Source organism: Oncorhynchus masou, chromosome 24, assembly GCF_036934945.1.
Source record: "Oncorhynchus masou masou isolate Uvic2021 chromosome 24, UVic_Omas_1.1, whole genome shotgun sequence".
Taxonomy (NCBI): domain Eukaryota; kingdom Metazoa; phylum Chordata; class Actinopteri; order Salmoniformes; family Salmonidae; genus Oncorhynchus; species Oncorhynchus masou.
Genome location: NC_088235.1, coordinates 11,643,151 through 11,715,239, shown reverse-complemented (window position 1 = coordinate 11,715,239; position 72,089 = coordinate 11,643,151). Strand labels below are relative to the sequence as shown.

General features: G+C 46.2%; 1 protein-coding gene across 2 annotated transcripts; it reads left to right on the top strand.

The window, feature by feature from the left end:
* The first annotated feature begins 30,701 nt into the window (after positions 1–30,701).
* Positions 30,702–42,904, top strand: LOC135511557 (microfibril-associated glycoprotein 4-like). Of its 2 annotated transcripts, XM_064933041.1 has the most exons (6): positions 30,702–30,788; positions 31,063–31,131; positions 36,212–36,403; positions 36,819–36,915; positions 37,070–37,237; positions 42,314–42,904. In XM_064933041.1, exons 2-6 carry the CDS (start codon positions 31,129–31,131, stop codon positions 42,562–42,564), a joined length of 711 nt encoding a protein of 236 aa, XP_064789113.1. In that variant the 5' UTR covers positions 30,702–30,788; positions 31,063–31,128; the 3' UTR covers positions 42,565–42,904. The 2 variants fall into 2 exon arrangements, with proteins under 2 accessions (XP_064789113.1, XP_064789114.1); XM_064933042.1 differs by lacking the exons at positions 30,702–30,788; positions 31,063–31,131 and adding an exon at positions 31,303–31,321.
* The last annotated feature ends 29,185 nt before the right edge of the window (positions 42,905–72,089 follow it).

The following is a 72,089-nucleotide window of genomic DNA, read 5'->3' as shown; positions in this document are numbered from 1 at the left end:
GGAAGCTAGAGAATGAGATCAGACCACATAAAGCATGGACCTCACCGATTCAGCATAGCCAGAGAATAATGAGATCAGACCACATAAAGCATGGACCCTACCGATTCAGCAGGAAGCTAGAGAATGAGATCAGACCACATAAAGCATGGACCCTACCGATTCAGCGGAAGCTAGAGAATGAGATCAGACCACATAAAGCATGGACCCTACCGATTCAGCAGGAAGCTAGAGAATGAGATCAGACCACATAAAGCATGGACCCCACCGATTCAGCGGGAAGCAGAGACGAGATCAGACCACATAAAGCATGGACCCTACCGATTCAGCAGGAAGCTAGAGAATGAGATCAGACCACATAAAGCATGGACCCTACCGATTCAGCAGGAAGCTAGAGAATGAGATCAGACCACATAAAGCATGGACCCTACCGATTCAGCAGGAAGCTAGAGAATGAGATCAGACCACATAAAGCATGGACCCTACCGATTCAGCAGGAAGCTAGAGAATGAGATCAGACCACATAAAACATGGACCCTACCGATTCAGCAGGAAGCTAGAGAATGAGATCAGACCACATAAAGCATGGACCCTACCGATTCAGCAGGAAGCTAGAGAATGAGATCAGACCACATGAAGAATGGACCCTACCGATTCAGCAGGAAGCTAGAGGGTAATTGAGATCAGACACATAAAGCATGGACCCTACCGTTTCAGCAGGTAGCTAGATGATAATGAGATCAGACCACATGAAGCATGGACCCTAACGTTTCAGCAGGTAGCTAGATGATAATGAGATCAGACACATAAAGCATGGAACCTACCGATTCGGGAGGAAGCTAGAGAATGAGATCACACCACATGAAGCATGGACCCTAACGATTCAGCAGGTAGCTAGAGGGTAATGAGATCACACCACATGAAGCATGGACCCTACCGATTCAGCAGGAAGCTAGATGAATGAGATCAGACCACATGAAGCATGGACCCTAACGATTCAGCAGGAAGCTAGAGAATGAGATCAGACCACATAAAGCATGGACCCTACCGATTCAGCAGGAAGCTAGAGAATGAGATCAGACCACATAAAGCAGACCCTACCGATCCACATGAAGCTAGAGAATGAGATCAGACCACATAAAGCATGGACCCTACCGATTCAGCGGGAAGCTAGAGAATGAGATCAGACCACATAAAGCATGGACCCTACCGATTCAGCAGGGAGCCAGAGAATGAGATCAGACCACATAAAGCATGGACCCTACCGATTCAGCGGGAAGCTAGAGAATAAGATCAGACCACATAAAGCATGGACCCTACCGATTCAGCAGGAAGCTAGAGAATGAGATCAGACCACATAAAACATGGACCCTACCGATTCAGCAGGAGGCTAGAGAATGAGATCAGACCACATAAAACATGGACCCTACCGATTCAGCAGGAAGCTAGAGAATGAGATCAGACCACATAAAGCATGGACCCTACCGATTCAGCGGAAGCTAGAGAATGAGATCAGACCACATAAAGCATGGACCCTACCGATTCAGCAGGAAGCTAGAGAATGAGATCAGACCACATAAAGCATGGACCCTACCGATTCAGCAGGAAGCTAGAGAATGAGATCAGACCACATAAAGCATGGACCCTACCGATTCAGCAGGAAGCTAGAGAATGAGATCAGACCACATAAAGCATGGACCCTACCGATTCAGCAGGAAGCTAGAGAATGAGATCAGACCACATAAAGCATGGACCCTACCGATTCAGCAGGAAGCTAGAGAATGAGATCAGACCACATAAAGCATGGACCCTACCGATTCAGCAGGAAGCTAGAGAATGAGATCAGACCACATAAAGCATGGACCCTACCGATTCAGCAGGAAGCTAGAGAATGAGATCAGACCACATAAAGCATGGACCCTACCGATTCAGCGGGAAGCAGAGAACAGATCAGACCACATAAAGCATGGACCCTACCAATTCAGCGGGAAGCTAGAGAATGGGATCAGACCACATAAAGCATGGACCCTACCGATTCAGCGGGAAGCTAGAGAATGAGATCAGACCACATAAAGACATGGACCCTACCGATTCAGCGTGGGAAGCTAGAGAATGAGATCAGACCACATAAAGCATGGACCCTACCGATTAAGCAGGAAGCTAGAGAATGAGATCAGACCACATAAAGCATGGACCCTACCGATTCAGCGGGAAGCTAGAGAATGAGATCAGACCACATAAAGCATGGACCCTACCGATTCAGCAGGAAGCTAGAGAATGAGATCAGACCACATAAAGCATGGACCCTACCGATTCAGCAGGAAGCTAGAGAATGAGATCAGACCACATAAAGCATGGACCCTACCGATTCAGCAGGAAGCTAGAGAATGAGATCAGACCACATAAAACATGGACCCCACCGATTCAGCAGGAAGCTAGAGAATGAGGACCACATAAAGTATGGACCCTACCGATTCAGCAGGAAGCTAGAGAATGAGATCAGACCACATAAAGCATGGACCCTACCGATTCAGCAGGAAGCTAGAGAATGAGATCAGACCACATAAAGCATGGACCCTACCGATTCAGCAGGAAGCTAGAGAATGAGATCAGACCACATAAAGCATGGACCCTACCGATTCAGCAGGAAGCTAGAGAATGAGATCAGACCACATAAAACATGGACCCTACCATTCAGCAGGAAGCTAGAGAATGAGATCAGACCACATAAAGCATGGACCCTACCGATTCAGCAGGAAGCTAGAGAATGAGATCAGACCACATAAAGCATGGACCCTACCGATTCAGCGGGAAGCTAGAGAATAATGAGATCAGACCACATAAAGCATGGACCCTACCGATTCAGCGGGAAGCTAGAGAATGAGATCAGACCACATAAAGCATGGACCCTACCGATTCAGCGAAGCTAGAGAATGAGATCAGACCACATAAAGCATGGACCCTACCGATTCAGCGGGAAGCTAGAGAATGAGATCAGACCACATAAAGCATGGACCCTACCAACTGCAGGAAGCCAGAGAATGAGATCAGACCACATAAAGCATGGACCCTACCGATTCAGCAGGAAGCCAGAGAATAATGAGATCAGACCACATAAAGCATGGACCCTACCGATCCAGCAGGAAGCTAGAGAATGAGATCAACGCTACAAAGCATGGACCCTACCGATTCAGCCGGAAGCTAGAGAATGAGATCAGACCACATAAAGCATGGACCCTACCGATTCAGCAGGAAAGCTAGAGAATGAGATCAGACCACATAAAGCATGACCCCACCGATTCAGCGGGAAATAGAGAACAGATCAGACCACATAAAGCATGGACCCTACCGATTCAGCAGGAAGCTAGAGAATGAGATCAGACCACATAAAGCATGGACCCTACCGATTCAGCAGGAAGCTAGAGAATGAGATCAGACCACATAAAGCATGGACCCTACCGATTCAGCAGGAAGCTAGAGAATGAGATCAGACCACATAAAACATGGACCCTACCGATTCAGCAGGAAGCTAGAGAATGAGATCAGACCACATAAAAAATGGACCCTACCGATTCAGCAGGAAGCTAGAGAATGAGATCAGACCACATAAAGCATGGACCCTACCGATAGCAGGAAGCTACAGGCATGGGACCAGACTACGAGAATGAGATAACATGGAGCCTACCGACTCAGCAGGAAGCTCGAGATCGAGATCGACACAGCCAGCATGGACCCTACCGATCCCGCAGGGAAGCTAGAGAATGAGATCAGACCACATAAAGCATGGACCCTACCGATTCAGCGGGAAGCTAGAGAATGAGATCAGACTGTGACATATAAGCATGGACCCTACCGATTCAGCGGGAAGCTAGAGAATGAGAGGTCAGACCACATAAAGCATGGACCTCACCGATTCAGCGGGAAGCTAGAGGAATGAGATCAGACCATACAAAGCATGGACCCTACCGAGGCTAGCGGAGAGAGAATGAGATCAGACCACATAGCAGGAGTATGGATCCAATCAGTTTCAGCGGGTATGCTAGAGGACAATTAGATCCAGACGACATGAGAGCTTCGGACCACTAATGTCGGCTGAGCTAGAGGATAATGAGACGCAGACCATGCACAGCATGGACCCTAACGCTACTCAGCGGGTAGCTAGCGGATAGTGAGACCAGGAGACATGAGAGCTTGGAATCCTAACGTTTCAGCATGGTAGGTAGAGGAGAATGAGATCAGACCGGCATGATGCATGTGACCGCTTGACGTTACTCTGCGGGTCAGCTCAGATGCTGGTGAGAATCGGACGCACTCATGACAGCATGGACACCTCACACGCCTCAGCAGGGTAGCTAGAGAATCGAGATCAGACCACATAAAGCATGGACCCTACCGACAATTCAGCGGAAGCTAGAGAATGAGATCAGACCACATAAAGCATGGACCCTACCGATTCAGCTGGCTGAATGCTAGACAGACCACATAGCAGTGATCTTGACCACATGTGAGTTAGAGCATGAGACCACTAGCGATTCAGCAGCGAAGCCCAGCAGGAGCTAGAGATCAGACCACGCTAAAGCATGGACCCTACCGAGCCCAGCAGGAAGTTAGAGAATGAGATCAGACCACATAAAGCACGGACCCTACCGAGCTCAGCGGGAAGCTAGAGAATGAGATCAGACCACATAAAGCATGGACCCTACACGGACTCAGCGCAGGAAGCTGAGAGAATGAGATCAGACCACATAAAGCATGGACCCCACCGATTCAGCTGAAGCTAGAGAATGAATCAGACAGCGGAGCTAGAGAATGAGATCAGACCATAGCATGGACCCTACCGATTCAGCGGGAGGCTAGAGAATGAGATCAGACCACATAAAGCATGGACCCTACCGATTCAGCAGGGAAGCTAGAGAATGATCAGACCACATAAAGCATGGACCCTACCGATTCAGCAGGAAGCTAGGAGAATGAGATCAGACCACATGCAGCATGGACGCTTTACCGAGCCAGCGGAAGCTAGAGAATGAGATCAGACCATACAGCATGGACTTGCTCACCGATTCAGCAGGAAGCTAGAGAATGAGATCAGACCACATAAAGCATGGACCCCCTCAGATTCAGCAGGAAGCTAGAGAATGAGATCAGACCACATAAAGCCATGGACCCTTAGCCGATTCAGAGGAAGCCAGGGAATAGACGACACATAAAGCATGACCCTCCACCCGCGGAAAGGATGAAGGATCAGACCACATGCATGGACAGTTCTCTCGATTCAGCAGGAAGCTAGAAGGCGTCAGACCAGCCGCATAAGATGGTCCGGAGTTCAACAGGCAAAAGATGAAGAGTCCGTGCATCGCATCAGGCGCAACCAACTATGGCCTGGCGTAGAGATCAGCATGTACTGCGGACCGCAGCGTTGAGTATCGAGACCATTGGCAGCCATGGACCTACCGTGTTTCAGCGAGGAGCCAGAGAGTGAGGATCAGACCACATAAGGCATAGACCCAGCGGTTGGGCGAGAGGCCCTAGCCGATTCAGCGGAAGCTCAGAACGCATAGCACTGGACCCTACCGACTCAGCAGGCCACAGAATGAGATCAGACCACAGCATGGACCCTGTCGTATTCAGGTAGGGGAGCTGAGGAGAGTGAGATCAGACCACATTGGGCATGGACTCCCACACCAGCTGGAGTTAGAGAATGAGATCAAGAGTCACTCTCATCGAGATTAGCGGGAGTCTAGAGTCTGAGACTCTCTAGACCACTACACAACCCTACCGATTAGCTGCAGGGAGGCTAGAGGTCGAGATCAACCACCCTGTGATCTACTCGAGCTCAATGGAAGTGCTAGAGAATGATCAGAGACCATTACAGCATGCAGAGCAGCACCGAGCACTAGCTGGAGATCACACTCAGCAGCATGGACTCCCTACTGTCTCAGCGGGTAGCTAGAGGATGAGCTAGATTGAGAGACTCAGACTATGCTATGGACTCCCTACTGCCTCTGAGCTGGCAGTGAGCTAGGCAGGAGTAATGAGATCAGACCACATGTGCCATGGACCCTGTCGTTTCAGCAGGAGTTAAAGGCTGGAAGCTTGAGAATGAGATCAGACTTCAGCAGCATGGACTCTACCATTCAGCGCATGGATCCCTACCGTTTAGCGGGTAGGTAGAGGATAATGAGACCAGACCACATAGCTTATGGACCCTAACGTTTCAGCGGGTAGCCGGGATGGAGAATGAGATCAGACCACATGGGGCATGGACCTCTAGTCGCGGCCAGCAGGTAGCTAGAGAATGAGATCAGACCACATAAAGCATGGACTCACCGATTACCCAGCAGGAAGCGAGAATGAGACTACGCAGGTCTGATCGATCTCATGTGGAAGTTGGGAGAATGAGACAGACCACATGGGCATGGATCCTGTCGAGCCGGGAGAATGTGAGACTGCACACAAAGCATACTTACCGAGCCCAGCTGAGAATGAGATCTGACCACATAAAGCACTGGACCCTACCGATTCAGCAGGGAAGCTAGAGAATGATGAGAGCACCCTACCGTCGCCCAACAGAGCTAGAGAATGCATGGGACCCTACCGGAGCCCAGCAGGGAGCTAGAGCAATGAGATCAGACCACATAAAGCATGGACACCTGCCGATTCAGCTGTGAAGCTAGAGATCGAGATCAGACCACATAGGGCATGGACTCCTACCGATACGGGATCAGACCACACGGTGGAGCTAGAGAATAGACACATAAAGCATGGACTTTGGGCAGGAGTTAGAGAATGAGATCAGACCACATGGCATACACTTTGCCGAGCTCAGTGAGCTAGAGAATGAGACAGCATGGACTCATCGAGTCCAGCAGTGGAGAATGAGATCAGACCACAGATAAAGAGCACGCCTGCACGAGCTCAGCAGGAGGCTGGAGAATGAGATCAGTACCACATAGTACGTGGACGCTACCGACTCAGCAGGAGAATGAGATCAGACTAATTACACCAGCATGGACTAAATCTGCACCCTCAGGAAGCTAGAGAATGAGATCAGACACAGCAAAGCATGGACCCTACCGATGCAGCGGGAAGCTAGAAGATAGTGAGATCAGACCAGATATGGCGTGGACCCTGCACCGATTCAGCGGGAAGCTAGAAGATAATGAGATCAGACCATAGCAAAACATGGACCCTAACGAGCTCAGCAGGGTAGCTTGAGGAGAATGAGATCAGACTCATGAAGCATGGACCCTAATGAGCCCAGCGGGTAGCTAGAGGACAGTTAGATCAGACCATGTTAAAGCATGGACACCCAATGTTTCAGCGGGTAGCTGTAGAGGATAGTGAGATCAGACCACATAAAGCATGGACCCTCACGGATTCAGCTGGAGCTAGAGTATGAGACCATGACCACACCCTACCGAGCTAAAGGGAAGCGAGAATGAGATCAGACCACATAAAAGCATGGATTTCCACCGACGTTTCAGCGCGGTAGCTAGAGGATAATGAGATCAGACAGCATAACCTAATACTATGGAAGCTAGAGAATGAGATCAGACCATATGGGACCTGCCGTGGAAAGCAACAAATCACATAGTATGCATGGATCCTGCATCGAGCCTCAGCAGGTAGGTAGAGGATAATCGAGATCAGACCACATACAGCATGGACCCTACCGTTTCAGCATGGTAGCTAGGATGATACTGAGATCAGACCACATGTAGCATATGGATCCCTATCACGTAGTTCAGCAGGTTGCTGGAGAATGAGATCAGACCACATAAAGTCAGCTGGACCCTACCGATTCAGTGCAGGAAGCTAGAGAATGAGACACTCAGACCACATAAAGCACGGGACACCTACCGATTCAGCAGGAAGCTAGAGAATGAGATCAGACCACAGCAAAGCATGGACCCTACCGAGCTCAGCGTGGAAGCTAGAGAAGAATGAGATCAGGACCACATAAAAAGCATGGACCCTACCGATTCAGCTGAATGAAGATCAGACCATTGCAAGTATGGACTCCTACCATCGAGTTAGAGACAGATTCATAAAAGGCTGGATCACTACCGGGAAGCTGTATCAGACCACACTCTGCACGCTCAATAGAAGTTAGAGAATGAGAATCAGACCATTGTTGCTAGCGATTCTGGGTCGGAACAGCAGAAGCTAGAGAATGAGATCAGATCACTATTAGCATGGACTCAATTTCGACTCAGCGGGAAGCTGCGAGAACGAGATCAGACCACACAGTGCTATGGACCCTGCCGACTCATTGCAGATCGGAAGCTAGCGAATGAGATCAGACCACGTACAGCATGGACCCTACCGAGTCTGGCGGAGAAGACTAGAGACGAGATCATATAAGCGTGGACTTCACCATACTACTGAGCTGGGAGAACGAGACTGGGAGGCATGGAGATCTGTCTCGCGCTGCACATGGAAGCTGGGGAGAATGAGAGCTCAGCAGTGAGCTAGAGATCAGACCACACAAAGCATGGACTTAATGACTGTGCCATGAAGCTAGAGACGATTCAGACTACAGGAAGCTAGAGAATGAGATCAGACCAACACTAAAGCATTCAGCCGAGCTAGAGAGAGATCCCATGTAACTCAGCTGTGAAGCTAGAGAATGCAGATCAGACCACATAAGCATGGAGCCTCTGCCGACTCAGCAGGAAGCTAGAGAATGAGACCGGACCACATAAAGCATGGATGTGGAGATCCGCTCACACGGATCTAATGACTACAGGAAGCTAGAGAATGAGATCAGACCACAAAGCATGTGACCCTACCGACTCAGCAGGAAGTCGAGACAACATGGATCACGCTACTGGGATTAGCAGGAGTTAGAGAATGAAAGAGACACAGACCACACAAAGCATGGACCTCTGCCGGCTCAGCAGGAAGCTAGAGAATGAGATCAGACCACATAAAGCATGGACCCTAACCGAGCCTCAGTGTGAGCTAGAGAATAGACCACATGCATGGACCGAGAGGAAGCTAGAGAATGAGAGACAGACCACAGCATGACCTAGGGCACGCAGTGAGTTGGCTGGGCACTGACCTACCGATGCAGCAGGAAGCTAGAGAATGAGATCAGACCACATAAAACATGGACCCTACCGATTCAGCAGGAAGCTGTGAGTATTGAGGACCAGATCACACACAAAGCATGGAACATGTCACCAGACCACATTGCTACATGGACCCTGGGTCGCCTGTGCTAAGTAGCTAGATGATAATGAGATCAGAGCATGAGGCACCTTTGACTTTTCTAGTAGTTAGAGAATGAGACTGACCACATGCAGCATGTGACTTACCGAGTGTGAGTTAGAGAATGAACAGACCATATGGACGCACCGAGCTCAGCGGAAGCTAGGAGAATGAGATCAGACCACATGTTAGCATGGACCTCTACCGATTACAGCGTGGTAGACTAGAGAACGAGAGATCAGACCACAATGCTACGGACCCTACCGATTCTAGCGGGAAGCTAGAGTATGAGCTCAGACCACATAAAGCATGGACCTACCGACCAGAGCAGAGAATATCTCACAGCAGGAAGCTAGAGAATGAGACCGCAGACCACATAAGTGCTATGGACCCTGTCGACTTCAGCAGGGAGCTAGAGAATGAGATCAGACCACATAAAGTGCCACACTCACCGATCTGGCAGTGATGCTAGAGAATGAGATCAGACCACACTCTAAAGCATGGATCACACCCTAGCTCGAGCTCAGCAGGAAGCTAGAGCACGATGAGCATCAGACCAGCATGATGCGTGGACTTCTCTCACTCGAGCTCAGCAGGAAGCTTAGAGAATGAGGATCAGACCACGCCACAGCATGGACTCTACCGATCTCACGCAGTGCAAGCTAGAGAGTGCAGAGTCAGCGAGCAGCATAAAGCGTGGACGCGCTCGATCTTCGCCCAGCGGGAAGTCTAGAGAATGAGATCAGACCACTATGGGGCATGGACGCACCGGGATTACGGGGCTAGGAGAATGAGATCAGACCACTACAGGCATGACTTGGCCTGCTCAGCGGAGCTGGAGAGACAGACCACAGCAGCATGCACACGCCGCGCGGGAAGCTAGAGAACAGACCACAGCAGCATGTAACCCAATGACTCAGCTGAAGCTAGAGAATGAGACAGACCACACTGTGCTACGGACTCTGCCCAGCTGCTAGTGCTGGAGAATGAGATCACAGACCACACCTCTCCCTTTCTGTTGCCTAGAGAACGCAGAGACCACATGCAGTGGCGCTGACTCTTGGCCTGATTCAGGAGGTGCTGAGGAATGATCAGACCATATACCCTGGCCGAGCTCAGCAGGAAGCTAGAGAATGAGAACAGCAGCAGCATGGACTTGTCGATTCTCCCCAGCAGGAAGCTAGGAGAATGGAGATCAGACCATAGCGCAGCATGGACCCTGCCAGCAGAGCTAGAGAATGAAGCGCAGCTGGACTTGTCGACTCATATTAGAGAATGAGATCAGACCATTACAAAGCATAATCTCCCAAATACATTCAGCAGGAAGCTGGAGTAGTCGAGATCAGACTCACAGCTGTGCGCATGGATCGCCTAATGACAGCAGGAAGCTAGAGAATGAGATCAGACCATTGTTGTTATGAACATAAATGAGCCAGTGGTGAGTTAGAGACGAGATCAGAAGCATGGACCTCTAACGCTTCGTAGCGGGTAGCTAGAGATATCGAGATCAGACCACATGAGCATGGACTTAACGCCTGCAGGTAGCCAGATGATAATTAGACGACACATGAAGCATACCTCTAACGCTCTCCAGCAGGTAGCTAGATGAATGAGATCAGACCACATGAAGAATGGACCCTAACGCCTGTGCTAAGGCAGCTAGAGGGCACGAGATCAGACCACACAGCATGGACCAACGCTCAAGCAGGTAGCTAGGATGATAATGAGATCAGAGAAGCATGGACTCCTAATCGCCCGCTATGCAGCTAGATGATAATGAGAGATCAGATCACATGAAGCATGGAACCTAACGCCGGGAGGCTAGATGATAATGAGATCACACCACATGAGCATGGACCCTAACGCCAGCAGGTAGCTGGAGAATGAGATCGCTGGGTGCAGCACTGGACACTTGCCGAGCGGTGGAGAGCAGCGGGAAGTTGGAGAATGAGATCGTGACCACACAGCATGGACCTACTCCTGGAAGCTGGAGAATGAGATCAGACCACATGCTGACGATTCAGCGGGAGTTCAGAGAATGAGATCAGACCACATAAAAGCAGCTGGACCCTACCGGAGTATTAGAGAATGCGAGATCAGACCACACAGCAGCTGGACACTTAGCTCTTGCAGGAAGCTAGGAGAATGAGACAGACACATATGACCTGCACGACTCAGCAGGAAGCTAGGAGAATGGAGACCAGACCAGCATGGATCTTGCCGCTACACTAGAGAGCCTAGGAGACGTGATCAGACCACATAAAAGCATGGACTCCTGTCTCCGAGACTCAGCAGGAAGCTAGAGAATGAGATCAGACCACATGCTATGGACCCTCATCGAGTTCAGCAGTGGAGCTTGCATAGTGAGATCAGACCACAGGGATCCCCTCGCCGAGCCCAGGAGCAGGCAGGAGCTGGGAGGTGCAGATCAGACCACATGCTGCTGACACTCACTCAGCTGTTAGCTGAGCACTCAACGCACCGCCACAGCTACGGAGAACATACGAGCCTCAGCAGGAAAGCTAGAGTAGTCGAGACAGACCACATGGAAGCATGGACCCTAACGTTTCAGCGTGGGTAGCTAGATACGAGATCAGACCAGAGCATGGACCCTAACGCCGTTGCGTAGCCAGATGATAATGAGATCAGACCACATGAAGCATGGACTTAACGCTTCAGCAGGTAGCTAGATGATATCGAGACTGTGACTACGAGCGAATGGACCCTAACGTCTCAGCAGGTGCTGTAATGAGATCAGACGAGCAGCATGACCCTAACGCTCGATGATAGAGATCAGACCACATGAAGCATGGACCCTAACGCTTCAGCAGGTAGCTGATGATAATGAGATCAGATCACATGAAGCATGGAACCTAACGCTTCGGGAGGTAGCTAGATGATAATGAGATCACACTCATGAGCATGGACCTAACGCTTCAGCAGCTAGAGGGTACGAGACACATGAAGCATGGACTTTTAAATTGGATTGTTAGAAAATAATTAGATCAGTATCATCTATATAAATATGCACTAGGAAGCTAGGAAGAATGAGATCAGACACATAAAGCATGGATTCTACCGATTAGTGTGAGCTAGAGAATGAGATCGGGACCACATGTAGCATGGACAGGGTGCCACTGTGGAAGAGAATGAGATCAGGATCAGCATGGACGCACCGAGCTCTGCTGGAGTTAGGAGAATGAGACAACACTTACCGATTAGCGCACTAGCTAGAGAATGAGATCAGACCATTATGCAGGCATGGACGCCTACCGACTCAGCAGGAGTTAGAGCAGATCAGACCACAGCTAAACACAGCAGAGTTATCGAGATCAGACCACATGTAAACATGGAACACTCAGCAGGAGTTAGAGAACGATCCAGACCACATAGCATGGACCCTACCGGAAAGCTAGAGAATGACTCCCAATACTAGCAGGAAGCTAGACGAGAGATCAGACCATGGACTGCCAGCCCAGTAGTGGAATGAGACAGACCATTATGCCCATGGATCGCCCATGTGGGAGTTAGAGTATCGAGATCAGATCACATGTGCATGGACGCTTACCACTCAGAGCTAGAGAATGAGATCAGACCACATAAAATGACCGACTCAGCTAGAAAGAAGAGAACGAGAGATCAGACCAATATGCACGGACTCCCAATACCCAGCAGGAGTTGAGAACGAGATCAGACCACACAAAGCATGGAATCTACTCGACTGTGTTGTGAAGCTAGAGCAGATCGACCACATGCTAGCTAACATACCGACTCAGCAGGAAGTTGCGAGTGAATGAGATCAGACCATATAGCTACGGTTCCAACGCTTCAGCTGGGTAGTTAGATGATAGAGATCAGACCATGAGCTACACCCTAACGCTAGCAGTGAGTTGAGAATGAGACAGACCACATAAGCATGGACTCTCACGTATTCAGTGGTGAGTTGAGAATGAGATCAGACACATTAGCAATCGACTCAGCGGGAAGCTAGAGAATGAAGACTTGCAGCATGGACTCCATCAGCACGGACCCTGTCGAATTAAAGTTAGAGAATGAGATCAGACCACATAGAGAATGAGATCAGATCATATGTTAAGGGCCTGTCGAGTCAGCGTGGAAGTTGTTAGCGAGCATCAGACCACAGCATGGACTCTGTCGGCCTAGCGGAAGCAATGACTGTAACCACACAGCAGCTGGACTCACCGACTAGCTGGAAGCTATAGAGAATGAGACAGACCAATTACAGCATGGACTTACCGATCCTGAAGCTAGAGAATGAGGATCAGATCATCATGACCCATCGAGCCCATGGGAAGCTAGAGAATGAGATCAGACCACTGACCCCGAAGCTAGAGACAGACCACAGGGTTACTGGATCCTACCGATCCATGGAAGCTAGAGAATGAGACAGACTCACATAAAGGCTGACCCTAATGTGGAAGCTAGAGAATGGACTCGACTCACATTCTGTTAGCTGGACTCCTGCTCGAGCTCTGTGCTACTCAGGAGTGTTGAGAATGAGACACAGATCACATGTGCTGCCTCTCTGATCACTCGAGCTCAAGAGGAGAGAGCTAGAGAATGAGATCAGACCAATACAGCATGACCCTACCCTACTCCCGACCCAGCTAGTGAAGCTAGAGAATAGAGATCAGACCAATATGGGTCACAGGTGCCGAGACTCAGACCATGCTGCTATTACCTCTACAGACTGTTAGTATTGTTAGAGAATGAGAGATCGTAACACATATAGCATGGACTTAACATTCTGCAGAGCTTAGGTAGGGCTGAGACTCAGACCACATGTCTCTGTCGACTGGTGAGCTGGGAGAATGAGATCAGACACATGCTATTGAACATACCGAGCCAGCAGAAGCTAGAGAATGAGACAGACCAGCATGGACCCTAACGCCAGCGGTAGTTGATGACGAGATCAGACGAGCTACGACCCTTAACGCTCCGTTATGGGCAGCTGATACCGAGATCAGACCACATGAAGCATGGACCCTAACGCTTCAGCAGGTAGCTGATAATGAGATCAGACCACAGCGAGAAGAATGGACCCTAACGCTTCAGCAGGCAGTAATGAGATCGTACAGCATGGACTTAACGCTCGTTATGTTAGATGATACGAGACCGCACGAAGCATGGACTTAACGCCAGCAGGTAGCTAGATGATAATGAGATCAGATCACATTAGAAAGCAGGGAACCTAACGCCTTCGGAGGTACAGATGATAATGAGATCACACCACATGAGCATGGACTAACGCCGTTAAGTAGCCAGAGGGTAATGAGATCACACCACATGAAGCATGGACTGGGGTGAATTAGCAGAAGCTAGAGAATGAGACATGGCTGACACACAATCGAATTCAGCAGGAAGCTAGGAATGAGATCAGACCACTACAAGCATGGACCCTAATATGGCTCAGCTAGAGCTAGAGAATCGAGATCAGACCACATGGCACTCGACCCTCTACTCGAGATTACACAGTGAGCTAGGAGAGAGGAGATCAGACCACAGCAGCATGGATCTAAATACTCAGCGTGAGCTAGAGAATGAGATCACATGGACTTAACATCGGAAGCTAGAGAATGAGACGACCACATCACTCAGTGTGAAGCTAGAGAGATGAGAGACAGACTACCATGCTGACGCACCAATTAGCAGGAGGCTAGGAGAATGAGATCAGACGGCAGAGGAGAGAGCGCGAGTCTCACCGAGTTCAGCGAGAGGGAGCAGCCTGGAATGAGAGATCAGAAGTAGCTTGCCGGACTCTTGGGCCGACTACTCTAGCTAGGAGAATGAGATCAGACCACTACTGCAGCATGGATCACTCTCTCGGAGCCTTCAGCACAGGAGATCAGGACCATCGGCCCTAGTAGAGATCTCATGGGGCACTGCACCTGACTGGGCAGGGAAAGGGAGAATGCGAATTTCAGACATATCTTGCCCTGCAGTGGAGCTAGAGAATGGACAGCATACATTCTGCCGAGTCTAGAGCAATGTGACAGACCACACAGTGCATGATCTCTGTCTGAGCCCGGGAGTTGGTGAAAGCTGTGGATCGAGATCAGACCACAGCATGCCTAGCTTATGGAAGCTAAACGAGATCGAGACCACACTGTGCTACAACACTCCTGCCCCCAGCTACTTTTTGAGTGCCAGGATAACAGATGCCGTTGTGCTGACCCTGCTGGAGCTGAGAATGAGACACAGTATAGCGGGAAGTTAAGAATTGTATCACTGACATGTGCATAAGCCACCTATTAGGCAGGAGTGAGCTGAGATTTGAGCCAGGTGAGATGACACCAGCTACCCAGCAGGAGCCAGGAGAATGAGATTCCAGACTACATGTATACTCACCATTTCGAGCTATGAGAGAATTATATCTGCACACATAAAGCATGGACCCTACCGAGCTCAGCAGGTAGGTAGAGGAGAATGAGATCAGACCGCTACAAAGCATGGACCCTGCCGAGCTTCAGCGGGTAGCTAGATGAGAACGAGATCAGACCACGAAGCAGGGACCCTACCGTTTCAGCAGGTAGCATAGAGAATGAGCATCAGACCACATGCAGCATGGACCCTACCGATCTAGCGGGAAGCCAGAGAATGAGATCAGACCACATACAGCATGGACCCTACCGATTCAGCGGGAAGCTAGAGAATAATGAGATCAGACCACATGCAGCATGGACCCTGCCGATTCAGTAGGAAGCTAGAGAATGAGATCAGACCACATACAGCATGGACTCTACTCGAGCTCAGCAGTGGAGCTAGCAGAACGAGATCAGACCACATAGCATCATGGACCCTGGCCGAACTCAGCGGGGAAGCTTAGAGCATCGAGATTCAGACCACATAAAGCTATGGACCCTACTCGACTCAGGCAGTGAAGCTGGAGTAGAGTGAGACTGAGACCACATACTGCATGGACCCTGGCCGATTCAGCCTAGGCTGCCTAGAGAATAATGAGACTGCAACTACATAAAAGGCTGGACCCACGCTCGATCATCGAGCTGGCAGAGCTGTTGAGGGGCTAATGAGACCAGACGATCGTCACGCTGGGACTCACTATCTAGCAGGTTAGCGAGAAATGAGATCGAGACATCACACACTACAAGAGACACATGGACCCTGCTCGTCATTCAGCACTGGAAGCTAGAGAATGAGATCGAGACCACATAAAGCATGGACTGACCGACTCAGCAGGATGCTAGAGAATGAGATCAGACTCACATAAAAGCATGGACCCTACCGAGCCTCAGCAGGGAGCTAGAGAATGAGATCAGACCATTGCAAAGCATGGTCCCTACCGACTCAGCAGGAAGCTAGAGAATGAGCTGCAGACTCACAAAGCGTGGTCCCTGCCGCTCACTCCGCAGGCTGCTGGAGACTGAGCTCAGACCACATAAAGCATGGACCCTACTGTATTCCACTAGCGGGAAGCTAGAAGATAATGAGATTTTCTGACCACATGCTCTGCTATGGACCCTGCCGAGCCCAGCGGGAAGCTAGAAGATAACGAGATCAGACCACATTAAAGCAGGACCCTAACGCTTCAGAGGGCAGCTTGAGGATGAATGAGATCAGACCACATGTCAGCACTGACTCCACCGATCTCAGCTAGCTGAGAGGCATGGACTCCTGCCGGGATGCCTCAGCGGGTAGCTAGCCAGGAGAATGAGAGACAGACCACATAGAAGCGACTGGTACCCTGATGCTTCAGCGTGTAGCCAGAGGATAATGAGATCAGACCATTAAGCATAGCTGCTGACCCTAACGTTTCAGCGGGTAGCTAGAGGATAATGAGATCAGACCACTTATTGCATGGATCCATGACGTCCCAGCAGGTAGGTAGAGGATAATGAGATCAGGCACACATAAAGCATGGACCTACGCCGTTTCAGCTGGGAGCTAGATGAGAATGCGATCAGACCTACATGAAGCATGGACCTTCTAACCGAGCCTCAGCCGGTGGAGCTAGAGAAATCATGACTCACATCGCATGCATGGACTCTCTATCCAGCAGTGGCGAAGCGAGAGAATGGGATCAGACCACATAAGGCACGGACCTAACGATTCAGCGGGAAGCTAGAGAATAATGAGATCAGACCGGACCTACCGATTCAGCAGGAAGCTAGAGAATGAGATCAGACCACATAAAGCATGGACTCCTGACCGATTCAGCTGTGAAGCCAGAGAATGACTCGACTCAGATACGTGAGTTGAGAATGATTCACCACAGCATGGACCCTACCGATCCGGCATGGAAGCCAGAGAATGAGATCGACGCTTCGCTACAGTGAGCTGAGTCGAGATCGTGACCACATACAGCATGTGGACCCTGCCGGGATTCTGCGTGTGAAGCTAGAGAATGAGACCAGACACAGACCTGCCGAGCTCAGGCGGTGGCTAGAAGATAATGAGACCACTAGCGGGACTTTTTGTACACCAGCGGAAAGATAATGAGCATGGACCCTACGGATGCAGCGGGAAGCTAGAAGATAATGAAATCAGACCACACTAAAGTGCCATGACCTTAATCGCTTTAGAGAGGGTGATTGCCTCTCTTGTCAGCGGGCGGGTGAGTTGATCAGACCACATGCAGTGCATGGACGGACAGCCAGCTGATGTGGCCAGAGTGATTGGCCGAGACGACCACTTAATGCTTACAGCGGGCAGGCTAGAGTGATGATCAGATCGCAGGCGCATGTGGAGCTTGGACGCTAGTGTTTCAGCGGGTAGCTAGAGGATAATGAGATCAGACCACAGCAAAAGCATGGACCCTTAACGTCTCCAGCAGGTGGGTAGAGGACAATGAGATCAGACCAGCAGACTCCTGGACGCCGGCAGGACAGACCACATGAAAGGGACGTTTCAGCGGGTAGCTAGAGGATAATGAGACGCAGACCACATTAAAGCATGGATTCCTAACGTTTCAGCGCAGGTAGGTAGAGTGATAATGAGATCAGACCACATAAAGCATGGACCCTAACGCTTCGAGCGGGTAGCTAGATGATAATGAGATCAGACCACGTGGCAAAGCATGGACCCATCGGGAACGACCTAACAGCAGGTAGCTGTGAGAATGAGATCAGAGCACATAAAGCATGGACCCTACCGAGCTCAGCGAGCTGAGACGATCGCATGAGGAAGCTAGAGAATGAGATCCAGACCACATAAAGCATGGACCCTACCCGATCTAGCAGGAAGCTAGAGAATGAGATCAGACCACATAAAGCATGGACCCTACGATTCAGCGGGAAGCTAGAATGAGATCAGACTCACATAAAGCATGGACCCTACCGATTCAGCAGGAAGCTAGAGAATGAGATCAGACCACATAAAGCATGGACCCTACCGATTCAGCAGGAAGCTAGAGAATGAGATCAGACCACATAAAGCACATCCACTGACCAGCAGGAAGCTAGAGAATGAGATCAGACCACATAAAGCATGGACCCTACCGATTCCAGCAGGAAGCTAGAGAATGAGATCAGACCATAAACATGGACCTACCCGATTCAGCGGGAAGCTAGAGAATGAGATCAGACCACATAAAGCATGGACCTACCCGATTCAGCAGAAAGCTAGAGAATGAGATCAGACCACATAAAGCATGGACCCTACCCGATTCAGGAAGCTAGAGAATGAGATCAGACCACATAAAGCATGGACCCTACCGATTCAGCAGGAAGCTAGAGAATGAGATAAAGCATGGACCCATTCAGCGGGAAGCTAGAGAATGAGATCAGAAAGCATGGACCCTACCGATTCAGCAGGAAGCTAGAGAATGAGATCAGACCACATAAAGCATGGACCCTACCGATTCAGCAGGAAGCTAGAGAATGAGATCAGACCACATAAAGCATGGACCCTACCGATTCAGCAGAAAGCTAGAGAATGAGATCAGACCACATAAAGCATGGACCCTACCGATTCAGCAGGAAGCTAGAGAATGAGATCAGACCACATAAAGCATGGACCCTACCGATTCAGCAGAAAGCTAGAGAATGAGATCAGACCACATAAAGCATGGACCCTACCGATTCAGCAGGAAGCTAGAGAATGAGATCAGACCACATAAAGCATGGACCCTACCGATTCAGCGGGAAGCTAGAGAATGAGATCAGACCACATAAAGCATGGACCCTACCGATTCAGCAGGAAGCTAGAGAATGAGATCAGACCACATAAAGCATGGACCCTACCGATTCAGCAGGAAGCTAGAGAATGAGATCAGACCACATAAAGCATGGACCCTACCGATTCAGCAGGAAGCTAGAGAATGAGATCAGACCACATAAAGCATGGACCCTACCGATTCAGCAGGAAGCTAGAGAATGAGATCAGACCACATAAAGCATGGACCCTACCGATTCAGCAGGAAGCTAGAGAATGAGATCAGACCACATAAAGCATGGACCCTACCGATTCAGCAGGAAGCTAGAGAATGAGATCAGACCACATAAAGCATGGACCCTACCGATTCAGCGGGAAGCTAGAGAATGAGATCAGACCACATAAAGCATGGACCCTACCGATTCAGCAGGAAGCTAGAGAATGAGATCAGACCACATAAAGCATGGACCCTACCGATTCAGCAGGAAGCTAGAGAATGAGATCAGACCACATAAAGCATGGACCCTACCGATTCAGCAGGAAGCTAGAGAATGAGATCAGACCACATAAAGCATGGACCCTACCGATTCAGCAGGAAGCTAGAGAATGAGATCAGACCACATAAAGCATGGACCCTACCGATTCAGCAGGAAGCTAGAGAATGAGATCAGACCACATAAAGCATGGACCCTACCGATTCAGCAGGAAGCTAGAGAATGAGATCAGACCACATAAAGCATGGACCCTACCGATTCAGCAGGAAGCTAGAGAATGAGATCAGACCACATAAAGCATGGACCCTACCGATTCAGCAGGAAGCTAGAGAATGAGATCAGACCACATAAAGCATGGACCCTACCGATTCAGCAGGAAGCTAGAGAATGAGATCAGACCACATAAAGCATGGACCCTACCGATTCAGCAGGAAGCTAGAGAATGAGATCAGACCACATAAAGCATGGACCCTACCGATTCAGCAGGAAGCTAGAGAATGAGATCAGACCACATAAAGCATGGACCCTACCGATTCAGCAGGAAGCTAGAGAATGAGATCAGACCACATAAAGCATGGACCCTACCGATTCAGCAGGAAGCTAGAGAATGAGATCAGACCACATAAAGCATGGACCCTACCGATTCAGCAGGAAGCTAGAGAATGAGATCAGACCACATAAAGCATGGACCCTACCGATTCAGCAGGAAGCTAGAGAATGAGATCAGACCACATAAAGCATGGACCCTACCGATTCAGCAGGAAGCTAGAGAATGAGATCAGACCCATAAAGCATGGACCTACCGATTCAGCAGCAGGAAGCTAGAGAATGAGATCAGACCACATAAAGCATGGACCCTACCGATTCAGCAGGAAGCTAGAGAATGAGATCAGACCACATAAAGCATGGACCCTACCGATTCAGCAGGAAGCTAGAGAATGAGATCAGACCACATAAAGCATGGACCCTACCGATTCAGGAAGCTAGAGAATGAGATCAGACCACATGAAGCATGGACCCTACCGATTCAGCAGGAAGCTAGAGATAATGAGATCAGACCACATAAAGCATGGACCCTACCGATTCAGCAGGAAGCTAGAGAATGAGATCACACCACATAAAGCATGGACCCTAACGATTCAGCAGGAAGCTAGAGAATGAGATCAGAACACATCTAAAGCATGTAACTATCAGGAATGACCCTAACCTAACTACAGGAATGACCAACCCCAAGATGGTCAGCATAATCAACAGAGGATCAGCCTAATCTAGACTACCAGGAATAACCCTAACTATGGCACCCTATTCCATTTATAGTGCACTATTACATCTCCCTCCCCTGTATCAGGTGACTCTGGTCAGAAGTCAGTGATATACATCGATTAATCTCCCATACTGTAGTCAGGTGATATGCACTACTAACCCATCAGGTGACTCTCTCCAATCTCCCTCCCACTGTAGTCAGGTGATATACACCTAATCTCCCTCACTGTAGTCAGGTGATATACAGCTCTCTCCAATCTCCCACTGTGGTCAGGTGACCTCTCTCTAATCTCCCACTGTAGTCAGGTGATATACATCTCTCTCAACCCTCTCTCCCTCCCACTGTAGTCAATATACACCCCTAATCTCCCACTGTAGTCAGGTGATATACATCTGTCTCCAATCTCCCTCCCAGTAGTCAGGTACTACACCTCTCTAATCTCCCACTGTAGTCAGAGATATACACCTCTCTCCAATCTCCTCCCACTGTAGTCAGGTGATATACATCTCTCTAATCAAGTCAGGTGATATACAGCTCTCTCAATCTCCCACTGCAGTCAGGTGACATCTCTACTAATCTCCTCCCCTGTAGTCAGGTGATATACACTCTCTCCAATCTCCCAGTCAGTGATATACAATCTCCTCCCACTGTCGTAGGAGATCTCCCACTGTAGTCAGGTGATATACACCTCTCTACTGTGTAGGTGATATACACTCTCTCCAATCTCCACTGGTCAATCACAACTCTCCAATCTCCCTCCCACTGTCGTCAGGTGATATACACTCTCTCCAATCTCCCACTGGTCAGGTGATATAATCTCCCAATCTCCCACTGTAGTCAGGTGATACACTATCTCCCAGTCAGGTGATATACTCTCCTAATCTCCCACTGTAGTCAGTGATATGACCTCTCTCCAATCTCCCACTGTAGTCAGGTGATATACACCTCTCTCCAATCTCCCTCCCACTAGTCAATCTTCAATCTCCCAGGTCAGGTGACTACACCCCTCCAACCCTCCCACTGTAGTCAGGAACGACACCTCTCTGAACTCCCACTGTAGTCAGGTGATATACACCCTCCAATCTCCCTAACTACCAGGATCACCTCTCTAATCTCCCACTAGTCAGGACATTATACACCTCCTGTTCCAAACCTCCCACTGTAGTCAGGTGATGACCTCTCTCCAACCCTCCCACTGTACCAGGTGATATACACCTCTCTCAATCTCCCACTGTAGTCAGGTGATATACACCTCTAATCTCCCACTGTAGTCAGGTGATACACCCTCCAATCTCCTAACTACCAGGTGAATACACCCCTCTCCTAATCTCCCACTGTAGTCAGGTGATATACCCTCCAACCTGTAACCATATAGGATCTCCCAATCTTCCACTGTCGTCAGTGATATACACCTAACCCTAACTACCAGGACCACCCTAACCAATCTCCCACTACCAGTGAACTAAATTACTAGTCAGGTGATATTCACCGTCTCTCCAATCTCCCTCCCACTGTAGTCAGGTGATATACACCTCTCTCCAATCTCCCACTGTAGTCAGGTGATATACACCTCTCTCCAATCTCCCTCCCACTGTAGTCAGGTGATATACACCTCTCTCCAATCTCCCTCCCACTGTAGTCAGGTGATATACACCTCTCTCCATTCTCCCTCCCACTGTAGTCAGGTGATATACACCTCTCTCTAATCTCCCTCCCACTGTAGTCAGGTGATACACACCTCTCTAATCTCCTCCCACTGTAGTCAGGTGATATACACTCTCTCTGTTCAATCTCCTCCCACTGTAGTCAGGTGATATACACCTCTCTCCAATCCCTCCCACTGTAGTCAGGTGATATACAGCTCTCTCAATCCCTCCCACTGTCGTCAGGTGATATACACCTCTCTCTAATCTCCCTCCCACTGTAGTCAGGTGATATACACCTCTCTCCAATCTCCCACTGTAGTCAGGTGATATACACCTCTCTCCAATCTCCCTCCCACTGTAGTCAGGTGATATACACCTCTCTGTTCAATCTCCCACTGTAGTCAGGTGATATACACCTCTCTCCAATCTCCCACTGTAGTCAGGTGATATACACCTCTCTCCAATCTCCCACTGTAGTCAGGTGATATACACCTCTCTCCAATCTCCCACTGTAGTCAGGTGATATACACCTCTCTCCAACTGTAGTCTACACCTCTAATCCACCTCCCACTGTAGTCAGGTGATATACACCTCTCTCTAATCTCCCTCCCACTGTAGTCAGGTGATATACACCTCTCTCTAATCTCCCTCCCACTGTAGTCAGGTGATATACACCTCTCTCCAATCTCCCACTGTAGTCAGGTGATATACACCTCTCTCTAATCTCCCACTGTAGTCAGGTGATATACACCTCTCTCCAATCTCCCACTGTAGTCAGGTGATATACACCTCTCTCCAATCTCCCACTGTAGTCAGGTGATATACACCTCTCTCCAATCTCCCACTGTAGTCAGGTGATATACACCTCTCTCTAATCTCCCTCCCACTGTAGTCAGGTGATATACACCTCTCTCTAATCTCCCTCCCACTGTAGTCAGGTGATATACACTCTCTCTAATCTCCCTCCCACTGTAGTCAGGTGATATACACCTCTCTCTAATCTCCCTCCCACTGTAGTCAGGTGATATACACCTCTCTCCAATCTCCCTCCCACTGTAGTCAGGTGATATACAGCTCTCTCTAATCTCCCTCCCACTGTAGTCAGGTGATATACACCTCTCTCCAATCTCCCACTGTAGTCAGGTGATATACACCTCTCTCCAATCTCCCACTGTAGTCAGGTGATATACAGCTCTCTCTCTATTAATATCTACTACAGTAACATCCCTGTTCATATCTACTACAGTAACATCCCTGTTAATGTTCATATCTACTACAGTCACATCCCTGTTAATGTTCATATCTAATGTTCACTACAGTTAATGTTCTACTACAGTCATGTCCCCCACAGTAACACACTAATATAAAACAGTCTTTTCCCTTATTTCTGAGTCATTCCGGGGTCCTTAGCTGAAATCTAAGCCCCTGCCACACAATGCGTCACGGTGCTGCAGCATGCTTGTCCTCTGTCCCGTCCCGTAAACACTGTAACATCTATTACCCTGACACTGGTCCATCTCTCAGCCCTAAGTCACTACACAACACCAGGCAATGTCACCACACATTCCTACAGTCAGAACTAATGAGTAGTGATGCAGAGAGTGAAACAGTACAAAGTAATTTAATGTCAACACTTACTGCTTCTAGCAACTCTGCTCCCTCCTCCACTGCCATTTTCCCTGTTTGAGAGTGACACCGGAGTCGTCAATGAGCAGAGCAGGGATTGGCCCAAGCAGAGAGACATTATATCAGCGCTAAAAATACCTGGCTGGAAGAAACATGACGAGTTCTGGAGACCAGGACACTACAGCAATGGAACTACCGAGCCTGCTAACACTGGTCTTAACCCCTGAGACTACCTAGCCTGCTAACACTGGTCTCACCCTGATACTACCTAGCCTGCTAACACTGGTCTCAACCTGATACTACCTACCCTGCTAACACTGGTCTCAACCTGATACTACCTAGCCTGCTAACACTGGTCTCAACCTGATACTACCTAACATGCTAATACTGGTCTCAACCTGATTCTACCTAGCCTGCTAACACTGGTCTTAACCCCTGAGAAAACCTAGCCTGCTAACACTGGTCTCAACCTGATACTCCCTAGCCCGCTAACACTGGTCTCAACCTGATACTACCTAGCCTGCTAACACTGGTCTCAACCTGATTCTACCTAGCCTGCTAACACTGGTCTCAACCTGATACTACCTAGCCTGCTAACACTGGTCTCAACCTGATACTACCTAGCCTGCTAACACTGGTCTCAACCTGACACTACCTAGCCTGCTAACACTGGTCTCAACCTGACACTACCTTGCCTGCTAACACTGGTCTCAACCTGATACACCTAACATGCTAATACTGGTCTCAACCTGACACTACCTAGCCTGCTAACACTGGTCTCAACCTGACTACCTAGCCTGCTACTGGTCTCAACCCTACCTACTAACACTGGTCTCAACCTGATACCCTACCTAGCCTGCTAACACTGGTCTCAACCTGACACTACCTGGCCTGCTAACACTGGTCCCAACCTGACACTACCTTGCCTGCTAACACTGGTCTCAACCTGATACTACCTAACATGCTAATACTGGTCTCAACCTGACACTACCTAGCCTGCTAACACTGGTCTCAACCTGAGACTACCTAGCCTGCTAACACTGGTCTCAACCTGATACTACCTAGCCTGCTAACACTGGTCTCAACCTGATACTACCTAGCCTGCTAACACTGGTCTCAACCTGACACTACCTAGCCTGCTAACACTGGTCTCAACCTGACACTACCTAGCCTGCTAACACTGGTCTCAACCTGATACTACCTAGCCTGCTAACACTGGTCTCAACCTGACACTACCTAGCCTGCTAACACTGGTCTCAACCTGACACTACCTAGCCTGCTAACACTGGTCTCAACCTGATACTACCTAGCCTGCTAACACTGGTCTCAACCTGACACTACCTAGCCTGCTAACACTGGTCTCAACCTGACACTACCTAGCCTGCTAACACTGGTCTCAACCTGATACTACCTAGCCTGCTAACACTGGTCTCAACCTGATTCTACCTAGCCTGCTAATACTGGTCTCAACCTGACACTACCTAGCCTGCTAACACTGGTCTCAACCTGAAACTACCTAGCCTGCTAACACTGGTCTCAACCTGACACTACCTAGCCTGCTAACACTGGTCTCAACCTGACACTACCTAGCCTGCTAACACTGGTCTCAACCTGACACTACCTAGCCTGCTAACACTGGTCTCAACCTGACACTACCTAGCCTGCTAACACTGGTCTCAACCTGATTCTACCTAGCCTGCTAATACTGGTCTCAACCTGATACTACCTAGCCTGCTAACACTGGTCTCAACCTGACACCACCTAGCCTCACAGCTCCCTGACACTACCTAGCCTCACAGCTCCCTGATACTACCTAGCCTCACAGCTCCCTGACACTACCTAGCATCACAGCTCCCTGACATTACATAGCCTCACAGCTCCCTGAAACTACCTAGCCTCACAGCTCCCTAGCCTCACAGCTCTCTGACACTACCTAGCCTCACAGCTCCCAAGCTTCACAGCTCCCTGACACTACCTAGCCTCACAGCTCCCTGAAATACCTAGTCTCACAGCTCCTTGAAACTATCTAGCCTCACAGCTCCCTGACACTACCTAGCTTCACAGCTCCTTGAAACTATCTAGCCTCACAGCTCCCTGACAGTACCTAGCCTCACAGCTCCCTGACACTACCTAGCCTCACAGCTCCCTGAAACTATCTAGCCTCACAGCTCCCCACTAGCCTCACAGCTCCCTGACACTACCTTGCCTCACAGCTCCCTGAAACTACTAGTCTCCCTCACATCCCTGAAACTATCTAGCCTCACAGCTCCCTGACAGTACCTAGCCTCACAGCTCCCTGACCCTACCTAGCCTCACAGCTCCCTGATACTACTAGCCTCACCTAGCCTCACAGCTCCCTGAAACTACCTAGCCTCACAGCTCCCTGATACTACCTAGCCTCACAACTCCCTGACACTACCTAGCCTGCTCACAGCTCCCTGACACTACCTAGCCTGCTCACTGGTCTCCCTGACACTACCTAGCTTCACAGTCTCAACCTGAAACTACCTAGCCTGCTAACAGTCTCCCTGACTGGTCTCAACCTGATACTACTACCTAGCCTGCTAACACTGGTCTCCCTGACACTACCTAGCCTGCTAACACTGGTCTCAACCTGAAACTACCTAGCCTCTAACACTGGTCTCAACCTGACACTACCTAGCCTGCTAACACTGGTCTCAACCTGACACTACCTAGCCTCACAGCTCCCTGACACTACCTAGCCTCACAGCTCCCTGAAACTACCTAGCATCACAACTGGTCTCCCTGACACTACCTAGCCTCACAGCTCAACCTGACACCACCTAGCCTCACAGCTCCCTGAAACTATCTAGCCTCACAGCTCCCCCTGACAGAAACTACCCTAGCCTAGTCAACCTCACAGCTCACCTCCCTGACACTACCTAGCCTCACAGCTCCCTGAAACTACCTAGCCTCACAGCTCCCTGAGCACTACCTAGCCTGACACAGCTCCCTGACACTACCTAGCTCACAGCTCCCTGACACTACCTAGCCTCACAGCTCCCTGAAACTACCTAGCCTGCTAGCCTCACAGCTCCCTGACACTATCTAGCCTCACAGCTCCCTGACACTACCTAGTCTCACAGCTCCTTGAAACTATCTAGCCTCACAGCTCCCTGAAACTACCTAGCCTCACAGCTCCCTGAAACTACCTAGCATCACAGCTCCCTGACAGTACCTAGCCTCACAGCTCCCTGAAACGACCTAGCATCACAGCTCCCTGACACTACCTAGCCTCACAGCTCCCTGAAACTACCTAGCCTCACAGCTCCCTGAAACTACCTAGCCTCACAGCCCCTGACAGCTACCTCTCACAGCCTCACAGCTCCCTGACACTACCTAGCCTCACAGCTCCCTGACACTTACCTGAAATATCTAGCCTCACACAGCTCAGCTCCCTGAAACTATCTGCCTCACAGCTCCCTGACAGTACCTAGCCTCACAGCTCCCTGACAGTACCTAGCCTCACAGCTCCCTGACAGTATCTAGCCTCACAGCTCCCCTGACCTAGCCTCACAGCTCCCTGATACTACCTAGCCTCACAGCCCCTGACTACAACTCCCAGCCAGAAACAGCCTCACAGCAGCCAGCACAGCTCCCTAGTCTAGCTCCCTGACACTACCTAGCCTCAACCTCCCTGAAACTACCTAGCCTCACATCTTGAAACTATCTAGCCTCACAGCTCCCTGACTGTATCTAGCCTCACAGCTCCCTGACAGTATCTAGTCTCACAGCTCCCTGAAACGACCTAGCATCACAACTCCCTGAAACTACCTAGCCTCACAGCTCCCTGACTGCATCTAGCCTCACAGCTCCCTGACAGTATCTAGCCTCACAGCTCCCTGACAGTATCTAGTCTCACAGCTCCCTGACAGTACCTAGCTTCACAGCTCCCTGAAACTACCTTGCCTCACAGCTCCCTGAAACTACCTTGCCTCACAGCTCCCTGAAACTACCTTGCCTCACAGCTCCCTGACACTACCTTGCCTCACAGCTCCCTGACAGTATCTAGCCTCACAGCTCCCTGACAGTACCTAGCCTCACAGCTCCCTGCCTCACAGCTCCCTGAAACTATCTTGCCTCACAGCTCCCTGACACTACCTAGCCTCACAGCTCCCTGACAGTACCTAGCCTCACAGCTCCCTGACAGTACCTAGCCTCACAGCTCCCTGACAGTATCTAGCCTCACAGCTCTTTGAGCCTCACAGCTCCCTGACAGTAATACGGTGCTGTGACCACTAGCCTTCCCCCAGCTGTCTCCACAGACAGCACCTATACATAGCTGAGCTGGGGATCTCTCCCGCACTTACCATATGTGTAGGCGCTAGTCACTCCGTGCAGCATGATCTGTAGGGGGGACCAAAATAGCAGCGCAAAATCAGCTGGTTTGGACCGACCCTGCTGGCTTCCCTGTCTGGAATCTGTTCTGCACAAGTCCTATTGTCACATGGTTAATCAGCTCTTTTCTCTATACAATGCAGTCCACAGCCAGCCAGTCTGTCAGCCAGCCAGCCAGCCGTGTAGTCAACCAGTCAGTCTGCCAGTTAGTCAACCAGTCAGCCAGTAAGCCAGCCAGTCAGTCAGCGAGTCCCACTCGTCCCGGCTCAGCCACCCACCACTATAGAGAACCAGTCAGCCATGCCGGGAAGTTGAGCACAAAGTCAACTGTTCCAGCTTAGGGAGAGCTGCCTGATCAGTCCATTGGTCTGGTCCTCAACCCACTGCTGGACTGGACACGACTGGGCTGGTAGAAACCACTGTCTGGCAGCATAAACAGCCTTCTCCCCAACAGCCGCCAGCCTAATTAATTGAATCAATGCAGTCAGCAGTAACTCATCTGATATTTTGAAATGCCTGTCCTCTCTTTGAGACAGTGAAATGCCTCCCTCTTTGAGACAGTGAAATGCCTCCCTCTCTTTGAGACAGTGGAATGCCTCCCTCTCTTTGAGACAGTGAAATGCCTGTCCTCTCTTTGAGACAGTGAAATGCCTCCCTCTCTTTGAGACAGTGAAATGCCTCCCTCTCTTTGAGACAGTGAAATGCCTCCTCCTTTGAGACAGTGAAATGCCTCCTCTCTTTGAGACAGTGAAATGCCTAAGAAACCCCTCTCTTTGAGACAGTCGATTGAGACAGTCATTCAAGATGCTAGGCATTGTAAGAAACAAAACCAGCCAAACATTAAATACATGTAATAACTCAATTACATTTTATTGGTCAATCCAAATATATTTTTACATGGGCCTGTCCTATCAGTAGATCATGGGCCTGTCCTATCAATAGATCATGGGTCTGTCCTATCGATAGATCATGGGCCTGTCCTATCAATAGATCATGGGCCTGTCCTATCAATAGATCATGGGCCAGTCCTATCGATAGATCATGGGCCTGTCCTATCGATACATCATGGGCCTGTCCTATCGATAGATCATGGGCCTGTCCTATCAATAGATCATGGGTCTGTCCTATCGATAGATCATGGGCCTGTCCTATCAATAGATCATGGGCCTGTCCTATCAATAGATCATGGGCCAGTCCTATCGATAGATCATGGGCCTGTCCTATCGATAGATCATGGGCCTGTCCTATTGATAGATCATGGGCCTGTCCTATCAATAGATCATGGGCCTGTCCTATCGATAGATCATGGGCCTGTCCTATCAATAGATCATGGGCCTGTCCTATCGATAGATCATGGGCCTGTCCTATCAATAGATCATGGGCCTGTCCTATCAATAGATCATGGGCCTGTCCTATCGATAGATCATGGGCCTGTCCTATCAATAGATCATGGGCCTGTCCTATCAATAGAGCACTAGAAGATGCATATCGTTCATTTTTAGCAGGAGAGGTCTCGATTGAGTTTTCTGCTAGCGAATTAAAACTTTTAAATGAAAAGTAGCCAGCTGAAAATAAGTATGTTACCGGCTATTTGGCCGAAATCCGGCGCGTAGAGAAACACAGGGAAAATACAGGGAAAGTACTGAGTGTTGCAACATGCTCTGGGTTGCCTTTATATAAGAGGTGTGGACCAGAGAAAGTACTGAGTGTTGCAACATGCTCTGGGTTGCCTTTATATAAGAGGTGTGGACCAGAGAAAGTACTGAGTGTTGCAACATGCTCTGGGCTGCCTTTATATAAGAGTTGTGGACCAGAGAAAGTACTGAGTGTTGCAACATGCTCTGGGTTGTCTTTATAAAGAGGCGTGGACCAGAGAAAGTACTGAGTGTTGCAACATGCTCTGGGTTGCCTTTTATATAAGAGGTGTGGACCAGGAGAAAGTACTGACATGCTCTGGCTGTTGTCTTTATGCTCTGGGTTGTCTTTATAAAAGAGGTGTGCATCTTAGTGGGGACAAACAGCTCATGAAGACACTGACATCTGCCACTGATAGAGGTGAGCTCATGCATGTCTCTCACTATTCTTAACTGATCACAAATCAGTTCAAATCAGTTCAAATAAAACAATTAGGAAGGGAGGTTTTCCTGGGGCCGAATGTAACATTGTCCGATCTGTTCAGTCATCATAGGACCTAACTAGAATCCTGTTTGTTAACACAGTAAAATGTAAATTGTCAAAGTGAGACACAGTGACTGTGTAAGTGTTAGTATTTCACCAACAGCTGGAGACCTGAACAATACTGTAGTAAATGAGCTCCCTTTTCTTACAGGACGTCCATTCAACATACTATTCTGAAGTTTCCTTCAAAGGCAAACAGACATCTATCACAACAACGATGGTAAGTATTAATAAACCACAGCATTATTAGAATGATCAGACATCTATCACAACAACGATGGTAAGTATTAATAAACCATTCAGCATTATTAGAATGATCAGACATCTATCATAAACCACCAACAACGATGGTAAGTATTAATAAACCACAGCATTATTAGAATGATCAGACATCTATCACAACAACGATGGTAAGTATTAATACAAAAACCGAATTAAATCATCAGTATTAATAAACAGCATTCAGAGATACTAACGAGAATATAGGACATGTATCTCTAATGAAAAGCCCATTCTGGTGGGAAGCTGCTATAAACCACCAAGTGCTAACAGTCAGCATCTGGATAATATGTGTGAAATGCTTGATAATGTTTGTGATATCAACAGAGAAGTATATTTTCTGGGGGATTTAAATATTGACTGTCTTTCATCAGGCTGCCCACTCAGGGAAAAACTTCAAACTGGAACCAGTGCCTGCAACCTGGTTCAGGTTATCAGTCAGCCTACCAGGGTATTTACAAACAACACAGGAATTAAATCATCAACATGTATTGATCATATCTTTACTAATGCTGCAGAGATTTGTTTGAAAGCAGTATACAAATCCATAGGATGTAGTGATCACAATATAACAGCCATATCTAGGAAAACTAACGTTCCAAAGGCTGGGCCTAATATAGTGTATAAGAGGACAGGCTGGGCCTAATATAGTGTATAAGAGGACAGGCTGGGCCTAATATAGTGTATAAGAGGACAGGCTGGGCCTAATGTATAAGAGGACAGGCTGGGCCTAATATAGTGTATAAGAGGACAGGCTGGGCCTAATATAGTGTATAAGAGGTCAGGCTGGGCCTAATATAGTGTATAAGAGGACAGGCTGGGCCTAATATAGTGTATAAGAGGACAGGCTGGGCCTAATATAGTGTATAAGAGGACAGGCTGGGCCTAATATAGTGCATAAGAGGACAGGCTGGGCCTAATATAGTGTATAAGAGGACAGGCTGGGCCTAATATAGTGTATAAGAGGTCAGGCTGGGCCTAATATAGTGTATAAGAGGTCAGGCTGGGCCTAATATAGTGTATAAGAGGACAGGCTGGGCCTAATATAGTGTATAAGAGGTCAGGCTGGGCCTAATATAGTGTATAAGAGGTCACGCTGGGCCTACTATAGTGTATAAGAGGTCAGGCTGGGCCTAATATAGTGTATAAGAGGACAGGCTGGGCCTAATATAGTGTATAAGAGGACAGGCTGGGCCTAATATAGTGTATAAGAGGACAGGCTGGGCCTAATATAGTGTATAAGAGGTCAGGCTGGGCCTAATATAGTGTATAAGAGGTCAGGCTGGGCCTAATATAGTGTATAAGAGGACAGGCTGGGCCTAATATAGTGTATAAGAGGAGGTCAGGCTGGGCCTAATATAGTGTATATAGTGTATAAGAGGACAGGCTGGGCCTAATATAGTGTATAAGAGGACAGGCTGGGCCTAATATAGTGTATAAGAGGTCAGACTGGGCCTAATATAGTGTATAAGAGGTCAGACTGGGCCTAATATAGTGTATAAGAGGTCAGGCTGGGCCTAATATAGTGTATATAAGGTCAGGCCGGGCCTAATATAGTGTATAAGAGGACAGGCTGGGCCTAATATAGTGTATAAGAGATCAGGCTGGGCCAAATATAGTGTATAAGAGGACAGGCTGGGCCTAATATAGTGAATAAGAGGACAGGCTGGGCCATAGTGTATGCTATTGATGTAAATAATATTTGCTGGTCTGTGGTGAGTAATGAGGAGCAACCAGATGCTGCACTTGACACATTTATGAAACTACTTATTCCAGTTACTAATAAGCACCCATTCAGAAAATGACTGTAAAAACTGTTAAATCCCCATGGATTGATGAGGAATTGAAAAATTGTTTGGTTGGGAGGGATGAGGCAAAATGGCAATGAAGTCTGGCAATCAGCCTGTTACCAACAAGTCTGGAAGAAATTGTGTTTGACCAGATACAGTGCCTTGCGAAAGTATTCTCCCCCCCTTGAACTTTGCGACCTTTTGCCACATTTCAGGCTTCAAACATAAAGATATAAAACTGTATTTTTTTGTGAAGAATCAACAACAAGTGGGACACAATCATGAAGTGGAACGACATTTATTGGATATTTCAAACTTTTTTAACAAATCAAAAACTGAAAATTTGGCGTGCAAAATTATTCAGCCCCTTTACTTTCAGTGCAGCAAACTCTCTCCAGAAGTTCAGTGAGGATCTCTGAATGATCCAATGTTGACCTAAATGACTAATGATGATAAATACAATCCACCTGTGTGTAATCAAGTCTCCGTACAAATGCACCTGCACTGTGATAGTCTCAGAGGTCCGTTAAAAGCGCAGAGAGCATCGTGAAGAACAAGGAACACACCAGGCAGGTCCGAGATACTGTTGTGCAGAAGTTTAAAGCCGGATTTGGATACAAAAAGATTTCCCAAGCTTTAAACATCCCAAGGAGCACTGTGCAAGTGATAATATTGAAATGGAAGGAGTATCAGACCACTGCAAATCTACCAAGACCTGGCCGTCCCTCTAAACTTTCAGCTCATACAAGGAGAAGACTGATCAGAGATGCAGCCAAGAGGCCCATGATCACTCTGGATGAACTGCAGAGATCTACAGCTGAGGTGGGAGACTCTGTCCATAGGACAACAATCAGTCGTATATTGCACAAATCTGGCCTTTATGGAAGAGTGGCAAGAAGAAAGACATTTCTTAAAGATATCCATAAAAAGTGTCATTTAAAGTTTGCCACAAGCCACCTGGGAGACACACCAAACATGTGGAAGAAGGTGCTCTGGTCAGATGAAACCAAAATTGAACTTTTTGGCAACAATGCAAAACGTTATGTTTGGCGTAAAAGCAACACAGCTCATCACCCTGAACACACCATACCCACTGTCAAACATGGTGGTGGCAGCATCATGGTTTGGGCCTGCTTTTCTTCAGCAGGGACAGGGAAGATGGTTAAAATTGATGGGAAGATGGATGGAGCCAAATACAGGACCATTCTGGAAGAAAACATGATGGAGTCTGCAAAAGACCTGAGACTGGGATGGAGATTTGTCTTCCAACAAGACAATGATCCAAAACATAAAGCAAAATCTACAATGGAATGGTTCAAAAATAAACATATCCAGGTGTTAGAATGGCCAAGTCAAAGTCCAGACCTGAATCCAATCGAGAATCTGTGGAAAGAACTGAAAACTGCTGTTCACAAATGCTCTCCATCCAACCTCACTGAGCTCGAGCTGTTTTGCAAGGAGGAATGGGAAAAAATGTCAGTCTCTCAATGTGCAAAACTGATAGAGACATACCCCAAGCGACTTACAGCTGTAATCACAGCAAAAGGTGGCGCTACAAAGTATTAACTTAAGGGGGCTGAATAATTTTCACAGTAAACAACATAATTTCAGCATGCTTATAGAGAAGGACACTATAAGCAAGCACAGCATTTTCACAAATGACTGATGATTAGCTGAGATAAATTGATGATAAAATGATTGTGGGGGCTGTCTTGTTAGACTTCATTACAGCTTTTGACATTATCGAAAAACGTATGTGTTATGGTTTTACACCCCCTGCTATAATGTGGATAAAGAGTTACCTGTCTAACAGAACACAGAGGGTGTTCTTTAATGGAAGCCTCTCCAACATAATCCTGGTAGAATCAGGAATTCCCCAGGGTAGCTGTCTAGGCCGCTTACTTTTTCAATCTTTACTAATGACATGCTACTGGCTTTGAGTAAAGCCAGTGTGTCTATGTATGCGGATGACCTAACACTATACATGTCAGCTACTACAGCGACTGGAATGACTGCCACACTTAACAAAGAGCTGCAGTTAGTTTCAGAATGGGTGGCAAGGAATAAGTTAGGCCTAAATATTTCTAAAACTAAAGGTATTGTATTTGGAACAAAACACTCACTAAACCCTAAACCTCAACTAAATCTTGTAATAAATAATGTGGAAATTGAGATGACTAAACTGCTTGGAGTAACCCTAGATTGTAAACTGTCATGGTCAAAACATATTGGTGCAGTAGTAGCTAAGATGGAGAGAAGTCTGTCTATAATCAAGCGCTGCTCTGCCTTCTTAACAACACTATCAACAAGGCAGGTCCTACAGGCCCTAGTTTATACCTTCTTAACAACACTATCAACAAAGGTCCTACAGGCCCTAGTTTCTACCTTCTTAACAACACTATCAACAAGGCAGGTCCTACAGGCCCTAGTTTTGTCGCACCTTGACTACTGTTCAGTCGTGTGGTCAGGTGCCACAAAAAAGGGCTTAGGAAAATTGCAATTGGCTCAGAACAGGGCAGAACGGCTGGCCCTTGGATGTACACAGAGAGCTAACATTAATAACATGCATGTCAATCTCTCCTGGCTGAAAGTGGAGGAGAGATTGACTTCATCACTATTTTAATTTATGAAAGGTATTGACATGTTAAATGCACCAAGCTGTCTGTCTAAACTACTGGCACACAGTTCAGACACCCATGCATACCCCACAATACATGCCAAAAGAGGTCTCTTCATAGTCCCCAAGTCCAGAACAGACTATGGGAGCAGCACACTACTACACAGAGCCATGACTACATGGAAGCCTCTATTCCACATCAGGTAACTGATGCAGCAGTAGAATTAGATTATTTATTTTTTAAACAGATTAAAAAACACCTTATGGAACTGCGGGGACTGTGGAGCAACACAAACATTGGCACACACACACACACACACACACACACACACACACACACACACACACACACACACACGCACACACACACACTGGATTTAGTACTGCAGATATGTGGTAGTGGTGGAGTAGAGGCCTGAGGGCACACAGTGTGTTGTGAAATCTGTGAATGTATTGTGATGTTTTTAAAACTGTATAAACTGCCTTATTTTGCTGGACCCCAGGAAGAGTAGCTGCTACTTTGGCATAATAAATGTACCCATAATAACTACAAATGAACCAACACTAGACAGTTTTTGTATTAAACTGCTGTATCCATCTACCCTGTGCTGCAGTCCATCTTGCTGCTGGCTCTACTGGTCCCCGTGATGGTGCAGTCCTCCCTGCATCCAGTGGACTGTGATGAGGTCTATAGATCAGGTTCTGGACAAAACGGGGTCTACACCATCTACCCTGCAGGACCTACCTCACCTGTCCAGGTCTTCTGTGACATGGGGTTTGAAAGTGCATTTCGAGGAAAGTGGACGGTCAGTTTCAATGTGTGGTATTGAAATACACTTAAAGACTAATTTACCATGAACAATCTCTTAATCTGTCAATTAAACTCTCTTAATCTGTCAATTAAACAATCTGTTAATTCTCTCTCTTAATCTGTTAATTAAACAATCTCTCTCTCTCTCTCTTAATCTGTTAATTAAACAATCTCTCTCTTAATCTGTTAATTAAACTCTCTCTCTCTCTTAATCTGTTAATTAAACAATATTTATCTCTCTTAATCTGTTAATTAAACAATCTCTCTCTTAATCTCTTTATCAAAAACTTAATCAATTAAACAATATCTCTCTCTTAATCTGTCAATTAAAAAAAGAAAATCTCTTAATCTGTCAATGAAACAATCTCTCTCTCTTAATATGTCAATGAAACAATCTCTCTCTAAATCAGCTGATTCAGAGCCGACAGGATGGATCAGTGAACTTCTACAGGAAGTGGGATCAGTACAAGAGTGGTTTTGGGAGCGCAGCTGGAGAGTACTGGCTGGGTAGGAACTGGTGTAACTTCTAGCCAACAGAACGTTCTCCTCCTAGAACCTTGTTCTACCACTGACTTCATCCGGTTTGTCCTAGTTCATTCAAGGCCATTTGTCATTGTATTCAGACAACACAGTGAACTGCTGTGTTGATCTCATTCTCCAGGGCTGGAGACAATGCATCTCATGACTATGAAAGGAACCTATGAGCTGAGGGTGGACATGGAGGACTTTGAGGGGAATAAGGTCTATGCTCAGTACTCTTCCTTCTCTGTTGGACCAGAGGCTGAAGGATACCTGCTAACACTGGGCTCATTCAAAGATGGAGGAGCAGGTGGGTGACAATTTATATTGTCCAAGAAAAATAACCCAAGAAAAAAAGTCTAATAAAATAGTCCAAGAATATACTGTAGTACCAGAATATAGTCCATTAATATACTGTAGTACCATAATATAGTCCAATAATATACTGTAGTACCAGGATATATGGTAGTACCAGAATATACTGTAGTACCAGAATATATTATAGTACCAGCATATAGTACCAGAATATACTGTAGTAGTACCAGTACCAGAATATACTGTAGTACCAGAATATAGTACCAATAATATACTGTAGTACCAGAATATACTGTAGTAGAATATAGTCCAAGAATATTGCACTGAATATGGACCTAGAATATAGTCCAAGAGTATAGTACAAGAATATAGCACTAGAATATAGTCCAAGGGTATAGTACAAGAATATAGTACCAGAATATAGTCCAATAATATACTGTAGTACCAGAATATACTGTAGTACCAGAATATAGTCCAATAATATACTGTAGTACCAGAATATACTGTAGTACCAGAATATAGTCCAAGAATATTGCACCTGAATATGGACCTAGAATATAGTCCAAGAGTATAGTACAAGAATATAGCACTAGAATATAGTCCAAGGGTATAGTACAAGAATATAGTACCAGAATATAGTACCAGAATATAGTACCATAATATAGCACTAGAATATAGTCTAAAGTATAGTACAAGAATATAGCACTAGAATATAGTCCAAGGGTATAGTACCAGAATATAGTACCAGAATATAGTACCAGAGTATAGTACCATAACATAGTACCCTAATATAGTCCAAGAGTATAGTACCAGAACATAGTACCAGAATATAGTCCAAGAGTATAGTACCAGAGTATAGCACCTGAATATAGTACCAGAATATAGTACCAGAATATAGTCCAAGAGTATAGTACCAGAGTATAGTACCAGAATATAGTACAAGAGTATAGTACCAGAATATAGCACTAGAATATAGTCCAAGAGTACAGTACCAGAATATAGTACCAGAATATAGTACCATAATATAGCACTAGAATATAGTACCAGAGTATAGTACCATAATATAGTACCATACTATAGAATTGGAATATAGTCCATGAGTATAGTACCAGAGTATAGTACCATAATATAGCACTGGAATATATTACCAGAGTATAGTACCGGAATATAGCATAATATAGTGGTACCATAATATAATATAGTACCAGAGTATAGTACCAGAATATAGAACTAGAATATAGTAGAATATAGTACCATAATATAGTCCATGAGTATAGCACTAGAACATAGTCCAAGAGTATAGTACCAGAATATAGTACCAGAGAAAATTACAAGGAAAATAGTGCAAGAAAATCTGTCAAGGGTTCATTACTAGGGATGCACGATATATCGGTGAACATATCGGAATCGGGCGATATTAACTAAAAATGACAACATCAGTAGTGGCCTGATGTCTAGTTTAACGCTGGTGTGCAAAACCGATGTCAGAGCTGACGTGCAAACCTATATAACGTAGGTACATGACGTAATGACGCCGCGTAAAATGTTGCGCTACACGTGCAACACAGCATTCCTAACCTCGCCCATAATGTCTGCTGTGTGGATCGAGCAGACAACAAGTCAAGCAGTCATTTGAAAGGATAACAACATTTCAGAGAGACGACTCAAAGATAATGGAATTCAATTGCCCTTGACAATCAACCGTCCTTTGTAGTGGGTGATGTTGGCTTTCGCCGACTGGTCGAGCACCGGTACACACTACCAAGTAGGCGCTATTTTTCAGATGTTGCCCAACCGGAGTTAGTATTAGCTAGGTTGCCACTTGTTGTTTGCCTATTGAAATGGAACTTCAGTTCATGAAAATACATTTTTCAGATGTTGCCCTACCGAAATTACACAGTAATAGCGTCACTGCTATTAGCTTCACAAAATACTATGGAACTATGGGAGTGGCACAGGGTTCAATTCTCGGGCCAACTCTTTTCTCTGTATATATCAATGATGTTGCTCTTGCTGCGGGCAATACCCTGATCCACCTCTACGCAGACGACACCATTCTATATACTTCTGGCCCTTCCTTGGACACTGTGCTATCTAACCTCCAAACGAGCTTCAATGCCATACAACACTCCTTCTGTGGCCTCCAACTGCTCTTAAACGCTAGTAAAATCAAATGCATGCTTTTCAACCATTCGCTGCCTGCACCCGCATGCCTGACTAGCATCACCACCGTGGATGGTTCCGACCTTGAATATGTGGACATCTATACGTACCTAGGTGTCTGGCTAGACTGCACACTCTCCTTCCAGACTAATATCAAACATCTCCAATCTGAAATCAAATCTAGAGTCGGCTTTCTATTTCGCAACAAAGCCTCCTTCACTCACGCTGCCAAACTTACCCTAGTAAAACTGACGATCCTCGACTTCGGCGATGTCATCTACAAAATAGCTTCCAATACTCTACTCAGCAAACTGGATGCAGTTTATCACAGTACCATCCGTTTTGTCACTAAATCACCTTATACCACCCACCACTGCGACCTGTATGCTCTAGTCGGCTGGCCCTCGCTACATATTCGTCGCCAGACCCACTGGCTCCAGGTCATCTACAAGTCCATGCTAGGTAAAGCTCCGCATTATCTCAGTTCACTGGTCACGATGGCAACACCCACCCGTAGCATGCGCTCCAGCAGGTGTATCTCACTGATCATCCCTAAAGCCAACACCTCATTTGTCCGCCTTCCCCTCCAGTTCTCTGCTGCCCGTGACTGGAAAGAATTGCAAAAATCGCTGAAGTTGGAGACTTTTATCTCCCTCACCAACTTTAAACATCTGCCATCTGAGCAGCTAACCGATCGCTGCAGCTGTACATAGTCCATCGGTAAATAGACCACCCAATTCACCTACCTCATCCCCATACTGTTGTTATTTATTTACTTTATTTACCTAACCCTAACCCTCCAGTGTTAATCTGCTAAATTGTAATTATTCGCCAACCTCCTCATGCCTTTTGCACACAATGTATATAGACTCTTTTATTTCTTCTTCTTTTTCTACTGTGTTATTGACTTGTTAATTGTTTACTCCATGTGTAACTCTGTGTTGTTGTCTGTTCACACTACTATGCTTTATCTTGGCCAGGTCGCAGTTGTAAATGAGAACTTGTTCTCAACTAGCCTACCTGGTTAAATAAAGGTGAAATAAAATCAATTTAAAAAAACGCCGTTTGGGTCTTGCAAAAAAGATACAGTTGCACTGTCAAAGCCGTACAAAAAAAAGTCTGCAAACAAGCAAACACCGGGCATGACCGATATGTTTCCAATACCGCGTTGGTAATAAAGCATCTTCTGGGGAAGCCAGCATTAGCTTGGTACTTAGCTCGCATCAATACAACCAGCCTGAAAACAATGACCAGTAGAAACTGCAGTCATTTTCATTATTCTTGGCAATGATTTAGGAATCCTTGTGAGTTAGTATTAGCTAGGTTGCCACTTGTTGTTTGCCTAATGAAATGGAACTTCAGTTCATGAAAATAAATAGCTAGCCAGCTACTTAACCCTGTCTCCGAAAGCTAACGTTATAAGCAGCTAGCTAGCTTCATCTGGCTAGTGAGGCTCGACCGGAACGGGTTATGTGTTGTGAAGCTAGCCACAATAAGGATTAGGCACAATAGTGGAATTTGCGGTTTGCTTTCAAAATAAAGGTATGTCATTGACAGTGATGCAAATTAATACAAATAGTAGAATTATGCCAGACTTGTATTTTGAAGGCTAACCGCAAAGTCCACTATTGTGGTTAATTCTTATTGTGGCTAGCTTCACATAGATGGGTCCAATGAATAATAAAATAAGATCTGTCTTACAAATGACGGTTATTTTAGATGATGACACCTAGCTATATAGTTAGCTAGCTAACTAAAGCTACTGAAATAGATGTTTGCTAGCGAACTATAGCTACTGAAACAGATGTCAGCTAGCGAACTATAGCTACTTAAATAGATGTTAGCTAGCTAACTATAACTACTGAAATAGATGTTAGGTAGCAAAATATAGCTACTGAAATAGATGTTAGCTAGCAAACTATAGCTACTTAAATAGATGTTAGCTAGCTAACTATAGCTACTTAAATAGATGTTAGCTAGCGAACTATAGCTACTGAAACAGATTATGTCGTGTTTTTGGGGAAGAATATTGTTTGCATCCATCAACTAGCTAGCTTTTTTATGACCAGGACTGTAGGTGTGAGAGACAACTTTACCAGCATCATAGCATACGTATTGATGAATCTTTGTAACATGAAATACGAGTGATAGTGTAATCAATATGAGTGATGTGTAATAACTGTTAAAAAAATATGAACGCCTTAAATTATTATGTGGCGTGCAGTCATATTCAGGTCCTGATTGGTCAACAAGCTTAATGGACACGTCAAATTGTGTTAAATAGTATATATTTTGACTCGCAAAGACCCAAACGGCGTTCCATAGAAATCCTGGTTGAGAATGAAACGACGGAACAAATGAACAACGAAACAGCACAGCAAGTAAGTGAAAGAAGTAGGTTGTGATGATGTTTTTCTGGTAATGGGGACATACGTAAATGCCAACAAAATAACTCTTTGGTCAGTGTGGCGTTTGTGTGTAACCTTTATTTCACTAGGCAAGTCAGTTCAGAACAAATTCTCATTTACAATGACGGCCTACCCCGGCCAATGCTGGGACAATTGTGCTCCGCCCTACGGGACTCTCAATCACGGCCGGATGTGATACAGCCTGGATTTGAACCAGGGACTGTAGTGACGCCTCTTGCACTGAGATGCAGTGCCTTAGACCGCTGCGCCCATATGTGTGTGTTAACTATTTAACTGTACTAGAATGCTTAAAAGGCTGCAAACATGTTTTATATCGGTTATCTGCATCGGTATCAGTTTTTGTGGGGGCAAGGAACATATCGGATATCGGTATCGGCCAGACATGTCATATCGGTGCATCACTAGTTCATACCTAAAGCTGGTGGAAGTATTGTCATTAAGTTACCTAGAGTCCTTATTTATCTCCTCTGTTTCCTCAGGAGATTCTCTGGTTTTTCACAATGGTCACAAATTTACAACGTTAGATAAAGACCAGGACCTTAACGACGCCAACTGTGCCCAGGTGTACTACGGAGGATTTTGGTACACCAACTGCCATGCTACTAACCCCAATGGTATATATGCATGGGGCGAGTCTACCTTTGGTATTGGCATCAACTGGAATTCATGGAAAGGCTATACATACTCCCTGAAAGCCATCACCATGAAGATCAGACCAGCCCCAGCATAGAAGTCTCATATGCATACGTATATACTGTACTCTATATCATCTACTGCATCCTTATGCAATACATGTATCACTAGCCACTTTGTTTACATACTCATCTCATATGTATATACTGCACTCAACACCATCTACTGTATCTTGCCTATGCCGCTCTGTACCATCATTCATTCATATATCTTTATGTGCATATTCTTAAGGTAGTAGTTTTGGAATTGTTAGCTAGATTACTTGTTGGTTATTACTGCATTGTCGGAACTAGAAGCACAAGCATTTCGCTACACTCGCATTAACATCTGCTAACCATGTGTAAGTGACAAATAAAATTTGATTTGAAGTCAATCATTTCTAACACAATTGCAAAATCGGATTTTTCAATAACAATAATAGCCATACAAACATTTCCAGCACATGCACATATCCCATGTATAAGGGAGAGGGGGGGTCTTTTTTCTCAGTAGGGTTTGTGTTTGGGTCTTCAGAGATTAGAAGGTGCAGCAGGATACAGAAGATCTCAGATCTACTCTGAAGTGCAGTGTTGCCATAGCAACAGAACCCTGACTGCAGTGGGGATTATATGACTCTGACCCATCATTTAACTATCGCTGTCTCTTACCTTAACACACTGTCTGTCTCTTACCTTAACACACTGTCTGTCTCTTACCTTAACACACTGTCTGTCTCTTCCCTTAAAACACTGTCTGTCTCTTACCCTAACACACTGTCTGTCTCTTACCCTAATACACTGTCTGTCTCTTACCCTAACACACTGTCTGCCTCTTACCCTAACACACTGTCTGTCTCTTACCCTAACACACTGTCTGTCTTACCTTAACACACTTACCTAACACACTGTCTGTCTCTACCCTAACACACTGTCTCTTACCCTAACACACTGTCTGTCTCTTACCCTAACACACTGTCTGTCTCTTACCCTAACACACTGTCTGTCTCTTACCCTAACACACTGTCTGTCTCTTACCCTAACACACTGTCTGTCTCTTACCTTAACACACTGTCTGTCTCTTCCCTTAACACACTGTCTGTCTCTTACCCTAACACACTGTCTGTCTCTTCCCTTAACACACTGTCTGTCTCTTACCTTAACACACTGTCTGTCTCTTACCTTAACACCATTCTGGTAAGAAGAGGGGCAGGGGCGTATGCCTTATGGCTAACGAGACGTGGTGTGATCACAGAAACATACAGGAACTCAAATCCTTCTGTTCACCTGATTTAGAATTCCTCACAATCAAATGCAGACCGCATTATCTACCAAGAGAATTCTCTTCGATTATAATCACAGCCGTATATATTCCCCCACAAGCAGACACATCGATGGCTCTGAACTAACTTTATTTGACTCTTTGCAAACTGGAATCCATACATCCTGAGGCTGCATTCATTGTAGCTGGGGATTTTAACAAGGCTAATCTGAAAACAAGACTCCCTAAAATGTATCAGCATATTGATTGCGCCACCAGGGCTGGCAAAACCTTGGATCACTGTTATTCTAACTTCCGCGACGCATATAAGGCCCTGCCCCGCCCCCCTTTCGGAAAAGCTGACCACGACTCCATTTTGCTGATCCCTGCCTACAGACAGAAACTGAAACAAGAAGCTCCCACGCTGAGGTCTGTCCAACGCTGGTCCGACCAAGCTGATTCCACACTCCAAGACTGCTTCCATCACGTGGACTGGGACATGTTTCGTATTGCGTCAGGCAACAACATTGACGAATACGCTGATTCGGTGTGCGAATTCATTAGAACGTGGGTTGAAGATGTCGTTCCCATAGCAACGATTAAAACATTCCCTAACCAGAAACAGTGGATTGATGGCAGCATTCGCGTGAAACTGAAAGCGCGAACCACTGCTTTCAATCAGGGCAAGGTGTCTGGTAATGTGACTGAATACAAACAGTGCAGCTATTCCCTCCGTAAGGCTATCAAACAAGCTAAGCGTCAGTACAGAGACAAAGTAGAATCTCAATTCAACGGCTCAGACACAAGAGGTATGAGGTAAACAATGAACCTAGCTAGGTAAACAACGTGTGAGATCACACACGTCACGTAATGTTAGCTAACAAGCCAGCCAGCTAATGTTAGCTAGTTAAACAACAATGAATATAGTGCCAAATCATGTTGTTACTATCCTGTATGAATCTGCTCAACAATCTGCTGGGAGCTAAACAACCATATTCAATGTTAGCTAGCTAACATTAGGCTCAAACTAGCAAAGCCAACGGCTCTGGGATACGAATAATAACACCATACTCGTAACGTTAGCTAGTGAGCCAGTCAGCTAACGTTAGCTAGCTAGCTAACAGTACACTTTAACTTGAAAATAAACCACTTTCTGTCAAATTTAGAAACGTGTAATATCTAAAAATGTAGCTAGCTAACGCTAGACTATCTTACCCGTATACATCATCATGCATGATGGACGCATCTCCCTGTCAGGGATGCCATACCACGGTTGCCCTTAGTTTGAAGATGTAATCCAGAGACAGGTGTTTTCTCCATCTCTTTAGCTATCAGACTCTAATTACACTGATTTTAAAACTTGATCCTCCAGAAAGTGGAGAGCAACAATTTTGCAGCTCCACTACATGATACATTTCATAAAAAGCCACGTTCGACAGTATTACCAACAGACTGACCAGCTCAAATAGACAGAAGCCCTCTATATGGCAGACCAATCTGAAATCCTCTCTCGGCATGTCCAGCCCACTCATTATCTCAGCCAATCACGGCTAGTTGGAAGGTTGCTGCCTTTTTCTGTGGCTTAACCAATAAGGCTCGTAATTTATCAATTGTATTTGTATTTACAGACGGCATACATGTTTGTTATTAAGGCACATGAAAGTTCACATGTTCCAGAAGGCATTTCTGCCAAAAAAACGCATTTTGATTAAAAAATATTTTGATTAAATGGCTCTCCTGTAAAGTTGTGACTTGCGACACACGCCTAGTTTCCTGAAATGGACATTCAGACTTTCAACACGCTTATTGGGAAGGACACTCAACATGCACATCACTTACACAAATGACTGATGATTGGCTGAGATAAATTGATGATAAAAAGATTGTGGGGGCTGTTTTGTTAGACTTCAGTGCAGCTTCTCCCATTATCGATCATAGTCTGCTGCTGGAAAAACGTATGTGTTATGGCTTTACATCCCCTGCTATATTGTGGATAAAGAGTTACCTGCCTAACAGAAAACAGAGTGTGTTTTTTAATGGAAGCCTCTCTTTACTTTTACCTTTATTTAACCAGGCAAGTCAGTTAAGAACACATTCTTATTTTCAATGATGGCCTGGGAACAATGGGTTAACTGCCTGTTCAGGGGCAGAACGACAGATTTGTACCTTGTCAGCTCGGGGGTTTGAACTCGCAACCTTCCAGTTACTAGTCCAACGCTCTAACCACTAGGCTACCCTGCCACCCCAGGGTAGCCTGACATTATTCAGGTAGAATCAGGAATTCCCAGGGCAACTGTCTAGGCCTCTTACATGCTACTGGCTTTGAGTAAAGCCATTGTGTCTATGTATGCGGATGACTCAACACTATACAGGTCAGCTACTAAAATGACTGCAGAAGTCTGTAATAAAGTGCTACTCTGCCTTTTTAACACTACTATCAACAAGGCAGGTCCTACAGGCTCTAGTTTTGTCTCACCAGGACTACTGTTCTTTCGTGTGGTCAGGTGACACAAAGAGGGACTTAGGAAAATTGCAATTCGCTCAAAACAGGGTAGCACAGCTGGTCCTTGGATACACACAGAGAGCAAACAATAATATGCATGTCAATCTCTTCTGGCTCAAAGTGGAGGAGAGATTGACTTCATCACTACATGTATTTGTGAGAGGTATTGATATGTTGAAAGCACCAAGCTGTCTGTTTAAACGAATAGCACACAGCTCAGACACCCAAGGAAAAACTTTTAGTCTTGAAATCTTTGGTTGTTTACTACACTACTCACTCTGTGAATTCTTAAAGAGATGGGTGGGGCTAAGGCTTAATAAGAGGGTGTGAACGATGCTGATTGGGTGCAGACAAATTAGAGCTCTCCAAGTACTCTACCGTTCAAAAGTTTGGGGTCACCTAGAAATGTCCTTGTTTTTTAAAGAAAATGAAACATTTTGTCCATTAAAATAACATCAAATTGATCAGAAACACAGTATAGATATTGTTAATGTTGTAAATGACTATTGTAGGTGGAAACGGCTGATTTTTAATGGAATATCTACATAGGTGTACAGAGGCCCATTATCAGCAACCATCACTCCTGTGTTCCAATGGCACGTTGTGTTAGCTAATCCAAGTTGATCATTTTAAAAGGCTAATTGATCATTAGAAAACCCTTTTGCAAATATGTTAGCACAGCTGAAAACTGCTGTCCTGATTAAAGAAGCAATAAACCTGGCCATCTTTAGACTAGTTGAGTATCTGGAGCATCAGCATTTGTGGGTTTGATTACAGGCTCAAAATGGCCAGAAAGTACTTTCTTCAGAAACTCGTTAGTCTGTTCTTTTTCTGAGAAATGAAGGCTATTCCATGTGAGAAATTACCAAGAAACTGAAGATCTGGTAGAACCCTCTGAACATGTGACACAGTGTGTAAGCAACCCATTATGAAGACTCCAGAACCCTCAGAACATGGACACAGTGTGTAACCAACCCATTATGACGACTCCAGAACCCTCAGAACATGTGACACAGTGTGTAAGCAACCCATTATGAAGACTCCAGAACCCTCAGAACATGTGATACAGTGTGTAATCAACCTATTATGAAGACTCCAGAACCCTCAGTGTGTTTGATAGTGACAGTGTAATCATAATGAACCCCCTCTATGTAAATGCTGAAGCTGTCCTAGTTAGTTCTATTCTTTCTGTGTTGATGCAGTAAAGAGAAAACCCTGCAGCAGGATTAAAGACTTCACATTCAGTTTCCCCTAAAATATCAGCACCTTGTTTACCGCACACTCCTCTATCGCTCTCTTTCTCTAGCTCATTTCTCCCTTCTGTCCTCCTCTTTCCCACTCTCTCTCTCTCTCTCTCTCTCTCTCTTTCTCTAGCTCATTTCTCCCTTCTGTCCTCCTCTTTCCCATCATAATGAACCCCTCTATGTAAATGCTCTCCTAGTTAGTTCTCTCTCTCTCTTTCTCTAGCTCATTTCTCTCTTCTGTTTTCTTCTTTCCCACTCTCTCTCTCTCTCTCTCTCTTTCTCTAGCTCATTTCTCCCTTCTGTCCTCCTCTTTCCCACTCTCTCTTTCTCTAGCTCATTTCTCTCTTCTGTCTTCTTCTTTCCTCTCTCTCTCTCTCTCGCTCTCTCACTCTCATTTCTCTCTTCTGTCTCTCTCTCTCTCTCTCATTCTCTCATTTCTCTCTTCTGTCTCTCTCTCTCTCACTCTCTCATTTCTCTCTTCTGTCTCTCTCTCTCTCTCTCTGCCTCTCTCTCTCTCTCTCTCTCTCTCTCTCTCTCTCTCATTTCTCACTTCTGTCCCCCTCTTTCCTCTTCTCCCTCTCCCTCCCTGTGTTACTGTGTGTGGGCGTGGAATACCTCTCCACCCCCCACCAGGCCCTGCACCAATCACAGAGCCTCGTTTCCACTGCATGGTGGAGAGTTGTGCTGGAGCAGTGAGGTTGGGGCTGCTCCTCTTCCTCTCCTCCTCTCTCCTCTCCTCCCCTCCTGTCCACTCCTTTCCTCTCATTGCCCTCCTCTCTCTCCCCTTCCTCCCCTCCTCTCTCCTTCCTCGCCTCCTCTCTCCTCTCCTCTCCTCCACTCCTTTCCTCTTCCTCTCCTCCTCTCTCCTCTCCTCCCCTCCTGTCCACTCCTTTCCTCTCATCACCCTCCTCTCTCTCCCCTTCCTCCCCTCCTCTCTCCTTCCTTGCCTCCTCTCTCCTCTCCTCTCCCTCCTCTCTCCTCTCCTCCCCTCCTGTCCACTCCTTTCTTCTCATCGCCCTCCTCTCTCCTTCCTCCCCTCCTCTCCACTCATTTCCTCTGATGGGTTCAGTTCTATAATTCTTGACAGTCATAGTGTTAAGAGCATATCTTCCTCCACTCAGTCCTTCTGTTTTAGAGAGAGAGAGAGAGAGTGTGTCCTGCATGGTCCAACCTCCAAACCTCTCTACTGGTCAGAAAGAAAGTGCTTCAGCTCAGCTTGAATAAAGAAGGGAAGGCTTAACGGAGGGACTAGTTATCTAGTTCATCAGGTGGGCTGATACAGTATTGTATCTCAGTAGAGAGATGAAGGGACTGTAGTATAGATCAGTAATGCTTAACGGAGGGACTAGTTATCTAGTTAATCAGGTGGGCTGATACAGTATTGTATCTCAGTAGAGAGATGAAGGGACTGTAGTATAGATCAGTAATGCTTAACGGAGGGACTAGTTATCTAGTTCCATCAGGTGGGCTGATACAGTATTGTATCTCAGTAGAGAGATGAAGGGACTGTAGTATAGATCAGTAATGCTTAACGGAGGGACTAGTTATCTAGTTCATCAGGTGGGCTGATACAGTATTGTATCTCAGTGAAGAGAGATGAAGGGACTGTAGTATAGATCAGTAATGAAGAGAGACAAGGAAAGAAGGGCCTTCTATGCCATCAAAAGGAACATAAAATTCAACATACCAATTAGGATCTGACTAAAAATACTTCATTCAGTTATAGAACCCATTGCCCTTTATGGTAGTGAGGTCTGGGGTCCGCTCACCAACCAAGACTTCACAAAATGGGACAAACACCAAATTGAGACTCTGCATGCAGAATTCTGCTAAAATATCCTCTGTGTACAAAGTAGAACACCAAATAATGCAGAGCAGAATTAGTCTGATACCCGCTAATTATCACAATCCAAAAAAGAGACGTTAAAATCTACAACGACCTAAAAGGAAGCGATTCCCAAACCTTCCATAACAAAGCCATCACCTACAGAGAGATGAACCTGGAGAAGAGTCCCCTAAGCAAGCTGGTCCTGGGGCTCTGTTCACAAACACAAACACACCCTACAGAGCCCCATGACAGCAGCACAATTAGACCCAATCAAATCATGAGGAAACAAAAAGATAATTACTTGACACATTGGAAAGAATTAACAAAAAACAGAGCAAACTAGAATGCTATTTGGCCCTAAACAGAGAGTACACAGCAGCAGAATACCTGACCACTGTGACTGACCAAACTTAAGGAAAGCTTTGACTATGTACAGACTCAGTGAGCATAGCCTTGCTATTGAGAAAGGCTGCCGAAGACAGACCAGGCTCTCAAGAGAAGACAGGCTATGTGCACACTGACCACAAAATGAGGTGGAAACTGAGCTGCAATTCCTAACCTCCTGCCCGATGTATGACCATATTAGAGAGACATGTTTCCCTCAGATTACACAGATGCACAAAGAATCTGAAAACAAATCCAATTTTGATAAACTCCCATATCTACAAGAAAAGGGCAACCAGTGAAGAACAAACACCATTGTAAATACAACCCATATTTATGTTTAAATGCAGAAAAGTGGTAATTCACTACAATGGCCAGAAACCATTGCACCTATTATTCCCAGCACCACACACAGAAGGCATGAGAGAGGAATGTAGCCTACACAACGCAGCGGGGAAACGAGACGGAGAGGGGTAGAGTTTGTGAGGAAGCTCTACTCGATTGATAGTAGTAAGTCTTGAAAGTATGACTTATCTACTTTGAAGAACTACTAAAACAGTGATTTGGTCAGACAGCTCTGCAGCATGGGCAGCTGTAGCAACCCAATGATCATGGGACACCCTATCCGCTGGCCAAGGCAGGGGAGCTTGGCTCGCTGGGGAGCACAGAGAACTTTAGATGGTTGTCTGGTTACAGCCTGAGCAGGGATGAGATGATGACTTTATGAAATTAAATAATAAAGGCATAAAATTAAACAACAACTTTTTTAACAAATCAAAAACTGAAAAATTGGGCGTGCAAAATTATTCAGCCCCTTTACAATCAGTGCAGCAAACTCTCTCCAGAAGTTCAGTGAGGATCTCTGAATGATCCAATGTTGACCTAAATGACTAATGATGATAAATACAATCTACCTGTGTGTAATCAAGTCTCAGTATAAATGCACCTGCACTGTGATAATCTCAGAGGTCCGTTAAAAGCGCAGAGAGCATCATGAAGAACAAGGTACACACCAGGCAGGTCCGAGATACTGTTGTGAAGAAGTTTAAAGCCGGATTTGGATACAAAAAGATTTCCCAAGCTTTAAACATCCCAAGGAGCACTGTGCAAGCAATAATATTGAAATGGAAGGAGTATCAGACCACTGCAAATCTACCAAGACCTGGCCGTCCCTCTAAACTTTCAGCTCATACAAGGAGAAGACTGATCAGAGATGCAGCCAAGAGGCCCATGATCACTCTGGATGAACTGCAGAGATCTACAGCTGAGGTGGGAGACTCTGTCCATAGGACAACTATCAGTCGTATATTGCACAAATCTGGCCTTTATGGAAAAGTGGCAAGAAGAAAGCCATTTCTTAAAGATATCCATAAAAAGTGTTGTTTAAAGTTTGCCACAAGCCACCTGGGAGACACACCAAACATTTGGAAGAAGGTGGTGCTCTGGTCAGATGAAACCAAAATTGAACTTTTTGGCAACAATGCAAAACGTTATGTTTGGCGTAAAAGCAACACACCATCCCCACTGTCAAACATGGTGGTTGCAGCATCATGGTTTGGTCCTGCTTTTCTTCAGCAGGGACAGGGAAGATGGTTAAAATGGATGGGAAGATGGATGGAGCCAAATACAGGACCATTCTAGAAGAAAACCTGATGGAGTCTGCAAAAGACCTGAGACTGGGACGGAGATTTGTCTTCCAACAAGACCATGATCCAAAACACAAAGCAAAATCTACAATGGAATGGTTCAAAAATAAACATATCCAGGTGTTAGAATGGCCAAGTCAAAGTCCAGACCTGAATCCAATCGAGAATCTGTGGAAAGAACTGAAAACTGCTGTTCACAAATGCTCTCCATCCAACCTCACTGAGCTCGAGCTGTTTTGCAAGGAGGAATGGGAAAAAATGTCAGTCTCTCGATGTGCAAAACTGATAGAGACATACCCCAAGCGACTTACAGCTGTAATCGCAGCAAAAGGTGGCGCTACAAAGTATTAAGGGGGCTGAATAATTTTGCACGCCCAATTTTTCAGTTTTTGATTTGTTAAAAAAGTTTGAAATATCCAATAAATGTCGTTCCACTTCATGATTGTGTCCCACTTGTTGTTGATTCTTCACAAAAAAATACAGTTTTATATCTTTATGTTTGAAGCCTGAAATGTGGCAAAAGGTCGCAAAGTTCAAGGGGCCGAATACTTTCGCAAGGCACTGTACATGGTTGCTCTAGGATAAGGTTTCCCATACTGCACTTCTACATACAGGGTTGCTCTAGGATAAGGTTTCCCATACTGCACTTCTACATACATGGTTGCTCTAGGATAAGGTTTCCCATACTGCACTTCTACATACAGGGTTGCTCTAGGATAAGGTTTCCCATACTGCACTTCTACATACAGGGTTGCTCTAGGATAAGGTTTCCCATACTGCACTTCTACATACATGGTTGCTCTAGGATAAGGTTTCCCATACTGCACTTCTACATACAGGGTTGCTCTAGGATAAAGTTTCCCATACTGCACTTCTACATACAGGGTTGCTCTAGGATAAGGTTTCCCATACTGCACTTCTACATACAGGGTTGCTCTAGGGTAAGATTTTCCATACTGCACTTCTACATACAGGGTTGCTCTAGGATAAGGTTTCCCATACTGCACTTCTACATACAGGGTTGCTCTAGGATAAGGTTTCCCATACTGCACTTCTACATACAGGGTTGCTCTAGGATAAGATTTCCCATACTGCACTTCTACATACAGGGTTGCTTTAGGATAAGGTTTCCCATACTGCACTTCTACATATATGATTGCTTTAGGATAAGGTTTCCCATACTGCACTTCTACATATATGGTTGCTTTAGGATACGGTTTCCCATACTGCACTTCAACATACATGGTTGTTCTAGGATAAGATTCCAGTCACAGATCACTCATATCTAAACCAATACAGTCGGTCAGCACCAGTCACAGATCACTCATATCTAAACCAATACAGTCGGTCAGTTACAAGTGACAGTGCATACTGGCCTACAATCAATACAATCAGCAGCATACTGACGGTAGAGACCCATCACTGATGGTAGAGACCCATTACTGATGGTAGAGACCCTGGACTGACGGTAGAGACCCATCACTAATGGTAGAGACCCATTACTGATGGTAGAGACCCATTACTGATGGTGGAGACCCATTACTGATGGTAGAGATCCATTACTGATGGTAAATACCCATCACTGATGGTAGAGACCCATTACTGATGGTAGAGATCCATTACTGATGGTAAATACCCATCACTGATGGTAGAGACCCATCACTGATGGTAGAGACCCATTACTGATGGTAGAGATCCATTACTGATGGTAGAGACCCATCACTGATGGTAGAGACCCATCACTGATGGAAGTGACACATTACTGATGGTAGTGACCCTGGACTGACGGTAGAGACACATCACTGATGGTAGTGACCCATCACTGATGGTAGTTACCCTGGACTGACGGTAGAGACCCATCACTAATGGTAGAGACCCATTAATGATGGTAGAGACCCATTACTGATGGTGGAGACCCATTACTGATGGTAGAGACCCATTACTGATGGTAGAGACCCATTACTGATGGTGGAGACCCATTACTGATGGTGGAGACCCATTACTGATGGTAAATACCCATCACTAATGGTAGAGACCCATCACTGATGGTAGAGACCCATCACTGATGGTGGAGACCCATTACTGATGGTAGTGACCCTGGACTTAAGTATTGCCAGTGTAACAGTATAGCTTCCGTCCCTCTCCTCGCTCCTCCCTGGGCTCGAACCAGGAACACATCGACAACAGCCACACTCGAAGCAGCGTTACCCATGCAGAGCAAGGGGAACAACTACTAGAAGGCTCAGAGCGAGAAACGTTTGAAATACTATTCGCGCGCGCTAACTAGCTAGCCTGATGGTCGTGACCCATTACTGATGGTTGTGAGACCCATTACTGATGGTAGTGACACATTACTGATGGTAGAGACCCATTACTGATGGTAGAGACCCATTCCTGATGGTGGAGACCCATTACTGATGGTAGAGACCCATTACTGATGGTAGAGACCCATCACTGATGGTAGAGACCCATTACTGATTGTGGAGACCCATTACTGATGGTGGAGACCCATTACTGATGGTAGAGACCCATTACTGATGGTAGAGATCCATTACTGATGGTAAATACCCATCACTGATGGTAGAGACCCATCACTGATGGTAGAGACCCATTACTGATGGTAGAGACCCATTACTGACGGTAGAGACCCATCACTAATGGTAGAGACCCATCACTGATGGTAGAGACCCATCACTGATGGTTGTGAGACCCATTACTGATGGTTGTGAGATCCATTACTGATGGTAGTGAGACCCATTACTGATGGTAGAGACCCATTACTGATGAGACCCATTACTGATGAATGAGTAGTCAGACCCATTACTGATGGTAGAGACCCATTACTGATGGTAGAGACCCATTACTGATGGTAGAGACCCATCACTGATGGTAGAGACCCATTCACTGATGGTAGAGACCCATTATAGATGGTAGAGACCCATTATTGATGGTAGAGATCCATTACTGATGGTAGTGACCCATCACTGATGGTAGAGACCCATCACTGATGGTAGTGACCACTGACTGATAAGTGACCCTGGTCGGTCAGAGACCCATCACTAATAACCCATTAATGATAGAGACCCATTACTGATGGTGGAGACCCATTACTGATGGTAGAGACCCATTACTGATGGTAGAGACCCATTACTGATGGTGGAGACCCATTACTGATGGTGGAGACCACCATTACTGATGGACCCATCACTAATGGTAGAGACCCATCACTGATGGTAGAGACCCATCACTGATGGTGGAGACCCACCACTGATCTGACCCTGGACTTAACCATTGCCAGTGTAACACCACCGTCCCTCTGACAAGGGACCACCACCCCTCCCTGGGCTCTGAACCAGGAACACATCGACAACAGCCACACTCTGACAGCGGGACACCATGCAGAGCAAGGGGAACAACTACTAGAAGGCTCAGAGCGAGAAACCCTGAAATACTCTCGACGGACCAACTAGCTAGCCTGGGACCCATTACTGATGGGTGAGACCCATTACTGATGGTAGTGACCACATTACTGATGGTAGAGACCCATCACTGATGGTAGAGACCCATTACTGATGGTAGAGACCCATTCCTGATGGTGGAGACCCATTACTGATGGTAGAGACCCATTACTGATGGTAGAGACCCATCACTGATGGTAGAGACCCATTACTGATTGTGGAGACCCATTACTGATGGTGGAGACCCATTACTGATGGTAGAGACCCATTACTGATGGTAGAGACCCATTACTGATGGACAGAGACCCATTACTGATGGTAGAGACCCATTACTGATGGTAGAGACCCATTACTGATGGTAGTGACCCATTACTGATGGTAGAGACCCATTACTGATGGTAGAGACCCATTACTGATGGTAGAGACCCATTACTGATGGTTGTGAGACCCATTACTGATGGTTGTGAGATCCATTACTGATGGTAGTGAGACCCATTACTGATGGTAGTGACCCTGGTCTGATGGTAGAGACCCATTACTGACAGGACCCATCACTAATGGTAGAGACCCATTAATGATGGACAGAGACCCATTACTGATGGTGGAGACCCATTACTGATGGTAGAGACCCATTACTGATGGTAGAGACCCATTACTGATGGTGGAGACCCATTACTGATGGTGGAGACCCATTACTGATGGGAAATACCCATCACTAATGGTAGAGACCCATCACTGATGGTAGAGACCCATCACTGATGGTGGAGACCCATTACTGATGGTAGTGACCCTGGACTTAAGACCAGTGTAACAGTATAGCTTCCTCCCTCTGACACGACCTCCTCCCTGGGCTCGAACCAGGAACACATCGACAACAGGACCAGCAGCGTTACCCATGCAGAGCAAGGGGAACAACTACTAGAAGGCTCAGAGCGAGAAACGTTTGAAATACTATTCGGACGCTAACTGAGCTAGCCTGATGGTCTCCATTACTGATGGTTGTGAGACCCATTACTGATGGTAGTGACACATTACTGATGGAGAGACCCATTACTGATGGTAGAGACCCACCTGATGGTGGAGACCCATTACTGATGGTAGAGACCCATTACTGATGGTAGAGACCCATCACTGATGGTAGAGACCCATTACTGATTGTGGGACCCATTACTGATGGTGGAGACCCATTACTGATGGTAGAGACCCATTACTGATGGTAGAGATCCATTACTGATGGTAAAGACCCATTCACTGATGGTAGAGACCCATTACTGATGGTAGATCCATCTGACAAACCCATTACTGATGGTAGAGACAACATCACTGATGTGTGACCCATCACTGATGGTAGTGACCCTGGACTGAGAGACCCATCAGATGGTAGAGACCCATTAATGATGGTAGAGACCCATTACTGATGGTGGAGACCCATTACTGATGGTAGAGACATTACTGATGGTAGAGACCATTACTGATGGTGGAGACCTACTGATGGTAGAAGACCCATTACTGATGGTAGAGATCCATTACTGATGGTAAATACCCATCACTGATGGTAGAGACCCATCACTGATGGTAGAGACCCATTACTGATGGTAGAGATCCATTACTGATGGTAAATACCCATCACTGATGGTAGAGACACATCACTGATGGTAGTGACCCATCACTGATGGTAGTAACCCTGGACTGACGGTAGAGACCCATCACTAATGGTAGAGACCCATGGAATGATGGTAGAGACCCATTACTGATGGTGGAGACCCCTGATGGTAGAGACCCATTACTGATGGTAGAGACCCATTACTGATGGTGGAGACCCATTACTGATGGTGGAACCCATTACTGATGGTAAAGACCCATCACTAATGGTAGAGAACATCACTGATGGTAGAGACCCATCACTGATGGTGGAGACCCATTACTGATGGTAGAAGAACACAGATAGCTTCCGTCCCCTCCTCGCTCCTCCCTGGACCAGGAACACATCGACAACACCCTGGATGCAGAGCAAGGGGAAGACCTAGAAGGCTCATTAGAAACGTTTGACGTGGATGGTCGTGACCCATTACTGACCATTACTGATGGTAGTGAACACATTACTGATGGAAGACCCATTACTGATGGTAGTGACCCATTACTGATGGTAGACCCATTACCCATTACTGATGGTAGAGACCCCCATTAGCAGACCCATTACTGATGGTTGTGAGACCCATTACTGATGGTTGTGAGATCCATTACTGATGGTAGTGAGACCCATTACTGATGGTAGTGACCCTGGTCTGATGGTAGAGACCCATTACTGATGGTAGAGACCCATTCCTGATGGTAGAGACCCATTACTGATGGTAGAGACCCATCACTGATGGTAGAGACCCATTACTGATGGTAGAGACCCATTATAGATGGTAGAGACCCATTATTGATGGTAGAGACCCATTACTGATGGTAGTGACCCTGGACTGATGGTAGATACCCATTACTGATGGTAGTGACCCTGGACTGATAAGGGTCGGTCAACACCCTTCCTAACCCCATGGGAGCGCCCCACCACCCTCTCTGACACGGGACCACAACCCTCTCTGACACGGGACCACAACCCTCTCTGACACGGGACCACCACCCGCTCTGACACGGGACCACCACCCTCTCTGACACGGGACCACCACCCTCTCTGACACGGGACCACCACCCGCTCTGACACGGGACCACCACCCTCTCTGACACGGGACCACCACCATCTCTGACACGGGACCACCACCCTCTCTGACAAGGGACCACCCCCTCCCTCTCTGACACGGGACACCACCCCTCTCTGACACGGGACCACCACCCTCTCTGACACGGGACCACCCCCTCTGACACGGGACCACCTCCCTCTCTGACACGGGACCACCACCCTCTCTGACACAGGACCACCACCCTCTCTGACACGGACCACCACCCCTCCCTCTCTGACACGGGACCACCTCCCCTCCCTCTCTGACACGGGACCACCACCCTCTCTGACACGGGACCACCACTCTCTCTGACACGGGACCACCTCCCTCTCTAACACGGGACAACCTCCCTCTCTGACACGGGACCACCACCCTCTCTGACACAGGACCACCACCCTCTCTGACACGGGACCACCACCCCTCCCTCTCTGACACGGGACCACCACCCTCTCTGACACGGGACCACCACCCTCTCTGACACGGGACCACCTCCCTCTCTAACACGGGACCACCTCCCTCTCTGACACGGGACCACCACCCTCTCTGACACAGGACCACCGCCCTCTCTGACACGGGACCACCTCCCTCTCTGACACGGGACCACCACCCTCCCTCTCTGACACGGGACCACCACCCTCTCTGACACGGGACCACCACCCTCTCTGACACGGGACCACCCTCCCTCTCTGACACGGGACCACCACCCTCCCTCTCTGACACGGGACACCACCCTCTCTGACACGGGACCACCACCCCTCCCTCTCTGACACGGGACCACCACCCTCCTCTGACACGGGACCACCACCCTCTCTGACACGGGACCACCACCCTCTCTGACACGGGACCACCACCCTTCTGACACGGGACCACCACCCTCTCTGACACGGGACCACCTCCCTCTCTGATACGGGACCACCATCCTCTCTGACACGGGACCACCACCCCTCCCTCTCTGACACGGGACCACCACCCTCCTCTCTGACACGGGACCACCACCCTTTCTGACACGGGAAACAACCCTCTCTGACACGGGACCACCACCCTCTCTGACACGGGACCACCACCCTCTCTGACACGGGACCACCACCCTCTCTGACACGGGACCACCACCCTCTCTGACACGGGACCACCACCCCTCCTCTTCACTCCACATGCAGACTGATTAGATATGTGTGGGAAAGCTGTTTTGACAGAGCCCGACTAGGAATCCTATAGGACCATGACCAAACCAATCTCCATTGGTCATGGTTCTGGTGTACGTCATTATGGTTTTGCCTGTCAGATGAAAGGGAAGGTAACCGTGGTGGAATAAACAGGGCTAAGAGGAGGGAGGGAGGACAGAGACTCAGCACAGACAGAAGAAGAACACAGGACCATGCTGGGAATGTTGCTGAATAGCCAATAGGTTGACTGTCTGTTATCATCTCCTCTAATGGAAAATCCCATTCAGTACAGAGCAGAACGTTCCACAGAAGGAAAGGTACATCTGACAAACAGTATCTGAACTGTAACAACAATATGAAATGTGTTTCTACATTCCACCAGAGAACTGATCCACATAGACTCTGAACCAGTCCAGAGAAACAACGGTAGGAAGACGCTGTTCAGTAGCTTCAGGAACAACATAGCAACAAAGAGTCTATTTACACCACACACTAGCTATATGACAAAGAGGAAATTACAATGTGAACATGAAGAAGAACACAGACATGGAACACCCTGGAGTTAGAAGAACACAGACATGGAACACCCTGGAGTTAGAAGAACACAGACATGGAACACCCTGGAGTGAGAAGAACACAGACATGGAACACCCTGGAGTTAGAAGAACACAGACATGGAACACCCTGGAGTTAGAAGAACACAGACATGGAACACCCTGGAGTTAGAAGAACACAGACGTGGAACACCCTGGAGTTAGAAGAACACAGACGTGGAACACCCTGGAGTTAGAAGAACACAGACGTGGAACACCCTGGAGTGAGAAGAACACAGACGTGGAACACCCTGGAGTTAGAAGAACACAGACGTGGAACACCCTGGAGTGAGAAGAACACAGACGTGGAACACCATGAAGTGAGAAGAACACAGACGTGGAACACCATGGAGTTAGAAGAAGACAGATGTCTTGTGCCGTACCCACCAGCCCTGTTCAACTCTCTCTCCTGTCAGTTAGCCTGCAGGCTGCAGACATGCCTGATTACTGGTATTACTGGCAGAGAGCCACGTCTATATTACTAACCAGCATCACTGCAGTCCATCCACCACACTACAACACAGCACAGCACCACGCTAAACATTTTGATAAACAGGTGAGGATTCCTCAGGCTGATACCACGGAAACAAGCATCACCATGCCACACGGAGCAACAGAGAGGCTGAGAAAAGCTGAATGAGGCTGAGAGAGGCTGAGAGGCAGAGAGACCACAGTAGATCTACTGGTCCTATGTCTCTCTTCACCTAGGCTAACTCTGTCCTACATGGCCCATGTCTCTCTACCCCCATGGTCCCCTCCTCCTCCCCTGTGTTCTCCTCCTCCCCTGTGTCTAGGTTCCTCCCCTGGTTCCTCAGACAGAGGTGCCTCTCCTAGGTAGATTACTGGTTCTCCTCCCCCATGTCTCTCCTCCTAGGTAGTCTTACTCCTCCTCCCCTGTCAGGACTCCTCCCCTCCCCTGTGCCTCTCCTCCTCCCCTGTGTCTCCTCCTCCCCTGTGCCTCTCCTCCTCCCCTGTGTCTCCTCCTCCCCTGGTTCTCATCCCAGTGAGGGGGATGCCTGTCCCACTCCCCACTAAGAGCCCACCCACACGGTGTGGTGTGAAGCTGCTGGTTCTGTGGAGGAAAGGAACCAGGACAAAGGAATGAGAGCACTGGGAGACACTGAGCTTAATCAGCCCCTCCTCCTCTTCCTCTCTGTCCTCTCCTCTCCTTCTCCTGTACCTTTTTCTTCAGTTGCCGTTGGGCTTGTCTGATTTCCTCTTCTTAAGCTTCTCGTCCTCAACGGAGGTGTCCACAATCGCTCTCTTCTTGATCTGAGATGCAGCCTGAGCCATGGTGCTGGGGAGCTGCGATGGAGCTGGCTGATATCCTTATAGAGCAGGATAGCAGGAGGAAGTCCTACAGGTCTAAACAGCTCCTCTCTGTAGTATAGTATCCTACCAGGTCTGGAAACAGCTCCTCTCTGTAGTATAGTATCCTACCAGAAACAGCTCCTCTCTGTAGTATAGTATCCTACCAGGTCTGGAAACAGCTCCTCTCTGTAGTATAGTATCCTACCAGGTCTGGAAACAGCTCCTCTCTGTAGTATAGTATCCTACCAGGTCTGGAAACAGCTCCTCTCTGTAGTATAGTATCCTACCAGGTCTGGAAACAGCTCCTCTCTGTAGTATAGTATCCTACCAGGTCTGGAAACAGCTCCTTCTGTAGTATAGTATCCTACCAGGGGAAACAGCTCCTCTCTGTAGTATCAGGGAGGAGGGCTGGGTGGTGATGGTGTGATGATTACTGGTTCTCAGACAGGACAGCAGCAGAGGTAGTAACGTTAGCTGGTTCTAGCTAGCTAGGTAGCAGGGAAAATAAAACAGACCAAGCTGCTCCTCCCTGAGTGGTGTGATCCAGTGTTGTAGTATCCAGGAGGAAGATGGAGTCTGGCAGCAGACATACGGCCAGGACGGATCCGTCTCTAGAGAAACAGAACCAGATTACTCTCCTCCCGCCTGCTGACGTCTTCATGTGCCTACGTGGCCCTACCTGAACCACTACCCATCACATTCCCTCCTCCCAACACAGCATCCCTCAGACAGGACAGGCAATGTAATGAGAGGAAGGAGATTAGGTAGGGCAGAGAGAGATTGAGTAGGAAGGAGAGAGAGAGGCAGCTGAGACTGGGAGGCAGTGTTACACCACCAGCTGGAAGTGCCTGAGTGAGGAGGGGAGGAGAGGGATTACTGGAGAGGAGAGGAAGGGACAGAGGAGGGGGATAGGGAGGGAAGGAGACAGACAGGAGGAGGGGGGGAAGGTTCAGGGACAGAGGCAGAGGGACAGGACAGGGGAGGGGGATAGGTAGATTACTGGAGGGAGGGACAGAGGAGGGGATAGGTAGATTACTGGTTCTACAGACAGGAGGGGAGGGGGGAGGGAGATTACTGGTTCTACAGACAGGGAGGGAGAGGAGGGGAGGAGGGGAGGAGATTACTGGTTCTACAGACAGGGACAGAGATTACTGGGAGGGGGGATAGGTAGATTACTGGGGAGACAGAGACAGAGGAGGGGGATAGGTAGATTACTGGTTCTACAGACAGGGGAGGGATAGGTAGATTACTGAGTTCTACAGGAGGGAGGGAAGGAGAGGTAGATTACTGGGGACAGGGAGGAGGGGGATAGGTAGAGGGGGACTGGTTCTACAGACAGAGGGATTGGGTTCCTAGGAGACATGAGAAGGGGGAGGGAGTTCTCTCTATTGGCCCTACAGGGAAGGGAGAGGGAGAGGAGGAGGGAGGGAAGGGAGGGGAAGAGAGGATGAGGAGGAGAGGGGGCTGAGGAGGACTGGGGATAGGTAGATTACTGGGAAGGAGAGGAGGAGGGATAGGTAGATTACTGGTTCTACAGACAGGGGAGAGGGGATAGGTAGATTACTGGTTCTACAGACAGGGGAGGGGGATAGGTAGATTACTGGTTCTACAGACAGGGGAGGGGGATAGGTAGATTACTGGTTCTACAGACAGAGAAGGGGAATAGGTAGATTACTGGTTCTACAGACAGAGACATAGGAGGGGGATAGGTAGATTACTGGTTCTACAAACAGAGACAGGGGGATAGGTAGATTACTGGTTCTACAGACAGTATCTACATTAACACAGGGGGATAGGTAGATTACTGGTTCTACAGACAGGGGAGGGGGATAGGTAGATTACTGGTTCTACCGACAGGGGAGGGGGATAGGTAGATTACTGGTTCTACAGACAGGGACAGAGGAGAGGGATAGGTAGATTACTGGTTCTACAGACAGGTACAGAGAAGGGGGATAGGTAGATTACTGGTTCTACAGACAGGGGAGGGGATAGGTAGATTACTGGTTCTACAGACAGAGAAGGGGGGTAGGTAGATTACTGGTTCTACAGACAAAGGAGGGGGATAGGTAGATTACTGGTTCTACAGACAGGGGAGGGGATAGGTAGATTACTGGTTCTCAACAATGTATTGTTGTCATCCTCAGCCATCACATGCAGTGCTGTACGTATTCTCTATGGGCCCTGGTGGAGACAGAGGCTGAGACGGAGAGACTGAGAGAGTGAGGCAGGGACTGCAGTGGTTGAATATTTAATGATGAGGAGGAGGCGGGGCTGAGGCTCTCTCACGGGCTGTGCCATGTGTAAAAGGAGCAGGAGGAGGCTGTGATTGGCTGGAAACGTAGAGAACGAGGCTGTCATTGGCTACCTGGCTGGGATGTAACTGTGAGTGGGGTAGAGTTGGAGGAAAAGTGGCAGCACCAGATGGTTTCTACACAGTAAGACAGACAGTGAGTCAGTCACATTACAGATCCTACTGTTGTCACTAGACAGTATCTACATTTACACAGCTTCATACCGTTCCTTTACCAGAGACCTACCGGAGGATACAGTATTACAGACAGTGCACCCAAGGGCCACTATTTCTTTCCAAACCTAAACAAAAAATGGTTTTAGATGCTAACAAATGCTAACCAAGTACTAGTGAATTCTCAATAGCGGACACTAGCTAAATGCTAACAGGCGCAAGGCAACATAAATTAATTGCAAGGACAGACAGAGTCAATATATATTAGAATCACCTTTGGCAGTGATTACAGCTGTGAGTCTTTCTGGGTAAGTTTCTAAGAGTGATTATAGCAGTGAGTCTTTCTGGGTGGGTCTCTAAGAGTGATTACAGCTGTGAGTCTTTCTGGGTACATCTCTAAGAGTGATTACAGCTGTGAGTCTTTCTGGGTAAGTCTCTAAGAGTGATTACAGCTGTGAGTCTTTTTTGGGTAAGTCTCTAAGAGTGATTACAGCTGTGAGTCTTTTTGGGTACGTCTCTAAGAGTGATTACAGCTGTGAGTCTTTCTGGGTAAGTCTCTAAGAGTGATTACAGCTGTGAGTCTTTCTGGGTAAGTCTCTAAGAGTGATTACAGCTGTGTGTCTTTCTGGGTAAGTCTCTAAGAGCTTTGCACACCTGGATTGTACAATATTAGCTTATTATTCTTTTAAAAATTCTTCAAGCTCTGTCAAATTGGTTGTTGTTTTTTGCAAGACAACCATTTTCAAGTCTTGCCATAGATTTTCAAGCAGATATAAGTCAAATCTGTACCTCGGCCTCTCAGGAACATTCACTGTCTTCTTGGTAAGTACCTCCTTCTGTTTTAGGTTACTGTCCAGCTGAAAGGAACATTCACTGTCTTCTTGGTAAGTACCTCCTTCTGTTTTAGGTTACTGTCCAGCTGAAAGGAACATTCACTGTCTTCTTGGTAAGTACCTCCTTCTGTTTTAGGTTACTGTCCAGCTGAAAGGAACATTCACTGTCTTCTTGGTAAGTACCTCCTTCTGTTTTAGGTTACTGTCCAGCTGAAAGGAACATTCACTGTCTTCTTGGTAAGTACCTCCTTCTGTTTTAGGTTATTGTCCAGTAAGTACCTCCTTCTGTTTTAGGTTACTGTCAGCTGAAAAAGGAACATTCACTGTCTTCTTTAAGTACCTCCTTCTGTTTTTAGGTTATTGTCCAGCTGAAAGGAACATTCACTGTCTTCTTGGTAAGTACCTCCTTATGTTTTAGGTTATTGTCCAGCTGAAAGGAACATTCACTGTCTTCTTGGTAAGTACCTCCTTATGTTTTAGGTTACTGTCCAGCTGAAAGGAACATTCACTGTCTTCTTGGTAAGTACCTCCTTCTGTTTTAGGTTATTGTCCAGCTGAAAGGAACATTCACTGTCTTCTTGGTAAGTACCTCCTTATGTTTTAGGTTATTGTCCAGCTGAAAGGAACATTCACTGTCTTCTTGGTAAGTACCTCCTTCTGTTTTAGGTTATTGTCCAGCTGAAAGGAACATTCACTGTCTTCTTGGTAAGTACCTCCTTCTGTTTTAGGTTACTGTCCAGCTGAAAGGAACATTCACTGTCTTCTTGGTAAGTACCTCCTTCTGTTTTAGGTTATTGTCCAGCTGAAAGGAACATTCACTGTCTTCTTGGTAAGTACCTCCTTATGTTTTAGGTTATTGTCCAGCTGAAAGGAACATTCACTGTCTTCTTGGTAAGTACCTCCTTCTGTTTTAGGTTACTGTCCAGCTGAAAGGAACATTCACTGTCTTCTTGGTAAGTACCTCCTTCTGTTTTAGGTTATTGTCCAGCTGAAAGGAACATTCACTGTCTTCTTGGTAAGTACCTCCTTCTGTTTTAGGTTACTGTCCAGCTGAAAGGAACATTCACTGTCTTCTTGGTAAGTACCTCCTTCTGTTTTAGGTTACTGTCCAGCTGAAAGGAACATTCACTGTCTTCTTGGTAAGTACCTCCTTCTGTTTTAGGTTATTGTCCAGCTGAAAGGAACATTCACTGTCTTCTTGGTAAGTACCTCCTTCTGTTTTAGGTTACTGTCCAGCTGAAAGGAACATTCACTGTCTTCTTGGTAAGTACCTCCTTCTGTTTTAGGTTATTGTCCAGCTGAAAGGAACATTCACTGTCTTCTTGGTAAGTACCTCCTTCTGTTTTAGGTTATTGTCCAGCTGAAAGGAACATTCACTGTCTTCTTGGTAAGTACATCCTTATGTTTTAGGTTACTGTACAGCTGAAAGGAACATTCACTGTCTTCTTGGTAAGTACCTCCTCCTGTTTTAGGTTACTGTCCAGCTGAAAGGAACATTCACTGTCTTCTTGGTAAGTACCTCCTTCTGTTTTAGGTTACTGTCCAGCTGAAAGGAACATTCACTGTCTTCTTGGTAAGTACCTCCTTCTGTTTTAGGTTATTGTCCAGCTGAAAGGAACATTCACTGTCTTCTTGGTAAGTACCTCCTTCTGTTTTAGGTTATTGTCCAGCTGAAAGGAACATTCACTGTCTTCTTGGTAAGTACCTCCTTCTGTTTTAGGTTATTGTCCAGCTGAAAGGAACATTCACTGTCTTCTTGGTAAGTACCTCCTTCTGTTTTAGGTTATTGTCCAGCTGAAAGGAACATTCACTGTCTTCTTGGTAAGTACCTCCTTATGTTTTAGGTTATTGTCCAGCTGAAAGGAACATTCACTGTCTTCTTGGTAAGTACCTCCTTCTGTTTTAGGTTATTGTCCAGCTGAAAGGAACATTCACTGTCTTCTTGGTAAGTACCTCCTTCTGTTTTAGGTTACTGTCCAGCTGAAAGGAACATTCACTGTCTTCTTGGTAAGTACCTCCTTATGTTTTAGGTTATTGTCCAGCTGAAAGGAACATTCACTGTCTTCTTGGTAAGTACCTCCTTCTGTTTTAGGTTATTGTCCAGCTGAAAGGAACATTCACTGTCTTCTTGGTAAGTACCTCCTTCTGTTTTAGGTTATTGTCCAGCTGAAAGGAACATTCACTGTCTTCTTGGTAAGTACCTCCTTATGTTTTAGGTTATTGTCCAGCTGAAAGGAACATTCACTGTCTTCTTGGTAAGTACCTCCTTCTGTTTTAGGTTATTGTCCAGCTGAAAGGAACATTCACTGTCTTCTTGGTAAGTACCTCCTTCTGTTTTAGGTTATTGTCCAGCTGAAAGGAACATTCACTGTCTTCTTGGTAAGTACCTCCTTCTGTTTTAGGTTATTGTCCAGCTGAAAGGAACATTCACTGTCTTCTTGGTAAGTACCTCCTTATGTTTTAGGTTATTGTCCAGCTGAAAGGAACATTCACTGTCTTCTTGGTAAGTACCTCCTTCTGTTTTAGGTTATTGTCCAGCTGAAAGGAACATTCACTGTCTTCTTGGTAAGTACCTCCTTCTGTTTTAGGTTACTGTCCAGCTGAAAGGAACATTCACTGTCTTCTTGGTAAGTACCTCCTTATGTTTTAGGTTATTGTCCAGCTGAAAGGAACATTCACTGTCTTCTTGGTAAGTACCTCCTTCTGTTTTAGGTTATTGTCCAGCTGAAAGGAACATTCACTGTCTTCTTGGTAAGTACCTCCTTCTGTTTTAGGTTATTGTCCAGCTGAAAGGAACATTCACTGTCTTCTTGGTAAGTACCTCCTTCTGTTTTAGGTTATTGTCCAGCTGAAAGGAACATTCACTGTCTTCTTGGTAAGTACCTCCTTATGTTTTAGGTTATTGTCCAGCTGAAAGGAACATTCACTGTCTTCTTGGTAAGTACCTCCTTCTGTTTTAGGTTATTGTCCAGCTGAAAGGAACATTCACTGTCTTCTTGGTAAGTACCTCCTTCTGTTTTAGGTTATTGTCCAGCTGAAAGGAACATTCACTGTCTTCTTGGTAAGTACCTCCTTCTGTTTTAGGTTATTGTCCAGCTGAAAGGAACATTCACTGTCTTCTTGGTAAGTACCTCCTTCTGTTTTAGGTTACTGTCCAGCTGAAAGGAACATTCACTGTCTTCTTGGTAAGTACCTCCTTATGTTTTAGGTTATTGTCCAGCTGAAAGGAACATTCACTGTCTTCTTGGTAAGTACCTCCTTCTGTTTTAGGTTATTGTCCAGCTGAAAGGAACATTCACTGTCTTCTTGGTAAGTACCTCCTTCTGTTTTAGGTTATTGTCCAGCTGAAAGGAACATTCACTGTCTTCTTGGTAAGTACCTCCTTCTGTTTTAGGTTATTGTCCAGCTGAAAGGAACATTCACTGTCTTCTTGGTAAGTACCTCCTTATGTTTTAGGTTATTGTCCAGCTGAAAGGAACATTCACTGTCTTCTTGGTAAGTACCTCCTTCTGTTTTAGGTTATTGTCCAGCTGAAAGGAACATTCACTGTCTTCTTGGTAAGTACCTCCTTCTGTTTTAGGTTACTGTCCAGCTGAAAGGAACATTCACTGTCTTCTTGGTAAGTACCTCCTTCTGTTTTAGGTTATTGTCCAGCTGAAAGGAACATTCACTGTCTTCTTGGTAAGTACCTCCTTCTGTTTTAGGTTATTGTCCAGCTGAAAGGAACATTCACTGTCTTCTTGGTAAGTACCTCCTTCTGTTTTAGGTTATTGTCCAGCTGAAAGGAACATTCACTGTCTTCTTGGTAAGTACCTCCTTCTGTTTTAGGTTATTGTCCAGCTGAAAGGAACATTCACTGTCTTCTTGGTAAGTACCTCCTTCTGTTTTAGGTTATTGTCCAGCTGAAAGGAACATTCACTGTCTTCTTGGTAAGTACCTCCTTCTGTTTTAGGTTATTGTCCAGCTGAAAGGAACATTCACTGTCTTCTTGGTAAGTACCTCCTTCTGTTTTAGGTTATTGTCCAGCTGAAAGGAACATTCACTGTCTTCTTGGTAAGTACCTCCTTCTGTTTTAGGTTATTGTCCAGCTGAAAGGAACATTCACTGTCTTCTTGGTAAGTACCTCCTTCTGTTTTAGGTTATTGTCCAGCTGAAAGGAACATTCACTGTCTTCTTGGTAAGTACCTCCTTCTGTTTTAGGTTATTGTCCAGCTGAAAGGAACATTCACTGTCTTCTTGGTAAGTACCTCCTTCTGTTTTAGGTTATTGTCCAGCTGAAAGGAACATTCACTGTCTTCTTGGTAAGTACCTCCTTCTGTTTTAGGTTACTGTCCAGCTGAAAGGAACATTCACTGTCTTCTTGGTAAGTACCTCCTTATGTTTTAGGTTATTGTCCAGCTGAAAGGAACATTCACTGTCTTCTTGGTAAGTACCTCCTTCTGTTTTAGGTTATTGTCCAGCTGAAAGGAACATTCACTGTCTTCTTGGTAAGTACCTCCTTCTGTTTTAGGTTATTGTCCAGCTGAAAGGAACATTCACTGTCTTCTTGGTAAGTACCTCCTTCTGTTTTAGGTTATTGTCCAGCTGAAAGGAACATTCACTGTCTTCTTGGTAAGTACCTCCTTCTGTTTTAGGTTATTGTCCAGCTGAAAGGAACATTCACTGTCTTCTTGGTAAGTACCTCCTTCTGTTTTAGGTTATTGTCCAGCTGAAAGGAACATTCACTGTCTTCTTGGTAAGTACCTCCTGTTTTAGGTTACTGTCCAGCTGAAAGGAACATTCACTGTCTTCTTGGTAAGTACCTCCTTATGTTTTAGGTTATTGTCCAGCTGAAAGGAACATTCACTGTCTTCTTGGTAAGTACCTCCTGTTTTAGGTTACTGTCCAGCTGAAAGGAACATTCACTGTCTTCTTGGTAAGTACCTCCTTCTGTTTTAGGTTATTGTCCAGCTGAAAGGAACATTCACTGTCTTCTTGGTAAGTACCTCCTTATGTTTTAGGTTATTGTCCAGCTGAAAGGAACATTCACTGTCTTCTTGGTAAGTACCTCCTTCTGTTTTAGGTTATTGTCCAGCTGAAAGGAACATTCACTGTCTTCTTGGTAAGTACCTCCTTCTGTTTTAGGTTATTGTCCAGCTGAAAGGAACATTCACTGTCTTCTTGGTAAGTACCTCCTTCTGTTTTAGGTTATTGTCCAGCTGAAAGGAACATTCACTGTCTTCTTGGTAAGTACCTCCTTATGTTTTAGGTTATTGTCCAGCTGAAAGGAACATTCACTGTCTTCTTGGTAAGTACCTCCTTCTGTTTTAGGTTATTGTCCAGCTGAAAGGAACATTCACTGTCTTCTTGGTAAGTACCTCCTTCTGTTTTAGGTTATTGTCCAGCTGAAAGGAACATTCACTGTCTTCTTGGTAAGTACCTCCTTCTGTTTTAGGTTACTGTCCAGCTGAAAGGAACATTCACTGTCTTCTTGGTAAGTACCTCCTTCTGTTTTAGGTTACTGTCCAGCTGAAAGGAACATTCACTGTCTTCTTGGTAAGTACCTCCTTCTGTTTTAGGTTATTGTCCAGCTGAAAGGAACATTCACTGTCTTCTTGGTAAGTACCTCCTTCTGTTTTAGGTTATTGTCCAGCTGAAAGGAACATTCACTGTCTTCTTGGTAAGTACCTCCTTCTGTTTTAGGTTATTGTCCAGCTGAAAGGAACATTCACTGTCTTCTTGGTAAGTACCTCCTTCTGTTTTAGGTTATTGTCCAGCTGAAAGGAACATTCACTGTCTTCTTGGTAAGTACCTCCTTCTGTTTTAGGTTATTGTCCAGCTGAAAGGAACATTCACTGTCTTCTTGGTAAGTACCTCCTTCTGTTTTAGGTTATTGTCCAGCTGAAAGGAACATTCACTGTCTTCTTGGTAAGTACCTCCTTCTGTTTTAGGTTATTGTCCAGCTGAAAGGAACATTCACTGTCTTCTTGGTAAGTACCTCCTTCTGTTTTAGGTTATTGTCCAGCTGAAAGGAACATTCACTGTCTTCTTGGTAAGTACCTCCTTCTGTTTTAGGTTATTGTCCAGCTGAAAGGAACATTCACTGTCTTCTTGGTAAGTACCTCCTTCTGTTTTAGGTTATTGTCCAGCTGAAAGGAACATTCACTGTCTTCTTGGTAAGTACCTCCTTCTGTTTTAGGTTATTGTCCAGCTGAAAGGAACATTCACTGTCTTCTTGGTAAGTACCTCCTTCTGTTTTAGGTTATTGTCCAGCTGAAAGGAACATTCACTGTCTTCTTGGTAAGTACCTCCTTCTGTTTTAGGTTACTGTCCAGCTGAAAGGAACATTCACTGTCTTCTTGGTAAGTACCTCCTTATGTTTTAGGTTATTGTCCAGCTGAAAGGAACATTCACTGTCTTCTTGGTAAGTACCTCCTTCTGTTTTAGGTTATTGTCCAGCTGAAAGGAACATTCACTGTCTTCTTGGTAAGTACCTCCTTCTGTTTTAGGTTATTGTCCAGCTGAAAGGAACATTCACTGTCTTCTTGGTAAGTACCTCCTTATGTTTTAGGTTATTGTCCAGCTGAAAGGAACATTCACTGTCTTCTTGGTAAGTACCTCCTTCTGTTTTAGGTTATTGTCCAGCTGAAAGGAACATTCACTGTCTTCTTGGTAAGTACCTCCTTCTGTTTTAGGTTATTGTCCAGCTGAAAGGAACATTCACTGTCTTCTTGGTAAGTACCTCCTTCTGTTTTAGGTTATTGTCCAGCTGAAAGGAACATTCACTGTCTTCTTGGTAAGTACCTCCTTCTGTTTTAGGTTACTGTCCAGCTGAAAGGAACATTCACTGTCTTCTTGGTAAGTACCTCCTTCTGTTTTAGGTTACTGTCCAGCTGAAAGGAACATTCACTGTCTTCTTGGTAAGTACCTCCTTCTGTTTTAGGTTACTGTCCAGCTGAAAGGAACATTCACTGTCTTCTTGGTAAGTACCTCCTTCTGTTTTAGGTTATTGTCCAGCTGAAAGGAACATTCACTGTCTTCTTGGTAAGTACCTCCTTCTGTTTTAGGTTATTGTCCAGCTGAAAGGAACATTCACTGTCTTCTTGGTAAGTACCTCCTTCTGTTTTAGGTTACTGTCCAGCTGAAAGGAACATTCACTGTCTTCTTGGTAAGTACCTCCTTCTGTTTTAGGTTATTGTCCAGCTGAAAGGAACATTCACTGTCTTCTTGGTAAGTACCTCCTTCTGTTTTAGGTTACTGTCCAGCTGAAAGGAACATTCACTGTCTTCTTGGTAAGTACCTCCTTCTGTTTTAGGTTACTGTCCAGCTGAAAGGAACATTCACTGTCTTCTTGGTAAGTACCTCCTTATGTTTTAGGTTACTGTCCAGCTGAAAGGAACATTCACTGTCTTCTTGGTAAGTACCTCCTTCTGTTTTAGGTTATTGTCCAGCTGAAAGGAACATTCACTGTCTTCTTGGTAAGTACCTCCTTCTGTTTTAGGTTATTGTCCAGCTGAAAGGAACATTCACTGTCTTCTTGGTAAGTACCTCCTTCTGTTTTAGGTTATTGTCCAGCTGAAAGGAACATTCACTGTCTTCTTGGTAAGTACCTCCTTCTGTTTTAGGTTATTGTCCAGCTGAAAGGAACATTCACTGTCTTCTTGGTAAGTACCTCCTTCTGTTTTAGGTTATTGTCCAGCTGAAAGGAACATTCACTGTCTTCTTGGTAAGTACCTCCTTCTGTTTTAGGTTACTGTCCAGCTGAAAGGAACATTCACTGTCTTCTTGGTAAGTACCTCCTTCTGTTTTAGGTTATTGTCCAGCTGAAAGGAACATTCACTGTCTTCTTGGTAAGTACCTCCTTCTGTTTTAGGTTACTGTCCAGCTGAAAGGAACATTCACTGTCTTCTTGGTAAGTACCTCCTTCTGTTTTAGGTTATTGTCCAGCTGAAAGGAACATTCACTGTCTTCTTGGTAAGTACCTCCTTCTGTTTTAGGTTATTGTCCAGCTGAAAGGAACATTCACTGTCTTCTTGGTAAGTACCTCCTTCTGTTTTAGGTTATTGTCCAGCTGAAAGGAACATTCACTGTCTTCTTGGTAAGTACCTCCTTCTGTTTTAGGTTATTGTCCAGCTGAAAGGAACATTCACTGTCTTCTTGGTAAGTACCTCCTTCTGTTTTAGGTTATTGTCCAGCT

Excerpts from the sequence above, each read along its gene's own strand:
- LOC135511557 (XM_064933041.1), top strand. Across the intron at positions 36,404-36,818 it reads CATTTCGAGGAAAGTGGACG|CTGATTCAGAGCCGACAGGA; the intron begins GTCAGTTTCAAT and ends TCTCTAAATCAG. Across the intron at positions 37,238-42,313 it reads ATTCAAAGATGGAGGAGCAG|GAGATTCTCTGGTTTTTCAC; the intron begins GTGGGTGACAAT and ends CTGTTTCCTCAG.